The sequence below is a fragment of the Amaranthus tricolor genome, chromosome 5 (assembly GCF_026212465.1).
Source record: "Amaranthus tricolor cultivar Red isolate AtriRed21 chromosome 5, ASM2621246v1, whole genome shotgun sequence".
In the NCBI taxonomy this organism is placed as follows: domain Eukaryota; kingdom Viridiplantae; phylum Streptophyta; class Magnoliopsida; order Caryophyllales; family Amaranthaceae; genus Amaranthus; species Amaranthus tricolor.
Genome location: NC_080051.1, coordinates 14,305,465 through 14,377,553, shown reverse-complemented (window position 1 = coordinate 14,377,553; position 72,089 = coordinate 14,305,465). Strand labels below are relative to the sequence as shown.

The 72,089-nt window shown below is 32.7% G+C and overlaps 5 protein-coding genes and 1 non-coding gene across 9 annotated transcripts; 2 read left to right on the top strand and 4 right to left on the bottom strand.

Moving 5' to 3' along the window:
• Nucleotides 1–1,458: 1,458 nt before the first annotated feature.
• Nucleotides 1,459–1,538, bottom strand: TRNAL-UAG (transfer RNA leucine (anticodon UAG)). The gene has a single exon. It is a non-coding gene; the product is annotated as a tRNA-Leu (tRNA).
• Nucleotides 1,539–11,627: 10,089 nt separating this feature from the next.
• LOC130813213 (50S ribosomal protein L4, chloroplastic) lies at nt 11,628–15,260 on the bottom strand. Of its 2 annotated transcripts, none has more exons than XM_057678987.1 (2): nt 14,128–15,260; nt 11,628–11,935 (listed from the first exon to the last, which is right to left on the bottom strand). In XM_057678987.1, the coding sequence occupies exons 1-2, from the start codon at nt 14,987–14,989 to the stop codon at nt 11,910–11,912; spliced, it is 888 nt and encodes a 295-aa protein (XP_057534970.1). In that variant the 5' UTR covers nt 14,990–15,260; the 3' UTR covers nt 11,628–11,909. The 2 variants fall into 2 exon arrangements, with proteins under 2 accessions (XP_057534970.1, XP_057534971.1); XM_057678988.1 differs by having other exon boundaries at nt 14,137–15,147.
• Nucleotides 15,261–44,102: 28,842 nt separating this feature from the next.
• LOC130813241 (josephin-like protein) lies at nt 44,103–48,233 on the top strand. 3 transcript variants are annotated; one of them, XR_009042188.1, is made up of 3 exons: nt 44,103–44,362; nt 44,577–45,340; nt 46,896–48,233. XR_009042188.1 is itself a non-coding variant. In XM_057679028.1 (2 exons), exons 1-2 carry the CDS (start codon nt 44,276–44,278, stop codon nt 45,039–45,041), a joined length of 552 nt encoding a protein of 183 aa, XP_057535011.1. In that variant the 5' UTR covers nt 44,103–44,275; the 3' UTR covers nt 45,042–48,233. The 3 variants fall into 3 exon arrangements, 1 of the variants encoding a protein (XP_057535011.1); XR_009042189.1 differs by having other exon boundaries at nt 46,746–46,936; XM_057679028.1 differs by having other exon boundaries at nt 44,577–48,233.
• A 123-nt stretch (nt 48,234–48,356) lies between these two features.
• Nucleotides 48,357–48,905, bottom strand: LOC130813242 (uncharacterized). The gene has a single exon (XM_057679029.1). It carries the CDS (start codon nt 48,903–48,905, stop codon nt 48,609–48,611), a length of 297 nt encoding a protein of 98 aa, XP_057535012.1. The 3' UTR covers nt 48,357–48,608.
• Nucleotides 48,906–52,515: 3,610 nt separating this feature from the next.
• On the top strand, nt 52,516–53,894 carry LOC130813462 (serine/threonine-protein phosphatase 7 long form homolog). The gene is made up of 5 exons (XM_057679296.1): nt 52,516–52,550; nt 52,645–53,008; nt 53,096–53,290; nt 53,521–53,633; nt 53,876–53,894. The coding sequence occupies exons 1-5, from the start codon at nt 52,516–52,518 to the stop codon at nt 53,892–53,894; spliced, it is 726 nt and encodes a 241-aa protein (XP_057535279.1).
• A 2,399-nt stretch (nt 53,895–56,293) lies between these two features.
• LOC130813911 (eukaryotic translation initiation factor 3 subunit F-like) lies at nt 56,294–63,612 on the bottom strand. Its single transcript, XM_057679818.1, has 6 exons — nt 63,268–63,612; nt 57,801–57,880; nt 57,345–57,574; nt 57,100–57,221; nt 56,855–56,968; nt 56,294–56,663 (listed from the first exon to the last, which is right to left on the bottom strand). Exons 1-6 carry the CDS (start codon nt 63,484–63,486, stop codon nt 56,574–56,576), a joined length of 855 nt encoding a protein of 284 aa, XP_057535801.1. The 5' UTR covers nt 63,487–63,612; the 3' UTR covers nt 56,294–56,573.
• Between the last annotated feature and the right edge of the window lie 8,477 nt (nt 63,613–72,089).

The following is a 72,089-nucleotide window of genomic DNA, read 5'->3' as shown; positions in this document are numbered from 1 at the left end:
TTCCCCGTAAAGAAAGATATTTCAATACAACTTGACGTCTCTTTTACATCATTCTTCATGCACGGGGCTAAATGTTATAAGTAACATTTACTTATTATTATATTTACAGTGAAATTACTAAGATGCGCTTTTATCCTAAACTTAATCAATTGCCACGTGTACTTCAGAATCTGTCAGCTCTAATCTTCTCCAAGTAACCTCTCCTAAACCCTAAATCAGTCAAACCCCAATGAACTATGATCTCCTTGATATCATTTCCTACCTACAGTGAATTACCTAAATACCCCTCCAATTGTTCGAATAAATACTCACTATATCATTTTTCACCATAAGCTAATAATAATTAGCATTACTCTACCGAAATTTACAGTCAACTATATATTACTAAAATCATTATATACCTTCGGATAATACTTAATTCATCCTACGATCAGTTAATCTTGCTTTACTCATAGTTATCAATCATCTTTTCTATTTCGGAATTGGCTTGATCGTCAGAAGGGCATTCCGGAAAACCACGCCCAGATAAGGCTAACGCTATTATTGCATGATTTGAAGGCTCTTCTCATGTAGGGTCATAAACGTTTCACAGTATATCAACACGAATCCCCGATAACTCTTTATTTTCAGGTATCACATGTATCTATTAACACTTTTAAGTTTCAACACCGAAACAGTTCGAACATTTGACATCTCAAATGCAAAAATAGATATATAAGGAATTCTAATGAGCATTTATAAAAGCTCAATAAATACTTTTATTTTTAGGTGAATTCGTAAATAGCTAGTTATTTGAAAGTAGTTGTTGACTTGTTATGGATTTACATTATTAAAAAATAATTTTTTTAAAAAAAAATGTCATAATTCGACTTCACCGGAGGTTCGAGAATCCAGAGCAAAATCGGTGGCCATAAAATTCGAGTTCAAGTTTGAGGTGAAGGTAAAAAAAAATTAGTCTTTATTTGGAGCAAAGTCGGAGAATATATATAATTTGATTCAAGTCCGACTCATTATCATCTCTAATAAATATGTGATTAGTGAGGTACTAAGATGATCAAAATAAGATTTTGATCATTTGTAATGATTTTTTACGAAAGTTCTACCTTCTAAAGTTGTTTAAATTGAAGAAAACTTCTGGTATTTTACAAGGAATATCCAATTATAACATAGTTGATAAAAAACTATTTAAATTTTCCTCAGAATACAGCAAGTCTTGTATGAGACAGTCTCACCCTGAGATATTGAGATAGATCTATACAAGCAGCCCATTATTAAAAAAAACCATAACAAAAAAACAAAAAAATTTAAATTACACCTATACAGAAAACAGTTTATTTTTAAAAAAAGTAATTTGAAATGATTCAATTATAACTATCTCAAGATGACGGCTGATTGCTTAAATAATGCAGTTTGATATATATAATGATAATATCAAGTTTAAATTAAACACAAAAATATTGACGGCTGTGGGATTTGAACCCACGCCCTTTCGGACCAGAGCCTAAATCTGGCGCCTTAGACCACTCGGCCAAACCGTCTTACGCTTAGTAATTTAGTATTTTAAATTTATAAATAAAGTACTAAATAAATTATTTTTTCCAGCAAACAGTCTTAGCTTATTTATGTGCTCTTCCGTCTTCTCTATCCTTTCGTTTTTCGTTGCTAACTTAATGAATTATACAGAAAGATAAATAATGCTGATGTTATTTCTTATACTCTCTTATTCACCTTACTTATTTCATTTACTTTTTTATACGTGTCGAAACAATATTTTAATCTTTAATATATTTAATTGTGCTTGATTAAAAATTATAAACTTTACTATTAATAATTTTTGCATTAAAACGAATAAAATAAAATCCTACACGACTACATTTAATTTATAAATTAAGAACAAAATACAAATTAAGAGTGATTAATGAATAGTAATCAAAAAGTAAATGAGACAAGTAAGAAGAATAGGAGGGATTGATAAATTAGAGTGTCCTAATCATCATACCAAATGTACATCACTCTAGCTCATAAAAATAGTAAACTAGAGTGTAATAAGAGAAAATTAAATTTTGTGTTGTAATTGTCTATGTACCAAATAAATATAATTTTAGGAAAAATTGTTAATGTACCTAGAAAAGCTTACTTTAGTTAGAAATTACCTTGTATATTTTTTTATCCAAAAACTACTCCGAAAATTTATTTTTGTTGTCAAAGAGTACTTATTAACAAAATTAATCTAAATTTTTTTTTATCATGTGCAAATTACGTAACAGAGTTTTATATATATATATATATATATATATATATATATATATATATATATATATATATATATATATATATTTTCCTTCCCAACATCTTCTTCATTCTAACATATGGAATCCTAATTTCGAAAATTCTCCTCCTTTATTATCTTTTTCCTTCTTATTCTCCATTAAAATAATATGTTCAAACTTTAAAATTTGTCCTTCATCTATGCTTTAAATTGTTCATCTACCAACCTCATTTCGAAAAAAATAAAAACTTACCCAAGGATGGAAGATTTTAAATGGCAATGTTGAAGAGTTTGGGGAAGATGGCGGTAGGAACTGTCGAACCTAACCTAATTCCCTTTCTCAATGTTGTTGAGTTTGGGGAACTTGGCTTTTGGGGAAGACGACACGTGATTCATTAATGATTCTTATTACTTATTTTATTTATTTATTTTTGTTAAATCTTGTAATACTATGAAATTTTGGATGGATTCTCTTAGTAGATACTCTTCGACAATTAAAATAAATTTTCTTGGTAGTTTGTGACAAAAAAATATTATAGGTAATTTTTTTATAAAAGTAAGCTTTTTTAATTACTTTCTAATAAGTTTTCCTTACTTTAATTTGATGTCATATACATTTTATTTTACATTTAATTATAAAATATTTTGATCAAAGAAACTTTAATACAGATAAATTATTATCTACACTATTGATTAGGGGCCAAACAATGAATTTAAATTAAAGGGCCCAAATAATAGATAGGGCGTTATAGAGATTTAGTGGGTCCTTGACACATTCAAATAGGGAGCCCCTTTAATATTTAAATAAATTTGTTATTATATAAAATTACACAAAACTTAGTCGAGACGGTTTCATTATGAGACTGTCAATTTGGATAGGCCCTATTCGCGCATATAACAGCCTCACATGCTTTCCCTCCTTTTTTCTTTTCTGCATTTATCAATTTTGACCTTAAAGTAAATGTTAAACAGATCAGTTAAAATAGAAAATGTAAAATTTGTCCTATAAGTGATCAATTTTGACTTTAAATTGATTAATTTTGACGTTAAATTGATCAATTTCTGCCTAAATATGATTCTATTTTCACAATCTCAGAACGAGGTTAATAAAATGGTATTATTCTAGCATTCTAGGGATGAATTTCCAACAACAAATAAATGATTAATAACACTATCAATAATAGTGTTAAAACATTGCATACTACAAGTACTCTTATCCAATGCAACATGATAGTTTTAATGGAACATAAGAGTACTTATATTCTTTAATCATCGATCAATAATGGTAATGTGATATTGCTCTTTCTTCAACAGTTTTTGTTTATAATGGATTTGGAAATAAAGTTGTAGGTGTAGTATTTGCTTACTCTTGAATGCTTTTGGAAAAGATCAATAGTTCACGGCTACTTTGTTATAAAAATTACAATTTTGATATAAAAATGATCAATTCCATTAAATGAATGCTTTTTGGAAATGATCTAAGAATTCATGGCTACTTTGTTATAAAAATTTTCAATTTTGATTGAAAAATGAGCAATTAAAACCTTACAATGATCAATTGAAAAATCAATTTTGACCTTAAAGATATCAATTATAACCTTAAATAGATCAAGCACTAAGCGCATATGGAGGATAATTATTTTTGGCTTGATTGGGCCATCCGTCTCATATTAAGACGGTCACATCCAAGACCAACCGATGAAATTATATAAAAATAATAGAAATATTTTTGTTTGATAGTACATTGATTGCATTTGTTAAATATATTTCATTACATTAATGTTTCGAAAATTTACCTTGAATAATCCAACCTATTTGTTATTTTCCTACAATAATCCCACCTATTGATTAACCATGAATAATCCCAACTTTAAGGGGTATTTGCCTAGAGTAAGCTTGGGTAACTTGATGACCTGCTATAGTAAGTAACTCACAAAAAAAAGTAAAATGAAAAATAATTTAAAATTAGAGAAAAATTTTTAAATTTTACATAAAAAATTCTAAATGATTAGAAAAATCATAAATGTTTTTGAAAATTTTTTTAGCATTTTCGACATTTTATTTTAATTTATGTTTTTTAAAAAATAAAACTTGTTATAGCAAGTTATTCGGTCACCGGGTTTACTCTAAGAAAATACCCCTCAAAGTTGGGAATATTCATGGTTAATCAATAGGTGGGATTATTGGAGGAAAATCACGAATAAGTTGGATTATTCTAGGTAATTTTTTCTTAAAATTTTATAGTATTATAAAATATAATAAAAATACAATATAATAAAAGAGCTGTAAAATTCCAAATGGCAGCCTCAGAATACATGATGATTTGGCAAAATATTGTAATATTTGAGAAATTAATAATTTAAGACGAGTGAGTTTAAGGGAATTATTAGTGCGAGAATAACTTTAAATACACATGACATAAAACATTCTCAATTTAATTCCTATCCTCTTTTCCCCCTTCTTTCAAATTGATAAAAAAAATAATAATAATAAAAACAAAAACAAGCACTCAAGATCCTTCTTCCTTCCCTCTCTCACGCGAACTAAAAGGAAATCAGGCAACCATTTTCTCCTCCCTTCCCTTTCGTATGAACTAAAAACCAGCTAGATCACCTTCCTCCTTCTCTCTCGCCGCCATACCCTTTGAAAATGGCGGATTTACACTAAAATTCTTCAACTAATAGTCGATCTCCTTCCCCTCTCGTAGTCCCTGAGATCGTACGCCCTAGAACCACCACTATTTCTCGGTGGTTACTTCTCATACAAACAGCAACAGTCGTGGCAGCAGCCCCATTTCTGGTCGATTTTGGTGTCCTTGTTCCGGGGAAAATTGCAGTCAACCTATATCTCCTTCACAAAATCAGTCGGGTATAACACCTCTTCTTCTCTTGAAATTGTGCCTTTCCCTTGCCATTTTATGATACTCTATTGAACCAATTTTCTATTGTTCTTTCCTTGAATCTTATTATTGTGTTAATGCATTCAAGAATCTTGTCACCATGAAAATAATGGAAACCTCAAGTATAATTATATGTGTGTGTTTACTTTTAATTAAAAGAATCTAGTGATGGTTGATGTGTGATTATAGGAGATTGTGATTGAGGAGCTTTGGAAAGAATTCTAAAATTAAATGTAATTTGGATTTTATGATGTATAAATGGTAAATTGTTGAATGTTGAAAAAATTTGTTGGAATTATTAATTAGTATGAATTTATGAAGATTAGAATATCGATAGGATGTTGAATGTGAAAAGATTATGGGAACTTGATGTTCTTGAATATTAGGAGATTCTTGTGAAATTACTAATTGTGGATAAATCTTTGTTGTTGATATTTATTGAATAGTTGGATAATTGTAAGTGTTGGATATAACCCTCAATTTCATATGATTGGATGTTCTTGAAAGTATCTAGGGTATGTTTGGAAATTATTAGTTGAATGGATAAATTAGTTGTGTTCTTCTTTTTGGATAGTTTGTTATTCTTGATTGGTTTTTTGGTTTTGAGTCTAGATGGATATAGAAGTGTTTGAATTGGAAATTCAAAAAGAATTGTGGAGACATATGATCTTTACAAGAATATAAGCTAGTCTTAAACAAGGCTATATATTTTCTTTATAATTTTGGGGGTTGGAGTTAGAACTTGCGCAATCTTTGAAATTAGAATTATTAGAATAGAAGATGGAACTAAGATGCGGTCATAGGAGGAGATGCAATGAGTTATATGAACCTAGTTTGTAGTATCAAATGCTTTGTTGTGATGTTATGTTTGTTATGCTCCAGGAGACGACGTCATCGAGGAACCTTTCTAGTGATCGCGGAGAAACGGACTTCGCTTCTTGAAGCGTCATTGGTGAGTAGTAGCAGTCCCTTAAAAGGGTCTGGCCAGACTATTGTTTGAAATGGTTTTATTAAGCTGTTTTGGAAATTATAATTATTGAAACTGATTCGTGATTGATTGATTATATTGATAATGTTATATAGTCAATGGATCGGGCTCACGAGCTGGTCATTGACGGAGTTGTGGAGCGTTGTCTCTTTACTCCCTTTTTTTGAGTTGAATTGTCATTTAAATATTGACTAGCCTCACCCGAGAGTGACATAGCCTTAGAGCTATGGATGTTCCTCTCAACTAGACTCCCTATGCGCACATAGATCTAGGAAACTGATGTTGCTTTTAAACCTTTGTTTTGAATTACTGTGTTTTATTGTTTTGGATTGTTACTTCTCATCAGTTTAATCTGATCCCTTGTTGTTTCCATCTTTTAGTTATTTACAGATCGGATTCGGTCGGGAACGATGGGTTAGCGGAGTTAATTTGAGTTCCAAGGATGTTATATTGAGCTGTGCACGTGAGAATTTATAGTTTGTATTAGGATTTTGAGAAATGTATATTAGTCTTGATTATGTTGGTTATATTGGACTCGAAGTGAATTGTATGATTACCTTGTGTTTTAGTTAGATGTTTGGTTTGAAAATTAATTGAGTTAGTTACGTTAAAGAGCTGGTGACCCCTTTACTCAAGTTTTGGAAGTGTGATTTAAATTTCTTGGAAAATGAATCCCGTGATGACCCTGTTTACTCAGTCAACGGTAAGTCGGGTTGTTACATTTATTGCATAGGTGTTTTAGTGAATGTCTATTATTAAATTCGCTCTCTGACAAAGCTTCTCTAACAAGATTAATTTAATTATACAATATAATAAAATTATACAATAAAATTTCAAATGGCAACCTCACAAGACATGATGATTTGGGAAAAATTTATTGGTTATTTATTGCTTAGGTGCTTTAATGAATGTCTACTAATAAATTTGCTCTCCGACAAAGCTTCTCTTACAAGATTAATTTAAAATTATTTTTAATAGAAAGTAGTAGAATTTTTCCATTTACAGTATCCAACCTTATAAAATGTAAGAATTAATCAATTCTCTTAAAACTACTAAATTTAATTTTTTTTTAATTTATAATCATTCATTTTTTTTTTGTGATCAAAAAATCAATGAAAAAAATTGGGAAATTCCATGTGATAACCTTGAAATTTCGGCTTTTCCACGTGGTAGAAAAATATATTTTTTTAATCCATACGGTAACATTGACATTTCAACTTTTCCACGTGATAGACAAAAGGAAAGTTTTTTAGGTAACTTTACACTATTTTTACGCAACATAATAATATTTAAAAAAAAAAAAGAAAAGAGTCGTGATCAACCTTATCAATCACATATTTCGAAATTCAGTCGAAATACGTATTAATTTAACCAATAGAAAAATTGAAAGCTCAAGGTCACCACGTTGATTTTAAAAAACATTTGTGAAAAAGTCAAAAATTCAGGGTCATCACATGGAGTTTCCTAAAGAAAGCTTATCTTGCAAATTTAATTTTAAATACTTTTTATTAGATAGTAGTATGAGTATCATGCATAAAATAAATATCACTAAAAATTAATTGTTTCCATAAAAACCGATTTCATTCAAATAATGATGATTTTCTTAATCTTTACTTTAGAATCAATCACACGTTGTTATCATTAATTTTATCTATTTTATATATATATATATATATATATATATATATATATATATATATATATATATATATATATATATATATATATATATATATATATATATATATATATATATATATATATATATATATATATATATATATATATATATATATATATATATATATATATATATATATATATATATATATATATATATATATATATATATATATATATATATATATATATATATATATATATATATATATATATATATATATATATATATATATATATATATATATATATATATATATATATATATATATATATATATATATATATATATATATATATATATATATATATATATATATATATATATATATATATATATATATATATATATATATATATATATATATATATATATATATATATATATATATATATATATATATATATATATATATATATATATATATATATATATATATATATATATATATATATATATATATATATACTTATACATTCGTGCAAAATACAGGGCTATATGTAATAGCAATTAACTAACAGTACAAAATATAGACAATTGTCATTCACACGTCAAGGACGCTCTTCATCTCGAATTCTTATATGGTCTTCGCTTAACACCTAACAAACAAAAACATCATAAAAAGCATTGGATTAATTTGGAAAGCAAAATCATTGATGATATTATCGACATCTATATTTTCTGAAGAGTATTTTTCAACTGATAAAATTATCAAACTATTCAATCTATTTTATCACATTTATGACCTCAAATAAGTATTTAATAATTTTAGTTTAGAAAACCTTTTTTTTCATCGAAGATCGTAATTACAAAAACAATTAAGAACATTTTATAAGCAATGAAAACATTAGGATAACAATCTACAAATGTCTTAAACTTTAGAATTTTGAATGGCTGACATTCTCATTCAACAAATTCATTTGCAACACTTTTAGTTTAAAGAGAAATCATTAAAATCAACATAGAAGATTCATCAATGATAAAATGGGAAGTGAAAAGTAGTACAAGATTCTATTACTTCTTATTATCGTCTAAATGTCTTTCTAATAGATTTAAATAAAAATTCAAAAATAATTTCAAATTCCTCTACATGCTCAAATATGCTTTTTAAAGAAGTAAATGTCATGTCTACAACTCTAAGTGACATCAACAAATTGAATTTCATAATCCCTATATTATTCTCATCAACTTTTTTTACAATAATTCAACGTTTTGCCTTCTCCAACTAGAAGCAAAACATTTCTCTCTATACTATTCAAAATATGACAATACATCTCCTACTTGGTTTTTGCAACTACTCACACAAATATGACAATAAAACGACCTTTCTCATTTTGGGGTTTAAAATCATAAGACTTAAACACTTTTGATTTTACTCTCACAACTGAGTATTATAAATAGATTTTAAAGCTAAATAAGAGATATTATCATGTATAAATTTTCATTGTTTTATAGAACAAATATAAAAGAAATACGATTTTAGGCATCAAAAAACACACTTTTATAGAACAAAGAATCCTTTTATGAGTTCTTGTATTTTTAACTCTTATGGCATATTTCTTTTTGAACACTTATTATTTAGTTGGAAGTTTGTGCTTTGGACCAATGAAGATCAATTGGTAGTCATATTTTTGGAGTTAAATAAATTATCTATTTAAGAATTTTATCAAAAACTTGAATTTCAAATGGAGTTTTTATGTTTTATCAATGAGATTTTGAGGTTCTTCATCTTCCACTTGACTATCTTCCATGGATCGGTTTCAAACTAACTAGGAATCTTTATTCTCTTTACATTAATGCTTTTTATCTAATTGTTGTTGTTAGTTATTTCAACATCAAAAATTCTTATGAGAGACAGTCTCTTCAAGAGACGCATTTATTTGGACCGGCCCAATATATTATTAGAAAAAAATTAACAAAGATGCGATTCATTACCTTTGTTAACCTATTTGAAGTTGGTGTTTTAAGTTATTGAAATTAGCATTTTAACCTATTCAAGTTGGATTTTAACCTATTAAAGTTGGTGTGTTAATTTATTTAGAGTTGGTATTTTAACATGATAAGTTGTTAATCTATCAAAGTTGGTATTTTAACATATTAAAGTTGGCATTTTAACCTGTTGAAGTTGATATTTTAACCTAAGTGGAGTGGTTTTTTAACCTGTTGAGTTGTTGACATATTAAAGTTAGTATTTTAATCTAGGAATCCCACCTTTTGAAAATTTTTTAATAATCCAACCTTTTGCTTTCAGTTTGTTGTCAGTAAACCCTTCAAAAAATGGCCTGCTATATCAGGTTACCTCTCATCTTCTTTATTCTTTTTAATAATCCAATCTATTTTCCATTACCTGCCAATAATCCAACCTTTACATTTTTTTTAAATAATTCAATCTTTGCTTTCAATTTGTTGCCAATGGACCCTTCAAGAAGTTAAATGAAATAGCTATTAAATCCCAAGCTTACGAAATTGATTATTGGATAAATAGTAATTGTCTTTACATACATATCCTATCAACTAGGGGAATTCAAAAAATCTGACACGCTTGTCCCGATCTGTCGATCCACTGACCAACATCCTAAATGGCGGGTCAATTATAAATAATATAATCCGGATTGGGTACCCGACCCGCCTTAACCGGGTTGGGTCATGGCCACAAAATACATTGAGTCAGGTACTCGCCGACACATTATGTATTATCTTTAGGGCTGACAAAAATTGACCTGACCTGAACCTAACCCGAAATAAGTCGGTTTGGGTTGAGACTTTTGACCCAATTAATTAAATGGGTCAACCTGACCTGATCTGTTTATTAAATGTGTTAGGTTCAGATTAAAATTTTACACGTTAAAATTTTATAAACATGATTATAAAAATTAGTAATAGTCGTATGTTTTTCGCTTTCCTTCAAAGTATATTACCCCTTTAAATTAGTGGCAAAGAAAAATTGTGGATTTTTTTGATAATAATTGAAGAGAAAATGTGTTAAAGAAACTAAAAGAGACTTAATATGTATGGAATAGATATGTTGGATTGTTATAAATTAGTGGCAAAGAGAAATTAAGTATTTAGCTTCTTAAAGGTTCATTGGCAACAAAATGAAAACAAAGGTTGAATTAATAAAAAAAAAAATTTTTAATGTGGGATTATTAACAGATAATGGGAAATAGGTTGGATTATTATAAAAAAGGAGAACATGAGAAGTAATTTGATATTAACAATTCATTTTCTAAATGGTCCATTGGCAACAAATTGAAAGCAAATGTTGGATTATTAAAAAAATTTCAAAAGTTTGGATTATTGGGAGGTAATGTAAAATAAGTTGGATTATTCACAACAATTTTTCCTTTAATATATTGAAGTTAGAATATTAACCTATTGAAGGTGGTATATTAACTTGTTTAAGTTGGTGTTTAATGCTGCTTAAGTTGTTATTTTGACTTATTTAATTTGGTGTTTTAACCTATTGAAATTGGTGATTTAACCAATAAATGTTGGTGTTTTAAACTAATAAAGTTGATATCTTAACCTGTTAAAATAGGTATTTTATAGTTGTTTCTTTAAGCAACCACAATAGAAACTTCAATATGTTAAAATACCAACTTCAATAGATTTTTCGTCCATCCCATATACTTTTGGTACAATTTTTTTATGGAAATTTGTACACCACTTTTCTATTTTTATTCGGACATTTCAACTCTACTTTAATATCATCCGCACAATTTAAAAGATCCCATCACTTCTCAATTAAAATGAAACTGATCATGAATGAAACTCTACATTACTCAGTGCATAGCAACAAGCAAAACATACATATTCCTCTATTAATGATCAACATTGTATACACTGGATGGAGCTCACTAGTCACTAGTGCTCGACATGAACAAACACAAATACATATTTCTCCGTTACAAACAGATAAAAATCGTATACAATGAATGAATTCATGAAATAAACCAAGAAAGCAAAATGCGTGTACCAAAATCTATGCGCTTGCAGCATGTACTAATAAGTCGGGACCTGTTGGATTTATACGGTTAATGATCGTCTGAGCTAAAACAAACAGCCTGCTTATCTACTCGGTTGCTTCAGGAGTGCCGTCTGCCACAACAAAAATACCAGGTAAATAAGCCCTTATCATATCAAACTAGCACAGTTTCAAGTGATGAACAGATAAATAACAAATAGTTATATATCAATACGTTTTCACTAGCTACACAAAGAAAAACGGATGCAATCAACTCATGTTCATGATATTCCTTCAACAATACTTCAACGTTTCTAAATTTGATAATTACCTCAACATCATTCATCATCATATACAGTATATCCCGCATACACAGAATATACCAATTGGACAGAGCAACCCAATATACACCAACTAGACACCGTAGTAGAGTTATTACCTCAAATGAATACTACTACCTACATTCACTAAATTCTGCATAGGATAGATCAAACCCCTGCAACACCTAGGAACAAAAGGTTTCAATATTTTTTATAACTTTGGCAGTATAAATGCAGTCTTATCTATTTAAGATAATCCGTATATGGTAACTCTTACCATCAGCCATTTGGTCCAATTGAACTACTTGGAAGCATGTCCACAGAAAATGATGCTATTACAAACTTCGAAATTGCAAAGCTTTATCTACCTGTACAACATCTCTCAGTTACCCAATAAGGGAACGTACGAAGTCCGCAGAACATTGGATATTATCGGTGATCATCAAGGAAAAGACTCAGACAAAGCTTGCTAGTTACTATCCATCAGATTAAAAAGTAGTCAGCCAACCATGGCAATGAAGCCATATTATTTCTCAGACACAGTACTTATGAAGTACATGTAAAACACAGCAATATATGTCGATTTCCAAGTGAAAAACTCACAAATGACTTGTTATTTATGTCTATTACGAATAAGAGTAGTTGTCTGTTATGAAGACCATTATAATTCACGTGTCAACGGATGGACATTAGTCCAGCAAAACAAACTTGGGCCAATTCATATAGACACATTGGAGAAGCCAAATAGTATTGTCAACTTTAATCTGTGAAAGAGCTGGTGATTTTAGCCCCAGGATTATACCAACTTTTCAAACCCAAACAACTAATCCCATCAATAACCCTCCTTCCCTCCAAAAAGACTTAGAGTATGCAACAAAATCATAACGTCTTTAAAAATAAGGTCATTTGGTCATTCAGGTGCACATTACATGAGTAATGACTCGTTACGATACTCGGCTGTCATTATCGATTTATAGGTCCAAGAGCCACACAAGTAATAAAGTTATTGATCAATTTCAATCACCAAACTTATCATCCCGGAAAGGATACAAAACAGGCTCACATCTTAACTTATGTCATAACTTCAATAAACTATCCATTCAGCATCACTCACAACTTCCCAACACTCTAAATAGCACAATAACACAAACAATCAAGCCGCAGTTTTACCTTTATAAAAATTTCAAATCCCATTAAGCTCTATAAGGCTCAAAATAGCAGAAAAGCTCATACCACTACTAAAACAAAAAATTAGTCTAATTCACATTTGGTCCAACAAATTTACATAAGCTTATGTTTTTCCCAACATGGAAATATGGTTTCTTTACTTCGGTTAGTAACTAGATCATAAGACAGATAGGAAAAAACAAATTTATTCTTCATATGCAACGTTACCTAATTCACTAATCCCCAATAAATTTTGGACCATTTTGGAATGATTTAGCAATTGCTGGGCAGCAAATGGTGAATTCATACAACAAAGAAGGTAATTCATGCATCTTGTCAATTGAAAAATCAAAGCAAAATGCTATTTCAAACAAACACAAACTTATGACTACTTAATGCACAAAAGCCATCACCATCCTCACTTCCATCATCTTACTTTAGGTTACTCATAACTTCCATTCTCAATATTCCACCACCTAATAAGCTTTAGTAAGTTCAATTCACTTCAACTCAGTTCAAGTAAGTTCATATAAACTCAATGTCAATGAGGTCCAAGATCAACACAACAGAAAATTAATGTGAAATGTTATTCTAACTTCAAACCAAAATACCCATTACCATACCCAATTCCGTAACATTCTTACTTTTTGTTCAACTCATCTATTTCATTCTTGCATTTTCACTACTTAGTAAGCTCCTAATAAGTTCAGTTCACATCAATTAGAATCTGATAAGTTCATACAAGCTTAGTTTCAATGGGGTCCAAGAAACAACACAAGACAAATATACAATCAATGAAAAATGCTATTAATTCTAGTTTCAAACAATAAAACCACTACCTTCCTCACCATCATTTTCTTGTCCTTGTTCTTCCTCCTCCTCTTCATTGTCATCCTCATCCTCATCATCATCCACAGAATCAACCCCATACCTCTGATTCAAAAAATCCACAGCTTTAGTAGTAAAAACCAATTTCTCAGCCCCCAAAATATCAAACAAATTCAAACTCCTTGGAGTTAACATCTTCAAACTCCCAATATTCCTCCCAGATTTCTCCACATTTTCTTCCAATTCTATCATCAAAAACGTTGATTTCTCCGATGGATCAACACCCCACCTTTCCATTGCACTAATAAAATCCTTCGTTCTTGGCTTCTGGAAATTCTCACCAAATTCCTCCACAACAATCAAGTTTTCAACACCACTAGCAATCGCAGTAGAAAGTGCAAGTCTTTTTTCCTTCTTATTCATCTTAATGGACCAATCTCTAGGCTTTGGCCCAAATACAACCCCACCACCAGGCCTAAGAGGAGAACGTTGTGACCCACGTCGAGCCCGACCAGTTTTCTTTTGTGGGTATGGTTTTCTTCCACCACCACGGACTTCCGCACGGGTTAAAGTTGAAGCCGTGCCACGGCGTTTGTTTTGGAGGTGGGTAATTAATGCACGGTGTACAACTGCACGGGCCGTGTCGGGTGGTGCAGTTTTCAGATTAAGGTAAGTTTCACCTGTTTTTTCACCGGAAAAGTTGAGGATTGGGAGAGTTGCGAGTTCGGATTTGATGGAAAGAGAAATTGGGTACTGGGAAAGAGAAGAAGATGGGAATTTGAGGTGGGTTTTAGATGAAATTTGAGGTTTAGAAGTGAATATGGAGGACGAGAAAAAAGAGATGGAAAGTGAAGATGAAGATAAAGTTGCCATTGTTGTTGATTCAGAAGTGCGGTTTTTGGAGGGAGGAAAATGGTTCCACCTTAGCTTATCCGTTGTATATAGATACTGAGAGAGAGAGAGCGAGAGAGGGGACTGGATTTTCCTTTTCGATATGCTTGTCTAGTAGAACTCCTTCAAGCGGGGGCTTGGGTAGTTAGCGGATTGAGAAGTGACTAAAAAATTTACTTATGGGTTTAAATATTTTAAAGTTTATCTGTGTTTAGGGGTATTATTTTTTTTTCAGCCTATTTTTTAAGCCGGTGGGACTTGTAAGTTGGCGGATATTTCTTATAATACAAATTATAAAATTAAGTTTTAAGCAGGTAGGCAGGTATTTCTTATATGTAAAATTTTGTTGTACTTTGTAAAAAAAATAATGTGTGTATTACTAAATCAACGCATTCGAATTTATAACAAACAAATACTTCACTAAATTAAACTATAAACTTAAATCTGACATTTAAGAAAGTTGGGTAATGGATATGGACATGGGTAGCAAACTAGCAGTAATAAAGTTTGGTGGGTAGTAGTACTAGTTTAATAGAATTATTTATTTAATAATAAATTTAGCGGGCGGACGGTTATATCCGTAGGTATTTATTTGGTATCGCTACTCACTCATTTATCTTGACGAGTGGGTATTACCCGTCCAAATTTTAAATTTTTTAGAAAAATATTGTTCAAACTCGCTCATTTTTCGAGTCGGGTGGGTCGAGCCTGGCGGGTAGCTCACCCATGAACAACTCTATTGTCTAGTATACATAAATTTGATGGTTTTGGTTAATTAGATTTTTCAAGACGCTTTAAAGTTAGATATTTTGTTCATATTGATTTTTGTTAGGAAAAATTACATAGAATAATCCAACCTATTCATGATTTTTGTACAATACTCTCACCTATTGATTAACCATATATAATCCCAACTTTGAGGAGTATTTTTCTAAAGTAAACCCGGTGACCGAATGATTTGCTATAGCAAGTTTTATTTTTTAAAAAAAAAATAAATTAAAATTAAATGTCAAAAAAAATGTTAAAAAAATATTCAAAAAAATTATTATTTTTTTTATTATTTAGAATTTTTTATGCAAATTTTTAAAAATTTTTTAAATTAAATTTCAGTTTACTTTTTTGGTGAATTACCTACTATAGCAGGTCATCGGGTTATCCAAGTTTATTGTAGGCAAATAACCTTTAAAATTGGGATTATTCATGTTTAATCAATAGGTGGGATTATCGTAGGAAAATCATAAAAAGGTTGGATTATTCTAGGTGATTTTTCCTTTTTATTAATGGTAAATTTATTTTAAAGTCGGATCAAATTGAGTTCAGTTATAATGTCAGATAAATATCTAATTATCATGTCTGTTTTGAACACCTATAGTTTTGGCCATTAAACAATCATGAACTTGTGATAGTGTGTTTTGATTATTGGTTGTTGGTTTTAGCCGTTAAATAAATAATTTTTCAAATATTTTCATGATAGCTAGCTCAGTCGATAGTTCAACTGGTCAAACTAATAATAACTCTACCTAGAGGTTTTCAACGGGTCGGACCCTTATTTTGAGCCCTTATCAAACCTATTTTTATAAGGGCTTTGTAAGGGTCGAGTTGAAAATGGGCCGGACAACAACAGGCTCTATTACAACTAAAATGAAGCGGATATAAGGGCCTAATAAGGGCCGAAAACGAGACTTGATAAACAAAAACAACGAGCTCTACTATATTATTATAAATGACAATGCCAATGAGAATTAACGTTTTTACAATTTAATTATTGTAAACAATAATTTAATTATTATAAATTGATCAATGGGGATAATAATAATAATTTTTATTTATGAAAACGGGCATGGCCGGGCCGAGCCAACCTTTTTAAGCCCCACGCAAATAAAACCCGTATTAAATTTTAAAGGCCCTTATTTAGCCCAATCCACATTTACTCGGTCTCAGCCAACTATATGCCAACGGACCATGCCAATTTTGATGAGGATTTTTGGAAAAATTAATTATTGACTACTCATGGGATAAAAGTGGTAAAAGTTAAAAAAAATGCACTCTTTTTATTCTAACTTTTAAAATTAAACTTTTAGGTAGTTTTAAAAGACACGAATTAAATAAAAAATTGATTGTTATCTTGAAAAAAAATAAAATGCCAAAAGTCACTTATTGAACCAGGCCAATAAAATACTCCCTCAATTATTTATGATCTTACTATACTTTTATACTTAAGAATTTTACTTTAATTTCAATATATTTTTATTCTTAGCAACGGTCATACATTTATATCCATAAATTTTTATCTTTTTAATTTCTAAAGATAGAGTACAATGAAAGTTACAAAGATTACATATGTATGAATTTAAAATTTTTAGATTTTCTATCAGCATTTCTGTTATTGTAATTTTGTTAAACATGCAAGTTTTACGCTTTTAAGATTTTTGATAATATAAAAGAATCAATTCAATCTAATCGCATGGTTAAAATCATCATGTGCCAATCTAACATGCCAAAAATAATGTAAATAATCACTTATATTGTCTATTATGCTGATAGAGTTTGATACGAATGAAAGCGTGAATAAATACACAAATAGCCACATACTATAAACCGAACTTAGATATTATGCTTCCATTGGCTTCAAATACAAGTTATAGCCTAGTCGATTCAAAGCGGGCCGAGATAAGATTTCTACTACAATCGGAAGCAAAATACACATCTCTTAAAACCAAAAGATTTTCCAGATGTAAATAAAAGTGCAACTTGTCCTTTGCCATAGACCTTGATAACCTTGATTGAAGAATTGTTCTCCATGAGAGATACACTTCATCCAGAAACTTAGAGTAAGGTTTTGAACATCTGTTTATTATTGCAAATGTTCCTGTCTAATTTTGAAGAACAATTAATTTAAGATTTTAATCTCCTGATTAGTTGTTAATCAGATGATTTTTGCTGGTAGAGGTCTTAATTTAATTCCTTACCAGTTATGCAGTAAGATCTTTGGATGGAGATGCTGATGATTCCTACAAAACACACCAAAGGGGTTAGAAAGGCCCGAAATTCTATTCGGGGGCCTACTCCGACGCCCAAGTTAGTACAGATCAATATATGGATTGCCTAACAAGTCCTTCGAGGTGCACAGTGGCAACCAGGTGGATAACTGCTTAGGGCTTATTTAGACGTGAGGTCTTTTTGTAATAATTTATCACGACAAATGTCGATTATATCTTTTGTAAATCTTTGTTCCGTTTCTCTGAAAATCAATGTAGAATTCTGATATTCAGTTAAGATCGTTTGTATTTAATCACCTTGGATTCTTTTTTCCTTTTCTTTCTCTCTAAGAAATTAGTTACCTCATTTATGGCGCTTTGGTGAGTATTTATAGTTGATGATTGTGGAGCAAACATTCCTTTTCCGACCCCTAAAGACATTCTTTGCATGCACCACTCTCCTTTTTAGACGTGTCAACCCCTTAATCACAATCGAATACGTTATTTGTCCTTTGTGGCGTTTCTAATTTCTCCTTTGAACACATGTCCCATTTCATAAAAGTGATGCTTTGATGAAGGACATGTGTCCTCACATGCTCGTGAGCTTCTCATGCACTAACCTTCTAAGCCTGTATACAAAATCCTTAAATAATCTTGCCGGATAATTATTCTCAGATAACTACTTATTAACACGAAATCTTCTCTCAGATTCAGGCAGGTTTAATTTCCTTTGACTGTCTTTTTATGAATAATAACCTTCAAAATATTTTACAAACACAAAGCATGTGTTAAAGTAGCAAAATTGATCCACCAACACAACATTCATATTATATCCGTTGGTTTGATATTTCAAACAATTGTTTTTGTAATCAATATTTGCAAGATCACCTTTAGTAAAATAATTATTGCTTGATGATGCATGGCCCTTTGTCTTCAATTTTTTTCAGTTTGTTCAAGCGATTTTCAATTTTCCATATCCTGAAGAAGAGTTATTGTTAATTCATAGGAACATTGAACATTGATGTGTAGGATGGAACAATCTAAGATTGTACATATTCTAAATGGAAGAGAATTGTTGAATATTTAGAGCATAATAAAAGTATAAAATTTTTTAGAATACTAAGTATACTAAAATATAATAAGTAAAACTCACGGTAAAGTAGTATGAAAATAGTAGGGGAAAAGGGTAAAAACCTATGTCAATAATGACAGAAAACAAACAAAGTGAAAAACCAGAAAGAAGAAAATCTACGGTACGCAGAGTTTGATCAGAGGCATAAGCGCGACTCACGTAGATATTCGCGGCACGTGGAGCAGCTTCTCGGCGGATTATTTTGTGGGCCTTTCCTTTAAAGTGGCGGTTATGCTATTAATTAAACCTAATTAAGCCCACTAATATGTCACTGAAGATTAAACAGTTGCGAAAATTAGGGTTTTAGGAATAGTTTTCTGTATATTCAAGGAGTAAACCATTCTTCAATATATACATTAACACTAGCTTCTATTCTAAGGAACTAAATATTCTATACATTAATTAAGGTAATTTAGAATAATCTAGAATAATCTAAATATATGAAATATATACTTTCCCACACTCCCCCTCAAGTTAGGTCGTGGGATCACCGATACCTAACTTGCATAAAGTACTAATGAAGACCTCTGATGAAACGGCTTTTGTGAGAATGTCAGCTAGTTGGTCTTTCGATCTAACAAAGGGAAGACGGATGATCTTGTTCTCCAGTTTCTCCTTGATAAAATGTCGGTCAATCTCTACATGTTTCGTTCGATCATGTTGAACCGGATTCTCAGAGATGCTTATTGCTGCTTTATTATCACAATATAGAAGACTTGTCCGTGTCTGGTGGCAATCTGGATCTCCTAAAAGTTTTCTGATCCATAGAATCTCTGTGACCCCTTATGCTATTCCTCTAAATTCTGCTTTAGCACTGGATAAGGCAATTACCTTCTGCTTCTTACTCTTCCAAGTGACCAGATTACCCCCTATAAGGGTGAAGTATTCTGAAGTAGACTTCCTGTCATCTCGATCACCATCCCAGTTTGCATATGTGTAACCGATAAGATCAAGGTTATCATTCTTTGAGTAGAAAATACCTTTATTACTGGTTCCCTTTAAGTATCTCAAGATCCTCAGGACTTCTGCCATGTGTTCCACTTGAGGTCGATGCATGAACTTACTTACAACTCCTACTGCATAGGCGATATCTGGTCTCGTGTGAGATAAATAGATCTATTTCCCTACCATCCTTCTATAACGATCTTGATCTGTCATTTCTGCCCCTTCAACAATTTACAAACCATAATTAGCTACCATAGGAGTCTCTGCCGGTTTACAGTCTATCATGCCTGCTTCTGCCAGGAGATCTAGGGTGTACTTTCTCTGATTAATGAATATTCCCTTCTTTGACCTTAAAACCTCTATTCCAAGAAAGTATTTCAATTGTCCAAAATCCTTCATCTCAAATTCTTGGAATAATTTGCTCCTGAGCCGATCAATTTCCTTAACGTTGTTCCCAGTAATCACCATATCATCAACATAGATAACGAGACATGTAATTTGGTTTCCACTCTTCCTGAGAAATAGAGTGTGGTCTGAGTTGCTTTGTCTGTATCCAAATCACTTCATTGCTGTAGTGAATCTTCTAAACCACGCCCTTGGAGATTGTTTCAAACCGTATAGCGCTTTTTTTTTTAATTTACATCTTCTCCTTGGTTATATTCATTTGAGTAACCTGGTGGAGGTTTCATATAAACTTCTTCTTCAATCTCCCCATGCAGGAAGACATTTTTCACATCAAACTGATATAGGGGTCATTCTTTGTTTGCTGCTATAGAGAAGAGTACTCGGATAGCATCGATTTTAGCCACAGGTGAGAATGTTTTCGAGTAGTCTATCCCGTATGTCTGTGTGTACCCTTTTGTGACAAACCTTGCTTTATACCTCTCAATGGTTCCATCAGCATGATACTTGACCGAAAAAACCCATTTACATTCAACAATCTTCTTCTTACTTGGTAACATACACTTCTCCCATGTCTCGTTTTTCTGGAGGGTCATGATCTCCTCATTCGTAGCTTGTTTCCACTTCGGATCTCGGAGGGCTTCTTCAGTGCTTTTTGGAATAGTACTGGAATAGAGAGAAGTATTGAAGGCAACAGCAGTTTGTGATAATTGTTCATCATCCCGTCTACAAATGGGATATCGGGATTTCTGGGATTCAAACTCAGGATCATATCTTTTGGGAGGCATTCCTCTTGTACTCCGTGGGGGCAATTCATATTTCCTGGGAACAGTAACACTACTTGGCACAATATCATTAGTAGATATATCAATGAAAGGAGGAGGAGAACTTGGTGTTACCTCTTGTTCGACCGGATGCTCAGAGAATGGAGTAGTCTGAGGAGATGGATTAGTGACAATGTCGGTGGCAATATCAGTGGTAGTGCCTACTTGTTCTTCGGGGTCTCGACTGTCAACCAAGGGATGAACTAACCAGCTAAGATCCTCACTCACACTCTCCCCCTGAGATCGAGGCTGGGTATAGTAGTAAGATTGTTCAAAGAAGTCACAATCCATGGTGGTATAAAGTTTTTTATGGAGGGGATCATAACATCGATAGCCCTTCTGAGTAATGCCGTACTCAAGAAATACACACTTGACAGCCCATGGTTCAAACTTGGGTCGTACCCTAGAGGGAAGGTGGACATACACTACACACCCAAATATGCGAGGAGGAAGGGGATGAGAAAAGGGAACAAGGGTAAAAGTATGGAGGGTGGCAAGAGGAGTTTGGAAATGGAGGGTTTTAGTAGGGAGACGGTTCATGAGATAGGTGGCAGTAGCAATAGCCTCAGGCCAAAAACGAACAGGCATACGAGCCTCAAACATGAGAGCTCGTGATATCTCAAGCAGGGTACGATTTTTGCGTTCAGCAACCCCATTTTGTTGGGGAGTGTCTAGGCAAGAGGTTTGGTGGACAAGACCATGATCGAGAAAAAATTGTTTCATAGCAACAGAAATATATTCACCACCATTATCTGAGCGAAGGATCTTAGGTTTTGCATGGAATCGAGTAAGGATCATGTTATAGAATTTAACAAATACATCAAAAACTTCAGATTTGTGTTTCAAGAAATAAACCCAGCACATACGGGAACAATCATCAACAAATAACACAAAATATGCAAAACAATGAGAGTCAATATGTGAAGCTGGCCCCTATACATCAGAATGTACTAAATCAAACGGTTTGAGAGCACAAGTATGACTGGGAAAATAGGAATGTTTATGGCTCTTAGCTAGTACACAAGTTTCACAATCTAGGGATGTAGTATAACTATGAAGAGAAGTAAAAAGTCGTTTTAGATAACCTAGGGACGGATGACCTAAACGACGATGCCAAGTCCACAATTGATGAGCAGGAGATCCGTGAGCAAGCATTGCACTACTATTTTGAATCACCCCATCGACATAGTATAGTCCACCTTGTTCAGTACCACGCCCAATGATCGTCTCTGTCTGAGCATCCTGCACAATACAATTTTCAAAGGTTAGGAGCACAATATAATTCATTTCCTTGGTTAACTGACTAACAGACAATAATTTATGAGACAAACTGGGAATTAACAAACAATTTTTAAGATGAAGAGAAGTAGAAATATTAACAAACCCAGCTTGGTCAACCGGTACACATTCCCCATTAGCTGTCTGGATATGGGTTCGGTTAGTAGGATGGGTTGATAAAAAATCACGGGGATCAAAAGTCATTGTATCAGTTGCCCCGCAATCAAATATCCATTAAGAGTGGGGTTTATGGCTAAGAAGGCTTGTGGATATTATGTGGTGTGGGCCAAAAATATTAGTGGTTTTGTATTTGGGCTTAAAGGTATGGGTTGTATGTGGGATTTGGGAGTATGAGGTAGGGTTGTGGGGTTATAAATAAGAGAGTGAGTGAGAAGGGGTGTGCTTCCCTCCCCATGTGTTGCGGTTGTTTCTCTCTCTTCCCTTCTCTGTTTCTCGCTGTTGTTTCTGTTGTCTGTTTGGTTTGTGGTCACTGTTTCCTCTCCTTCCCCCTTGCTGCAGCCCCTAACTTTACCTGATTCCACACATGATGATGGTTGGTCGGCAGTATTTAGGTAAGCCTGGCCGCCGGACGGCCTTGCCGGTGCCTTGGTGCCGGCTTTTCGCTTTTGTAAATCGTTCCACCAATCGGGGTACCCCACAAGCTTGAAACATCTCTCCTTTGTATGCCTTGAGTCACCATTATGAGTACATCAAAGTTTTCTTCGGTCATCCTCTTCTCGGTTTCTCTGGAGGGTCTTGTTTCGCATGGCCAAACCCGATTCGATCTCTGAGGGACTCGTTCCCAAAGATGAGACGCCGTTCATTATTCTCCGGCGTGCTATTTCCCGTCTGATTGTGGTGTAGGCTGCCTCCACAGTTGGTAAGGGGTCATTAATCATTAATCCCAGTGAGAAATTGATAAAGTCTTTGCCTTTATATATACTTGTTAAATTCTGTTATGTCCTTCGAGCATACCATTGGATTTGGCATTCTCCAGTCAATTTCTTTCCATAATATATTGAGTTTACCGTAGTAAACCTCAATGGTGTCATTGGCTTGTCCTAAAGTTGCTGCCTTTGAACTTAGATCAAAGATCTAGAGTTCGTCTCTACCACATCCCAAGAGACTTTCAATTCCTTGCCATAGGCTTTGTGTAGTTGTATAATTCAGGAATTGATTAAAAATTTCTCAATCTATGTTTTCAATAATCCATGCTATGACCATGGCATCCCTCTGTTCCCATTGAGCATAATCGGGGTCTGACGGTGGTGGAGGTGCAGCAGTGATGTGACTGAGCCGCCCTCGACCTCCAATGGCTACGTGCATTAACTTGCACCATTTTGTATAATTGTGATATGTAAGTTTTTCTGAGATTTTAACAGTGGTTGGATTTTCGGTTTGGTTGGTTGTTTTGTTGAGTTTCTGAAACATCTAGAACATTTGTTCCATCTGTTCCATGGATATTACTTGTTTTTGTGTTTTTTCTTCTGAAAAATCAGCCATTACAGGTAAGATACGGTACATGATGAGTCCTTCCCGGATTTAAACCCTATGGCTCTAATACCATGAACATTAAACAGTTGCGGAAATAAGGGTTTTAGGAATAGTTTTCTGTATATTCAAGGAGTAAACCATTCTCCAATATATACATGAACACTAGCTTCTATTCTAGGGAACTAAATATTCTATACATTAATTAAGGTAATTTAGAATAATCTAAAATAATCTAAATATATGAAATATATACTTTCCCACAGTCACTAGCTAATAGACATGCATGGATAAGTTGGTAGTCATGGGATCATGGGGTTGTATTCCAACCTCTAACCTCTGTATAAAGAGATCAAATTCTAGGTTCTGTCACACATGATTTTGTTGTCATTTTTTATCTTTTTGCTCCCCATTTTTATTATCTATAAGTTTTTAGAAGTGAAAGAATTTTGCAAACTCTATTTACTTTATTTCTTAGATTAACCTATATTATCTCTTATTCTTCACACTGTTAAGATATATAGTGCTTATATTTGAATGCGAACCGTTGTATCTCAAAAGTGTATTAGAAGTTCTTAAGCCTAAGCACCAAAAAGGCGGAATAACGCTTTTAGGAAAACTAGATAGTTTTTCGGTTTGGTATCAAGTTTCCGAAGACATTATTGTCTAATAAATCTTTAGGTTACGATTATTTATTTCAAGTTGTTTGTTTTATTATAAGTTTCAATTCCTAGTGTTTTGTAGTAGGTTGTTAAGACTTGTATCTCATTTACTCATTTACAATGCTTTTTATGTCTTCAAATTTTCCTATTAACACTACTAAAAAAGACAAATTTCCGACTACCCAAAACAATCGGAAATTAGTCGATATAGCTCTATACCGACTGAATTCCGACTGTTTTGGGGTAGTTGGATTAGAATGGTCAGAAATTCATTTTAGTAGCAAAACAGTCGAAATTTCCGACTAAACTTTGTTAGTCGAAAACCGTGTTAGTCGGAAATTAGTCGGTAAGCACTATTTCAGAATTCAACCTAAAATGACATGAAAAAGATTTTTAAAAGCTCTCCGACCACCTGGTTGGTTGAAATTTTTTTTGTTGAATGGGTTGCCACATCATGTCCACATGACACCCACATGGATCACCACCTCATACGCCTGCCAAGTCAGCAACAATAACATTCCTTCCTCACAAATGCCTTTGGTAGAATGCCAACATTCCAACCTCTAGGCCATGAGTTACCTAATGATTATCTTAACAATGTTAGTATACTTATAACATAACACTCCTACCACTTAATGTATTATTATTATTATTATTATTATTATTATTATTATTATTATTATTATTATTATTATTATTATTATTATTATTATTATTATTCATCATTCTACCTAATGTATCCCGCTCATAGAAAAACTATGGACAGGGTCTGGATAAGGAAGGACGGCGGCAACTCATACCTATAAAAGAGAGCGCGGCCAAAAGAGTCCCCCAAATTGAGAAAGATAAAAAGACGCAATTATACAGGAAAGATAAATGAAAAGCCTTTAAATAAAATAAATGAGTAAAACCAACTACAAAATAAAAGAAAACAAAAAAACTAATAATAAAGAAATGAGAGAAGCAAGAGGGCAAGAACACCAAAAGGTAATCTAAGAGGACATCAGTAGTCTAAACACATGGGTATGGCGCCCCCAACTACCCCTATCCCTAGTCAGACCCTCAAAGAGGTTTAACTCACGCATGTCAAATTTTATTTGCTCATACCAAGTTCTCCTGGGTCTTCCTTGACTCCTCTTACCCTCTACTATAATGTTTTCTACCCTCTTCATAGGGGCGTCGAAAGTCCTTCTTTGCACATGTCCAAACCACCTCAATCTATTTTCGCGCATTTTTCTAGAAATGGGGGCTACCCCTAGTTTGTCCCTAAACTCTTGGTTCCTAATTCGATCCATCAATGTGTGCCCACACATCCACCTCAGCATATGCATTTCTGTAACTTTCATCTTATGTTCAAAAATGTTCTTTACAGGCCATCTCATGCTTGCCACTTCAGCCAACCCGCATCTATACGATGATTTACATCTGCGTCAATCTCTCTATCCCTTTGAATGCTCGATCCCAAATATTTGTACTTGGTCGTACTTTTAACAATTGCTTCATCAATGGACACCTTTGGTTCACCTACTGGTGATGTCCCACTAAAGTCACAGCGCAAATACTCGGTCTTCGTACGAATAATGCGCAACCCTTTTACCTTCTAAAGCTTCCCTCCATTCATCCAATTTATTACTAACCTCCTACCAGTACCATGTCGTCAGTGAATATCATGCACCACGGTACTGTCTCCCAAATAGATTTAGAAATCTCTTCCATAATGATAGTAAAAATGAAAGGGCTTAGAGCCGATCCCTAATGTAGTCCAACTTTAACCGGAAAAGGCTCTGTTATCCCCACCGGTGTTTGAATGTTAGTCGAAACTCTGTCATACATATCCCGTATAGCCTCAATATACACTGAAGAAATACCTCTAGCCTTGAGGCTATCTCAGATGATACGTCGTGGTATGCTATCATACGCTTTCTCCAAGGCAATGAATACCATAGTCCATATGCATATCCTTCTTTCGCTCCATATATTTCTCCATCAGTCTCCTCAAAACATGAATTGCCTCCATGGGTTATTTTCTTGGCGTAAAACCGAATTTGTTCTTTCTAATCACCGTTTCCTGTCTAATTCTCCTCTCTATCATTCTTTCCCACAATTTCAATGTGTGGTTTAGAAGTTTGATACCTTTATAGTTCCTGCATACTTGCGCATTGCTTTTGTTTTTAAACAGTGGTATTAGTGTACTATTCCTCCATTCTTCTGGCATCTTATGTGTACTCAAAATAAAATTAAAGAGGTCATTATTATTATTATTATTATTATTATTATTATTATTATTATTATTAGGGATATTATCAATGGTACCCCTGTACTATAGTAAAATATCAATGGTACCCTAGTTAATTTCAATGGTACCCCCCAAGTATATGCTAATTACAACCGTGACACTATTAATCATTTTTTCATTAAATGCCCGTTAAATTTTGAATTTAACCTAACCATGGTTAGTTTCTTCTTCTTCCCTTTTCCCTTTCCTCTTCCTGCTCTCCTTTAATGGCTGCTTCAAGTTTCAGAGACATTCAAGAAGCTCAAACTGTTACACCCAACAAGTACATTATCATCAATTCTTCCATTAAATGTATTTGAAGATAAATCAAGGTACTTCAAGTTAGGACAATTGTAACACCCCGTAATTTATCGGGTTTAGTAGGTTTAATTTTAACGGTAACAAGTTTTATCGCGTACGATGTTATCGCGTGACGTTTCTTGCTGTTTTAACAAAAGTATAATAATTACTCAATTAATAACAAAAAAATTATGGAAGGGAGGTGAAGGGCTGCCGGTTTGGGTGAGTATGGGAGGAGTCTTGTAACTCCTCTCATAATGGTGTAATTAGGAGTAATTAAATTGGTCCTTAATTTCCCTATTAATCCTTAAGCTTCAATTTGAATTCCTCACATTCCTAATCACATTTTTAATCTTCTTAGTGAGAAAAAAATTCAGAAATTTTTCCCCTTGTGTTCTTGGTTTCGGCACTCAAGAAGAAAAAAAATATATATTTTCTTTGCTCAATCCAATCTTCTAATCAAAGGGTATGTTAAGTTGTTAATTAGTATTTTTATTTATAAGAAATTTTAGTATGGGATTACATAATCTTCTTTCTTTTTATGATGATATCCTATGACTTATTAGGAGGATTGAGTATTTTATATAAGTTTTCTTTAATAATCATTTGATAAAATTGGTTTGTTAAAAGGATTAAATCCTATTTCTATTATATAAAATTTTCCTTGATTTGCATTCTTTAACAAAGTTTAAATTTGTTATAAGAATAAAGTCTATTCAAAGGTTAAAATGGATTTATTTTACGATTTATATTTCTCTAGCAAGATTTTAGTTTGTTAGAAGAAATTTTAAGTGTACGAATTAAGTAATGTAGGTATCCAAGAGTTTATAAATCCTTTAACAAAATTTGATTTGTTTAAAGGATTGTCCTTATATATATGTTTTGATTCAAAAATGATGATATATGATTCTCTACAAAATTTTAATTTGATAAGAGAATCAAGTATTTAATTTTATTATCATGGTTTATGAAATTTTAAGTGCTCTTAAAGGATCTTGTGGATGAGTATGTCTTAAGTTGCTAGCTTTATGTTTTTGATGATGGTTTAGATTGTTGATGGGATTTTGTGTATTGTTAGATGTGTGGAAATATCAAGTGGTTGTGTGATAGGAGAATTGGTTTTGTTTGTTTTATTTTAGTAGAATGTAAATTCGGTTTCGGTTAAGTGTATCTTGGTAATGAGATTTAAAAAGGATTAAATAATTTAAATAGAAAAAAAAATAATATAAAATAAAAATAATTAAAGTAAAAGGAATTTTGGACAGCAGCTGCTGCCTCGATAGTGGCGCCCCGATCCGAGCGTTGGGTGTGTTTCGTTGTTGTTTTATTTAACCGAAGCGTTTTAAAACTCGTGAAAACGCTTAAAATAATTAAAAATAGTAATTGGATGCTAGAAATTATGAAATTTGGTACCCAAGGTAATTGATGCGTTCCGGACGCAGCGGTGAAGTCGGATTTTTAATTTGAATTTTCTAAACTGTCCGAAATGGCCATAAAAGTTTCTGGTCAGAATGTAAAAAATTTGGAACTATTGGGAGTTTGATGAAAACATTTGAAATTATCAAGTCTTAGTGATATTTTAATGGTATTGAGTGGATTAAATGTTTAAACACGGTCTAATACGTGATCGTTTTGTGTGTGTGTTATTTAGGACCTCGTTTCATAAGAGGGCGAAATTCTAATTGTGCTTGAACAACGTGTGTTTGCAGCCGTTGCCCCGGATAGATGACTTATTTGATCAATTGAGAGGAGCCGGGATCTTTTCGAAGATTGACTTAAGACCGGGTTATCATCAGCTAAGAATAGCTGAAGGGGATATACATAAAACCGCTTTCAGAACACGTTATGGACACTATAAGTTCACCGTGATGCCGTTTGGGTTGACAAATGCTCCAGCCGCGTTCATGTGCTTAATGAACCAAGTGTTTAGTGCGTACTTGGATAAATTCAACGTTATCTTTATCGATGACATATTGGTCTATTCGAAGGACCGAGAAGAACATCAGGAACATCTACGATTTGTCCTGCAAACCCTGCGAGAAAATAAGTTGTACGCGAAATTGTCAAAGTGTGAATTTTGGATGGACAAGGTATCATTTTTGGGTCATTTTGTCTCTAAGGAAGGTATTTCGGTGGATCCGGTAAAGGTGGAGGCGGTTCGAAGTTGGCCGTCACCCAAGAACGTCACCGAGGTACGAAGTTTCCTAGATTTGGCCGGGTATTACCGTCGTTTTGTTAAGGATTTCTCGCGTATTGCTCGGCCCATGACCTCGTTAATGAAGAAAGAGAAGAAGTTCGAATGGACTGCAGAATGCGAACAGGCCTTCATGACTTTGAAGGAAAAGTTAACTACGGCCCCTGTTCTTACTCTACCTGACCCTAAGTCGTTTTGGTTGTGTTCTAATGCAGGACCGTAAGGTGATTGCTTATGCATCACGACAACTGAAAGTACATGAAGTTAATTATCTGACCCATGATCCGGAGTTAGCCGCCATAGTATCCGCTCTCAAGATATGGCGGCATTACTTGTATGGCGTTAAGTGTAGGATTTACACTGATCACCAGAGTCTGAAATATCTCTATACACAACCTGACTTAAACATGCGACAACGTCGGTGGTTAGAGTTGATGACAGATTATGATCTGGAGTTCATATATCATGAGGGGCGAGCGAACTTGGTGGCCGATGCTTTGAGTAGGAAGTCTAGTCACTCGCTGTCTGCCTTGGGCGGAGTTGAAGAGTTGCATTGGGATTTTGCTAGACTGAACTTGGAAGTGGTACGTAAAGGTGAACTACAGGGATGTCTGAATGCCTTGGCTATTCGACCTTCGTTCTTTGAGGAAATTTTGAATTCTCAGGATAAAGACCCGAAACTCTTGAAATTAAAGGACCAAGCACGGGAAGGAACAGTAGAGGGATTCCTTGTCCATGAAGATGGAAGCTTGAGGTTCAAGGGTCGTTGGTGTTTACCGACGGGGGAGGAATCTTTGAAGGAACGTATCCTGGATGAAGCATATTGTACGAAATTTTCAATACATCCGGGTGGTGACAAGATGTACCAAGATCTCAAGTTAATGTTTTGGTGGTCGGCAATGAAGAAGGATATTGCAGAATATGTCTCACGCTGTCTGACCTGTCAGAAGGTTAAAAGTGAGCATAAGAGACCAGGAGGGTTATTACAACCGTTAGAGATACCAATATGGAAGTGGGATGATATCTCTATGGATTTCGTTGTGGGTTTACCTCGAACGAAAGCAGGTGATGATGCGTTATGGGTTATAGTTGATCGTTTGACTAAATCGGCACGTTTCATCCCTATGAACTGTCGCTGGGAAATGGAACAATTGGCACGAGCCTACATTAAGTATGTCGTACGATTCCACGGTGTACCCCGTACTATTGTGTCCGATAGAGACGCACGATATCTGTCACAGTTTTGGCAAACCTTGCAACAGGCAATGGGTACAACGTTGCTTTATAGTACGTCGTTTCATCCGCAGACGGATGGACAGACAGAACGAACAAATCAGATTTTGGAAGATATGTTACGCGCTATTGCCATGGAGTGGCAAGGGTCATGGGATGAACATTTGGATCTAGTTGAGTTTTCTTACAACAACAGTTATCAGGCTTCTATACAGATGGCCCCATTCGAGGCTTTGTATGGGCGTCGTTGTCGTAGCCCGGTTTATTAGGACGATTTCACTGAAGCGGTGACCTTAGGACCTGAATTGTTGTTTCAGATGAATGAGAAGGTACGATTGATAAGGGATCGTTTGAAAGCGGCACATGATCGCCAAAAGTCGTATGCTGATTTGAAACGACGGCCAGAGGAGTTCACCGTGGGAGAACAGGTGTTACTTCGCGTATCACCCATGCGCGGAGTAGTACGTTTTGGTGCTCGGGGAAAGTTGAGCCCTCGATTCATAGGGCCATATGAAGTTTTGGAACGTGTGGGTAAAGTGGCTTATCGGTTAGCTCTTCCAAACTCTTTAGAGAAGGTACATGATGTATTTCATGTGTCTCAACTAAAGCGGTATCATGCCGCAGCCACTCATGTATTAGATCCTGAACCTTTAGATTTGGATGCATCTTTGTCTTACCCTGAGCAACTGGTTCGAATCTTGGACAAGAAGGTCCGTAGCACTCGACGGAAGGATATAATTATGGTAAAAGTCCTGTGGTCAAATCACGAGCGTGAAGCGGCTACTTGGGAAACAGAAGACGCTATGCGAGAAAAGTACCCTCACCTTTTTCAGGTCAGTAGCGTTACGGGGACGTAACTTCTTAAGGGGGGTAGAGGGCGATAGGAATTTCGCGCGAGGAATGTTAAATCTTTGATTTGGTAGTTGTGTTTTATTCATGAGTTATGATGTGGAGTTATAGTTATGATAGCATGTGTGTTCTATGTTTTCCGTTGCCATACAAGTTACGAGGACGTAACTTCTTTTAAGGGGGGTAGTCTGTAACACCCTGTAATTTATCGGGTTTAAAAATAAATAAAATATAATAAAATAAAATAAATAAGTAATATTAAATTATATTATTTTACATAGTTAATTACAAGAAATAAAGTAGGTTTAATTTTAACGGTAACAAGTTTTATCGCGTATGATGTTATCGCGTGACGTTTCTAATTGTGCTTGAACAACGTGTGTTTGCAGCGTTCAAAGGTACACGCTTAGACCATACTGTTTATATGGTTGTGCAAGTAATGTTGTTTTATTCCTAATCGAGGCATTTGTAATCACATAAGGATTAGACACCTCAAATAATATGAAATAATTAAGTGTAAATTGAGAATTTATGTGTTTGTCACCCAGAAGGGTTGACGTTTGGTTATGTTACCCAAAAGGGTTAACAAATGGTTTGGAATATTATAAATTATTTTTTCCCATGGCAGTTGTGGATCATTACGGTCACCAAGGGGGTATGCATACTTTAGCCTTTGGCGACCCGAACAGGACGGGCAACGTCTTAGGTAGGTGGTTGCCTTGGGATTAGCTCTCCCAAGTGTATTCCACCAAAACAAATTTGAAATTATACTTGTACGACCCGAACAGGACGGGCAATGTTACAAGATTGGAAATATTGAATAAAGAATATGTATTAGAGCCTTTGCATGCTAGGGTAAACACAATGCTTGTATTCAACCTGTTTAATATATGTATGAAGTCTCTGACGTGTATTGGTTCTTCTTTGGAACCTGCTACGTGTTATCATACGACGTGCAGCAGGTTGACTGCAGGAGGGGGCTGGAGTGAGGATTCAGCTTAGAACCCGTAACCATCAAATCTAGACATACTTTGTAATGAGTCGAAATAACTCAGTTTATGTAACCAAATTTTTTGACGTTTTCTTTTTATCTCGTACAACTTTTAGCTAGTCTAGAGGCCTGTGGGCTCTTGTTGAGTTGTATGTAAAGACTTCCGCTGACTTGTTTTATTTTTCTTGGCGTTGTTTCCTGTGTTGACCATATTCCTTTTACCGTTGGAACGTTGACAATCCGAGTAAAAGTGAATTTTCTTTTGTGTCCGTTTGTGAACCGGAATCATGTTTTCATATGATTTTCCGGGTCACTTAAACCGGGCCGTTACAACAATTTTCCCCAAAATTTGGTATGGAACTTGATATATTATTGGAAGAAAGATCCAAATACTCCAAATTAGAACACCCATTAAGAGAAAATGTTCATTGTAACTTATTCCCCTTTAAATCTAAGTGGGATAACTTCTCACAACCTTGAGAGAACACCTATGGAAGAACTTGTTGCCCAGATAAATGATTTAAAGAAACATCCAAAGTTTTGAGAGAAAGCCCAAAATGAGCACCTTTCAAATCCTTAGAAGAATCCAATAAATTGAAGGAAAGATTCAAACTTGATAATGAAGAGCAAGAAGAAAACTTTGACAAATCAAGGAAAGACCCAGAAATGGAATTTTGAGAGAGGTCAACTTTATGTGGGTAAAGTTTCATTAAGCCAAATTTACAGTTTTACAAGTGGGTTTCATTGGGTTAGGGTTTCATAGTCAGCCGTTAATGAGAAAGCTCAAAGCTTGCATAATAAAGGAAAAAACAGAGGAAGATAGAGAAAGAAGTAAGTGGTAAAATATTGGAGTAAGGAAGAAGAGAAGAGTATATATTAAGAAAGGGAATTACGAAGGAAGACATAGGGAGGAGTGGAGGAAACACCTGGTACTTTCTGCATATTCGGGTTGATTATTGTCGGGCTTGAGATGAAGCAGCCATGGAAGGAGAGTAGGAAGAGGAAAGGGAAAAGGGAAGAAGAAGAAACTAACCATGGTTAGGTAAAATTCGATATTTAACGGGCATTTAACGGAAAGATGATTAATTGTCACGGTTGTAATTAGCATATACTTCGAGGGTACCATTGAAATTAACTGGGGTACCATTGATATTTTCTATAGTACAGGGGTACCATTGATAATATCCCTCATTATTATTATTATTATTATTATTATTATTATTATTATTATATTATTATTATTATTATTATTATTATTATTATTATTATTATTATTATTATTATTATTATTATTATTATTATTAGTCGTATTAGTGTGGTACTAATATATTATTAGTGCAATAGACTCAAAATTCTTAATCATAATCTTCTGATTAATTTTTCTGAATTTTCAATTCAAATCTCTAATCCTTTGGTTATCCATTTCAAACCATCTTTAATTCCTAAACCTTTTCCAATTTTGTAATTTCTTTCAAATACTCCCTCCGAACAAATTTAGTTGTCAAATTTCCTTATTTGGCAAAACCATATCAATTGTTACATTTCTATTTTTGTCAATCTTTTTTTTACCTACATACCCTTAGTTCGCACACGTAAGTATTAATATACCCCCATATACCCTACTTACCCAAACTAATTAACTAAATAACTCAACACTAATAATCTTAATCATTCTCCCCCTTTTTAATACCTATAAGTAAAACCCTATCTCTCCCTCTCTCATCTTCATCTTCAACGTTTAATTTTTTCTTCATCTTCTTCAATGATCTTCATCTTCATCCCCATTCTTACTGTTTGACTTTTATCATCTACATCTTCATTTTCTTTCCACCATCTTTATCTTCGTTTGAAACCCTAATAATTTTAAGGGTTTTTAAGATCTGGGTTTGTTTTTTACTTTTCTAGGTTTTTCGAACATGGCGTCACCAAGGTCTTGTCTTTCTTGGTTGTCTTCGTCCCAAGAAAGTTATTCTACGATTGGACCTCCTAACCCATGGTTCGACTTCTATATCGCCTACCTCCATCTCCTACGACTTCTGTTGAAACGGATCCTAACTAGGGAAGAAGTATAACTTCTGAAGATGAAGAAATGCAGGGTATGTTTGATTTACAACTGGATCTTCAAGATCTATACATTGAGAACTTGTTCCCCTCCTCAGATGAAGAATCATTGGATGATGATGATTTGGTGTCTGATTTTGATGTTCGAGGCCCATTTTCTCGTATGGATACATCTTTCCTCTATGACTAATGATGATTTTGTTTATGTGGTTTGTATGGTATGCATGTCTATGTTCGTGTTCTGTTTTTGTTGCCCTATGTTTTATTAAGGGTAAACAGTTGATTATAGCTACAAAATCCCTAAATCCACTTATTTTGCCACCAATCTAGGGTTTTCAGTTCATAAGCCACCAAACATTATGTTTAGGAGGCTATGTTCTTACCAGATGTAGGAGGCAATTAGTATGGGATTTGGGTTATCTGTGATGAGTGCAATTTATTCTCTGAGATGAATTTGTTTTCATTTTGTTTTTAAAGCCATCAATAAATTGTTGAATCTGACATTTCCTTCTAAATGTTTACGGTTAAACAACTTCATGATTTAATTTCTACATCGTGTTTAGAGCTAAACATTTACCTAACAATGTAACCCAAAAGTGAGTACAAAAGGTAACCCAAAAGTATACTCATGTGTGTCCTATTTACATGTTACAGGTGTTCACCCTAGTGCTGCTTCTGTTAATGTAGATGGATTTGGGGTTGGTACTGTTGTTTCTTTTGTTGGTGCTGTTGCTTCATTTGTTGCTGGAATATCTGTTGCATCTCTTGCTTCTGCTGATAATATTGTTTATGGTGTTGTTGTTGGCTCTATGGTTGCTGTTGTGTGTGGTGTTGCTGTTGTTTCTGTGGATGCTGTTGGTAAATGATGTTGATGGAAAAATGGTTCGTCTTTGATCCCCAAGTAAAATAAAATGAACTCAAATGTAGTTTCATCCACCTTTGTGTCCTGATAACGTATTGTCTCGTAAATAATTTCCTTTTGTACCCCCAAACAATGTGGGAGTCTCCCTTCCCTTGCAAGTTTTGATTTGTTCATGTGTGGAATGTCATAATCTATACCACCTAGGTTCTTAATAACCTCAACTTTACATGCTTGTAGTGTGATCCATACATACTTCAATGCATTTGGATGTAGATTGTCAAATGCTGCACTCACTGCGTTTACTAACTGTGCATAGTTGTATGCTGATTTTTGATGTTGTAACGATTGTATTGACCTAAAGAACCCTAAGTCAAGCATATCTAGTGAGTTAGGAGGTTGTTGCACTAAGTGGAAGCTAAATCCATCAAGTATTGCCACCTCTCTAAACACTATATCAAGTATTGCACTAAGTGGAAGATTGGTCTTGCAACGGCACACATAAACATGATCTTGGGCACAAATCTTTTAGATTGGATTTCTCTATGTGGCTCTATTTCATCTGGAGTCAGATAAAATGTTTGTTGTGTCCTTGTAATGTAGAAAAACTCTTCATCTATGTTCACTACATTTGACATGTCATTAAATGTGAAGTTGCTTTTTTGCTCATCTAAAATGCAACTAGTAAGACAAAAAATTAACCTGTCGAGTTTATTTTTGTCTGTAAGTAACGGTTTGATTGCGTTGGTGTGCTTTCGAAAGTACTTTTTTCTTTTCCATCTGCAAATTGTGGTTTGGCTAACTCCCATGGCCTTTGACAGTGCTGCTAAACTTGTCTTCTTCGTTTTTTCAATTGACTTGAACTTTTTTTCATGAAAGGGGATGGATGGCCTTCCTTTACTGCCTTTCTTCTTGTTATTGACAGTTATTGGTACTTGATTATTCTTTTTTTGATCCCGAATCTGTCTCCATATCCTTCCTTACGTCCTCCTATGCTAACTATTTTGACCAAAATTTATGTAAAATGATGTAAAGTATTTTTAGTAAACTTGCCGCTCAAACTATGTGTGTTATATTGATTTTGTAAAATTATAAGTTTTACTTGTTTTATAATTAGAAATATTGACTTTTGTGGAAATTATAAGTTTGACTTTTGTTAAAACTAGAAATATTGATTTTCGTGAAATTATAAGTTTTATTTGTTTTACAACTAGAATGTTGATTTGCAAACCTAATAAGTTTACTTATTTTTCTAAACTTGAAATATTGATTTTTGGTGAACTTGTAGAATTTTGGAAATTTATCCAAATGATACAATTTTAACTTGAATTTTAACTAGAGTATTTGATTTTTTTTTTTTGAAGAGAATAAAGTTTTATTTATTGTAAGGTTGGAAATGTTGATTCTGGGAACTTTTTTAAAAAGAAATTGATTTTAGTAGCTACTTGTGGAAAATATTAATTTGGAGACTATAAATTGAATATTAAGTTATTAGTGTGAATTTAGCGAACTATTAAAAATAAAGTTATAAATAAAATTAATGTGTAAATATTTAATAATGAATGTATAAAGACATAAAGGTCAATGTCAATTGTAATAATAAAAATGTGATGTACTTATGTGATTGAATATTGATTGAATGACCCTGATAGTAAGGAAATGTCGAACCATTGACCGGCATGTAAAATCTCGGCGCCCGTGTTGGCCGGCACGTAAAATGCGGTGTAAGACAGGGGGTTAGCTACCTATGTTGTAGAGCTCGAGCATAAATTGTATTGGAGGGGTAACGACTCCCACCACAATTAGGGTTTAGGACTACAGTCCTCACCTAACCAGACCCTTACATATATCAGGTGTCATATTGATGTGCTTGTTGAAAAGTGATAAACAGGATTAGTTTTGATGCTATGATGCATGGTACGGCTATGAGTATTAACCAAATGAACTTACTTAAGTGTTAAGATTACCGAATTGTAGAAGTGGCAGTAACGTACTTCTGTCAGGATCGAGAATGATATCTTAATGACTTAAAAGTATAAAACAGAAAAAGAATATGGTAAAAGTATACGGTGATGTCAATTAATTATAAGTTCGTACTTAAATTATTATTTTGTAAATGTAGCGTATAATTTCCGTATTTTGAGCTGGATATGAAGTTATGTTCAGCATTAAGCGCTAACCAATTCAATCGGTTGTCATCTGTATCATGGATGACAGCATTTTGCAGGATTTAGTTCAAGTTCCGATCCAGGCCACAGCAATTACTATTTATCAAGAACTTAGCTGCTTTTTTATCTTTATTGATGACTTGATGATGATGTATTTTTTTTTTTCATTTTGAGCTATCAGATGTAATATTTTACTTTTGTTTTAAACAGTTTCAGTTTTTTATGATTCAAAGTTTTTAACAATTTGGCATTTTGAGAGTTTCGCAAAAATTTTGTATTAAACATTATTATTAAATGTTAATTATGTATCGAGATGCTGCTCCTGTTACAATTAGCATGCAATTAGTCGCATTAATGTATTATTAGTTTTATTAGTATTAGTATATTATACTCGTATAAGTTATGTTAGTATATTATTACTCGTATTAGTCGTATTAGAGTAATATTAGTATACTAGGATGGAAATCGCACGGATTTTTAAATACGTTAGTATTTTAATAAAATATGTATATTGTAATTAAAAAAAATTAAATATAAATAAGCACAAAATAGGTTGTTAATAAAGAGTTTATAGGTATTGAAACACTTTTTTATATACTACATTCTCAGTACGATGATATATATTTCACCATCCTTGTCGCATATGAGAATTCTTAGTCATTTCCTGCTAATCACTCTAGAAACGGCGTCGTAAAATTGTCCATGACTAACAATGTTAATGACTGATTTTAATGATTAATTAATTTTCTAAATTGCTGTATACTTTTATACATAGTGTAATTTTGGAGTATAATTTTCTAAATATTGTAATTCCAATTACACTGGAATAAATGTAATTTATTCTGTAGTATAATTTTCTACGTGATGTAATTCCAAAATTTTATTAGACAAAATATAATGTTCTACATAGTACATTATATATTTCCCATTATAATTTTTTAAACAGTCCATTGATATACAGCAGCGTAATTGGAATAATTGTGATTTATTGCATCCATAAATATATGAATTCATCCGAAAATATAAATTTGTAAATATGGTAAGTGTAAAAATGCAAATCAGTAAAATCTCATTATAATTTTTCAGTGGTGTAATTGGATTAATTGTGATTTATTGCATCCATAAATGTATGGGTTTTTCCGAAAATATAAATTTGTAAATATGATAAGTGTGAAAATGCAAATCAGTGAAATTCTATTAATACCATCCAATGGAAAAAAGACAAATGGCATGCTCATAATCAAACTTCATTTGTCTATCATACAGTAAAATTAATTGAATGTATGATTATAGTTGTATTAGTATATTATTATTGATCGTATCGTATTGATGCATTATTAGTCGTATTAATGTATTATTAGTCGTTATATAGTATTACTCTTATTAGTGTATTATTAGTTGTATTAGTATTATAATTAGTCGTATAAATATATTATTACTCGTATTAGTATAGTATTAGTCGTATTAATGTATTATTAGTCGTCTTATAGTGTTACTCTTATTAGTTTATTATTAGTTATTGTATTACTGTATTAATATTATATTATTAGTTGTTTTAATATATTATTACTTGTATTAATGCATTATTAGTATATTATTAATGGCATTAGTGTAGTTTTTGTATATTATTAGTCGTATTAGTATAGTACAAATATATTATTAGTCGTATTAGCATAGTATTAGTCGTATTAGTGTAATTAGTTGTATTATTGTAATGTTAGTATATTTTTAGTCGTATCGAATTGGTGCATTATTCATCGTATTAATGTATTATTAGTCGTCATATAGTATTAGTATATTGTTAGTTGCATTTGTATGTTATTATTCGTATTAGAGCATTATTATACTTGTATTAGTACATTAATAGCATATTATTGGTTATGATCTTTTGATAATGTTTAAAATTTTAGCCATTATTATTTCTAATTTTATATTTGTATAAAAGTTCAAAAATTAATATTTTTTAAAATTATATTTTGAGGTAAGTTATTTAATAAAAATTGTAGTAGTATGATTAGTTGTATAGTATATAAGTACTCGTATTAGTGCATTATTAGTATATTTTTACTTGTATTATTATATTATTACTCGTATTAGTCGTATAAGTATAATATTCGTATATTAATAGTTGTATAGTATATTATTAGTCGTATCGTATTGATGCATTATTAGTTGTTGTATATTATTAATATATTAATAATGCAAATTAAACTTTTCGAGTAACGAAAAATTAAACTAGTAAGACAAAATAAATTAATAATGCAAGACTATTCGTGATTCACGTGCGCTTCCCGAAACTAATCAACATCACAAAATATGTTTTTGGCTTGGTTTGAACAAGGGTCCTTTGGTGTGCAAGACTTAAATGGTAACCACTACACCACTTTTGTATTCTACATCAAAAGTTTGCAACTTAAACCTACATTTGGTTAACTAAAGAAATGAAAACAAAGATTTTTTTTTCACAAACTAAATTTTTCACCGACTTTCAGACTAAATTACCGACTAAAATTCAGTCGGAAGTTAGTCGGAAAGTAGTTAAAAGTAAATTTTTTTTTCTAATTCAAAATTTCGACCAAAAACTAATTCAATAGCAATTTAGTCGGAAATTTTCGACTGTTTAAGGTTAGTCGGTGAATTTTTATCGATAAGTTGTATTTTTTTTGTAGTGTAATATAAATGACCTAACACTATTATCATATAAGGATAACACTATTATCATATAAGGATTAAAAAATTTATAATGTTACATAGCAACTTAGGTTAAAAGGAAATAACAATAATGCCAAGACTTAATCCCAAAAATTATGACCTGCTTTATGAACCAAAAGTCAGTGTTAGTGTTCGTTTGGGCCATTAGGTCAATTTCGGGTCAGGTTTGTCGTATCGGTTTAAAATCGGGTCTTGTGTCCTTAATAGTTTTTATATAATTTTAATCCATTTTAAAGTCGGGTGAAATCGGGTTCAGTTACAAAATCGGGTGAATATCAGGTGATCGGTTGTGTTTAGAACACCTTTATTGACAACATCCTTGCTACTAAAGAGAACATTCAATGTTAGAATGCTAGAGTTGATCCTCACCTATTCATTCACTGTAATTATATAAAACAAGTTAGGTCAGTAGTGCTCCTAAGATTTAGTCAAGAAAACAACCAGCTGCTAACTCATCTTTGGGAGTGTCAAGAGTCTCAACGATGTGTAAGAAGAATAATTCGAGCTCTTAAGCCTTATGTCATTGCTTATAATGAAGTTATCTACGAGATTTAGAAGCAAAGGTGCAAGAATGTTCATACAATCAAGCAGAATAGAACACTATTTCTAGAACTGTTGCTATAAGATCATAAGCATCTACTCCGGTTTTTCATGTCTTAAAGTTTTTTTGACTTGAAATGTGTGTATAGATCAATTTTGATATATGGGGTCATTTTTTGCAACTAGAATTTTATTATTTTACCAAAAATGACCCTATATATCAAAATGTGTGTATATTCCCTATGCAATGGCGAAACTTGAACAAATTTTTAGGGGGACGAGATTACTATAATACATTATGTAAGCTTTTTTACTTGGTTTTTCTATCAAGTTTAAGATTATGTTCTATATATATAAAATTAATAAATATAATATTTTAAGGTCATACTTGTGTTATGTGTAAATATTTATGAGAGAAATAATACAATGATGATGATAATGATGATGATTATGAGAGAAATTAGAGTCAAGTAAGAAAACATGGTTATTGAAGTAGAAAATTAAAAGAATATTGTATTATTGTTATTATTATAATTCTGAAGTGATGGAGAAGAAAAAATATAAAAATTAATTTTTTTGATTTTGAGTTAATAATTTACCTTAGTGAGATGGAGGAAATATTTTTACTCTTTCTCCTCAAAATAAGGTTGATTATCTTCTTTTTCATTCATCTTTCTCATACCATTATTTTTTTAATTATTTATCTCCCCTTTTAATTTCACATTACTTACCTTTATTTATGTAGTTTCACTTTTATTTCCTCCTTAAACATTTACCCTCATAACACATACTAGAATTACTCTCCTCATTCCTTTTTAGCTAAAAAAAGAGCTAACAAAAAAAAATGATGCAAATTTACATTACTATTAAATCTACTCAAAAGTATTATACTTAATTTCTTGTGATTCTCCAAATTTCTTGTACTTTTCAAGCTTTTTTTAAAGGTCGAAAGATAAATTTGTAAAGATATTATATACAATTTGATTTTTATAAACTTTTTTCTTTATTCTATTTCTTTTAGACATAGTTGGAATATATTGTATACTACAAAAAGAATTATCGCCAAAATCTCGGGGGGACAAAGCCCCGTTTCGCCCTCTTGTAAGTTTCGTCTCTGTCCCTATGAGTTGTAGCTCACTTTTATCGTATTTTACTCAAATGTTTATCTGACCTGTTGAATGAAGCACCAAATCTCACCTTGATAGAAGTGAGTTCGATCACCTCGTAGCGTACTCCTTAGCTTGCACGTTTAAGAGCGATGTTGCGTGTGCAAAGGAGTATGAAAGTATATATTTTGGATCACTTGATGAAGTGATCAAGGTGGATGACTTGGATGTCTTAATGAAGCCAAGACACGAAGATCAGAGGCACAGACGAACCGCTCGACCAATCGAGCAAGTGGGGCTCGGTCGAGCAGATCAGCAGCAGCATTCCAATAGGTACTGGACAGTTGCTCGACCTGAGCAAGCTTCAGCGTCAGTTTCTGTTTTGTCGTTGCGGGATTTTGTGGGCTTTTAAGTCTTTTATCCTAGGTTATTCTAATATGTTTAGGGCTATATAAAGAGTTTTAGAACATCATTAGGGTATTGAGGAGGCATATACAAGAAAGTAAAACTAAGGTTCACACCATAAGAGTTCTTCCTCTTTGTATTTGCATATTTGTGAGAGATTGAAGTAAAGGTTCAATTTTTGCTTTGGGAGATTGTTCTTAAAGCTTCATAAGGTGAGTCATTAGTGTAAATGAGTTTATATTAATGATAAGATACTTTGTTTGAAGGGAGGTATCATTAGATACCTTATATATATTGTGTGTTTTGCTTCTTTCATTGTTGTGCTCTATTTTTGTGGTTTACTTTGCATTAGTTTGTTTCTTGTTTCTTGTTTCTTCACCATTGCATTAGCCCATTCACAACATGACCTTTCTACTCAATTGAATTTTGTTCCAGATGATCGAGTTCCAACTGAATTGAAGAAGCCCTTCATGCAAGCATGATGGATAAACAGCTCACCCAATCTGAACTTGTTCAGGTTTTGTTTTGATCATTCTATATGTCTTGCACAATTCTGCTGCATGGTTTTGCGTCTACTATGTTTGCTGAAGCAATCAAAGCATTTTTGGAGGAACAAGATGTTACGCTATTGTGCAATTCACAACTGAAATTGCAAGGATAGAAGATCATATTTTGAATCTCTTCCTACCTCCCAAGAAGCTCTGGTATGGAAGTTCTTTTTTAAAGGGACGATATATGGAACATTATATTGTACCCAAGCCAAGAACATATCTGCATAAAATGAAAGATATATAATTGTTGGACAAAATCTGCTTGCGATAATGTGATTTGTACTTAGCATCATGTGTTACCTTATTTGAAAAGTGAATTGCATTGTTGTAGCTCATTTTCTATTTTACAATAACATGTCACAATACTCCTTATGTACCAACATATTCAGATTCTAATATTTTCTTTCGTTTATTATTAATAGAAATGTATAAAATATCATTGTGAAATTCGATAGTATAATTTGAAGGACGCACGAGGCCTCACAACTAGTATGTGAAAAAATAGACAAAAAAATACCATCAATCAATAAAAATTTATCAAATTGATTATCGGTAAACTATATTGATGAAAACATAAAATTCAAGTAAATCGAGAAATGTCTGTCAATAGTTTTTATTAAATTTTAATTATTGCAATTTTAACATCCAATAGAATACTCTATTTATTATCAAAAAATCATTTTTTATGATTTCATCATTGAAAGATTATAGATTTTCCATCAATATATTATATTTTAATTTAATTTGTAAATTATTATCATGTATGATTAATTATTAAAAAATTTAAATGAATCATAAAATATATAAACTGAATATAACATACTACTATAATATAATTTTTGAGCTAAGACTTGAGATTGTGTATATGAAAATAGAAATTTGTTATTTTATTTTTTTGTTTTTAAGTATTAATTTTCTTTATGATTTGGGATAAAAGAATTATAGGGTTATATAAAGAAATATAGTGTTAATTACTTCCTTAAATGTGAAGTCAAAAATCAAATATTTCCATTCAATAATAGAAAATAGGTAGAAAATTTTTTAATGGGAATGTGACACGTGCCATAAGTCCTATCATCAGTAGTATATTTTATTAGTTATCAATAATTATTAATTATTGATATTTTATTGATTATTGATCGATACAAAACGTAGCAATTAGCAAACCATTCTACTCTAAGAAAGGAATCCCCTGTTCTACTCATCTTTAGGCTTCAAATTCTTCTCATCTTATGCGTCTAATATTTTCTGGATTAGAAAGATTCAAGACATAAGTTCTCGGTTTCAAAATCGGAAACTTGTAAGAGACAAAATGGCGGAGCAAATCATATCAGAAGTTTACCATGAACGTCAAAGGTTGCAGTTTTGCCTACTCCATGCCTTAAACAATCTCTTTCAGGTAATTCCCAACTTCCCCACTTTCTTTAATTTGATTTCTAATATCTTGAATGATTGATTTTTATCAATTGTGCATGAAATAATAAAGGTCGGATCTTTATTGTTCAATATCTATTGAAAATTCAAGGGTTCAATGAATGTTAGAAGTTCATCTAGGATTGGATATTTATAGTTCAATATTAACGAATTAATTAGGGGGTTTTAATGAATTTTAGGAGAAAGATGCATTTAGCAGAGCTGATTTGGATAGAATTGCCGAAGAACTCATTCTAGATGATCCAATCCATGTAAAATGGAACCCTATTTCTTTTGTGTGCAAGCCTCACCATAATTTGATTACTGGGAATTATGATGTCAATGTATTGATAACTGCCCTTGAAAAAAGGGGTAAGAATGTAGTTTGGCATGATCGTCGAAATGGGGCCTCTTCGATTGTTCTTGATGGATCAGAAAATGGGTTGATGGGGATTGTGTTGAATGTTCCAGTTAGAATGTATGGTGGGCTTTGGAAGAATAGGCATTGGTTTACTTTGAGAAAGATTAATGGGGTTTGGTATAATTTGGATAGTGATTTGAAAGCTCCTGGTGTATTCAAGAATGTAGATGATGTTAGAATGTTTTTGGATGATGTCATAAATGTTGGTGGTGAGATTTTGCTAGTTATGAATGATAGACAATAAAACTGACTATCAGTTGATTTAATCAGTTAGTAGATGATGTTGAAGTAGAACTATTGGAAAACTTAGGCATCGAACTTCAAAATCTTTGGTATAATTGAATGGGTGCTTGGTGGTTTGTGAGTTCTGTTTGTCCTGGACATCGAAAAAGGAGTACAGGACGGTTGATGTTTATGTACTGTGGTGATCCTGTTGGTGAAAGAGTTGTTTCAGGGCTGATTTTTCGGAGTTGGTTGTAGGAGAAGCTATAAGGAATGATGATTGTCATATTTCTGGGTACAAGCTCCATTGTTGCCATGCTGGTCAGTGCTTTGTTCTCCCTTTCTTCACTGTTAATTGTTGATCTTTTACATCCTGCAATGAGAACACAAATACAAGCTGTTTAGAATCACATGAGTCTATTTGTTATAAGGTCGAATGTACTAGTGTAAATTCATCCATATTTTTAAAGGTTTCTGGTCTTAGTTCATTAATACTATAGGCCTGCCGATTCGTATCAGAGATATGCCTCATGGTTGTTTCTGTTGTTTTTCTTGAATAAAATAATGGAAAGAGAAAATTGAAGTAATCTTACCTTTCTCTTTTGTAGGACTTTGTTTGAGTTTTTTTTTCTTTGATTAGCATGTCAAATGGATAATAGTGCAAAAATGTTGTAACGGTCATGATTGTGGTAACAACACGGGGATGTAGTTGTCATGTCGCAAAATATCAGCCAAAATCATGAGATCCCGTGAATCGGCCTAAAAATACACACCCTAAGTAGTATCGTTTTTGCAAATTTAAAAACCTTTCAAACGCACGACAGGATGTGGCCGACTGATGTGGCCTTGTTTTTGCGCTATGAGCATATCTTTCCATATATCTTCTATCTGTCTAATACTGAGAAAAAGTCCTTGGGAGGAAGGATCATACATCTACAATTGTTTGTTAAAAGCAAGTTTTGCATGATACTTTTCCGTCCAAATGAAATTGCTGAATTTTCTTGTCCTATATTTGAGCTTTTAAAAAATTATAGCAATTTCACCGGTACAGAATAGTGAAACATAATTCGCTAGTTAGTTCGCCTTTTGAGTTCGCGATTCCTCAAAATGGTTCAAATATAGCCTAAAACTGACTAATTTTTTTTTTCGATTTGCGATTCGCGAGGCTATTAGTGAACTATGTGACGCTGGTACATAATATTGTAGGCAAAATGAGAATGGGGTTGGCTTTTGCAACCTTTATATAGATGCCAAATTGGCGATATATTATGACTTCTAATGGACATAGGTCACTTGGACCTGTCCCAATATATAATACGTAATAATTTGTCAGTTGTAGTAAATCCTTAGTCTTGTTCCATGCTTTTCCTTTCCTTAATCTACCAGAAATAGAAGATAAAGATAATTAATGCAAGTTAGTTATCCTTTTAAGGAATAACATCAATTTCAAATTGTTTTCCATGTATGCTTGCTTGCTTTCTGCCTTTTGGTGATTATTTTCCTATTGGGTTAACTGCCAGCTAATACCACTTAAGATTTACTGAAAATTTTCAAGGAGTTAAGACTACAAGTAATTCTTTGTGTAGTTTCATCTAAGGACTTCATTCACCTCACCTTTTGCCATTTATTTTGAAACTTCTCCCAATTCATATTCCCGCTTCGATCTCCCTATAGGAATTGTTCAGATGCCAAGGGGTAATAATACACAAACGTTTATTTCGTGTAGGCATGGGGAAAAAGAATTGAGTTTTAGGAGGCAAAATTCAAGTAAAGGATTTGCTAGTAAGGGGGTCAAAGTTTCAAAGACTGTCAAGTGTGCCTTTTCGTTTGTGCCATTTTTAAAGCAGTTTGGTAATGGTGTAAAAAATGTTTACAGATTCGTAACCAAAAGAAAGACGTATTCATCTAAGAAATCATCTTTAGAGCGAATGAGATCAGTAGATTCTGTAGATGCTCATTCAAGAGAAGCCATAGACGATTGCATAGAATATATTAAGTCTTGTTCTCCGTCTCCTGCTTCAAATCAGGGTAATCCGAGAAGCAGCGTTTAGTTAACTTCAAGTCGGGATGATTGCTGGTTTCTTGCTATTGTAATGATACAAATCTGAGAAAATGCTATCATTGATTTTTCGCTTTGGTTATCAGTAAGTTGCTTCTGTCCTTCCCTCACAGATGTAGTTCTTGTTCTTCCTAACCCCCATCCCCTATTATTTTTCAATGTATAATAAAATACAAGCAGTAGAATAATTCATTGTGTAAACCAAACTGTAGACTGCCTTCCAACAAAATTAGAGATATCAAAAATATCCTTCGATCAAGTCCAATTGGTGCGTTTTTCAGTTTATTTTCATTCACCAATGAGTTTACTATGTGAAATAGTATTTACTTGATTGAGTGCTGAATCAGGTTGTCCAGTCAGATACACATTAGGTCGTTGTGGATGGTTCGGGTCAATAGCAAGTTAGCTGTTATGCTCGAAACTGACTGCGCATCTGATCACCTCTCCCGAATATATGCGCACTGAGTTTGAGATTTTTCTATAAACATATCACAACAGCAAGAACAGTAGCCACTAGCCCAGTACACTCGGTGACAGTCCTCATTCTGTATTACCCCAACTCTCACCTTCACATAGAATCCTGACTATCAATTCTTTGGCTTTTATCCGTAAACTGAGATGTAAATCAGGCTAGTGTAAAGCACCCATTGAACCACAAACCAAATCCTAATCAAGAGCTTCTTTGTTCGACCAACCATTATAAGTACCTAGCTTTCGGGGTCTGGAGCAGTCTTAGGCATATACGCAGTCTTGGGACAGTTTACTACAGAACCAAATAATATTCAGCATGAACTGAAAGTTAGCTACAGAAGCAACAATAGCTAAACCAACAAAAGTCAAGCACTTAAAATTGTAAAACTATCCTTCGTTGCAGAAGTTAGGATAACAAATTTGCCTAAACTAAAAGGGCATGTTAGTTCTTTTACTCCTTCCAAACTATTTGTAGCGCCATTGTCATATGTACTTCACCATAGTTGCATAAATGGGCTGAAAGATTTTTAGTTCTTTGTTCATATTATAATGGACTCTATTATAACGACTCAATAAATCTTGTGCGCTTTTTATGAAGTTGTAAATGAAATTTGCTACTAATGACAATAGAAAACAAAACCTTTGTTATTTCTAACAAGGATAATGTCGCTTACATTTAACCCGCCTAGGCTAGAGCCATTTAGTAATATTGGGATGATTTAATATTGTTGTTTATAGTCTGAAATTGCACCTGTATCAAATTAATCTCTAAAACAATTGAACTTACAAGGATGAGCATCAAAAGTCTTGATAAATTAAGGGTATACTTAATTAAAGAAAAAAAATGGCAAATACATATGTTAAATTTCTAAAATACCCAATTGTAGCTATTGAAGAATGAATGATAACAATGAAATTCAAACAATAATAGAACTCAAATCATCCAATAATTAAGAGAATATATGACAAAGCAGAGTAAGAAACTGAGACTGTAATAGGAGACAAATTTCTCCATCTCCATTGATGTATAATGCAAAGTTTAAAGCCATGATCAAAACTCTATTGCTTCTTAGCAAAGAGACCTCCAAATCCACCCCCATTACCACCATTATTCTTCTTGTTCTGCACTGCAACAGTCCCTTTCCTTCCATTGCTTCTACTGGTAGTGCCTGATTTGTCATCCACCTTATTAAGAATTGGGTCTGTCTCAAAAAACTGATCATCCTTTGAAAGACTCCCAAGAAGCCAATGAACAAAGCTCTTATTTTCCTTGGTCGACCCACCGCCTTTCGTTGCTGTCGCTGCAAACACACGACTAGTCCCAGCTGCACTCAACACGAAGGGTAATGATGCCATTATCGATTCGAGCTCGCGTTTGAACTTGAGAAGATGCTGGAAGAACTAAGAAGGGTGATGACTGCTTAAGCAAGATATGGTCTTGGATGATATAACAGTAGTCTATTTCAGGAAAAGACTTATGAAACAATAATTATATGCAATTTTGAGTGTGTCTTTTTGGGTGAATTTCGTTCCTTGGATATTGATTTTTGGAAATAGAATTTGTTATTTGTATTTGTTGGAGTGTTTCCACCACGGGTATACCACTGGAGTCTTATAAATCTTATTTTATTTTTTTTTATTATTTTTCTTATTTTTATTTTATTATTTTTGGAAAATTTGTGAGATATATTTATGATAAATGATGATTAAGTATGGTTATTGTGATTGACACGTGGTTGTTTTTGGCCCATCCTCTTATCCGTACTACTATTATTTTTCTGCCAATGCTTGTGTAATTGTGCTCATTACGCAAATGTTGGTAAATTCATGTTTTTTCACAAATAAATATAAAATATTAAGAATGTTGGTGTATATTGGGTATACTTACATGTACTCTCTGTTTTCATTTGTCATTCCTATTTATTTTTTATAAATTTAAAAGACAAACAATTTTAACTGTGAGTTTTTAAAAATTTTAAAAAGTTAATATTTAGAAAATATATATCAAGATAAATCTTTCAAGATTCCGATCAATTTATTTTTTTATATAAATCGATAAAAAAATCATAGTTAAAGTTTAAAACAAAAATTTGTAAAATTTGAGAAAAATATATAAAAATGAAAGGAGTATAATTTTTTCACAAATAAATACTTCTATTAAGAATGTTGGTGTATATTGGGAATATTTACTTGTATAATTTTGTACAAATAAATAAGTAGCTTTTTGATTTACACAAGGATACGTATCAGTTTTTTTATAATATCTGTAATCAAAAAATATTTTAAATATGCGTGTAAAATTAATCATTATTAAAAGACAATGAACAAAAAAAATTAATTACAATGAAGATTATATTTCAGGGGCACGGTCATAAATTCGTGTTCTAATCCTATAATCATAGTTATTTGAACCCCGATGATTCTACGATCCCTAAATAGTCGATTGATCTGGATTGTAGGTAAGATACTAATATTAGTGGAATTGTATGATCTCACTTAGCTCAAGAATTTATGTGGTAAGATCATTATACAATTTTATCCAACAATTCGATCCTACAAGGGTTTGCAAGGGTAGTTTTTAATCATAATTTTTTACTTATAATCCTGATGTACTTATTTATAAATACATACAGTCGGTCTCCTGAGAGACGTCTCTCAGGCTCAACCCATTAAACCTTAATGTCCACTTATGTATTTTTAATGCCTACTTACAATATACTTAATGCCTAAAGTACTTAAAATGCCTACTTATAATATTCTTAATGTCTACCGAGAAACTTAGCCTACTAGCCTACTTACCATGTCGTTAATACCTATTTACGACATCTTTAATGCCTACTTACATATAATTAATGTCCACAGAGTAAGTATTTAAATACTTATAATATTCTAAATACCTACTTACAATATTCTTAATGCCTACCGAAAAACTTACTTTATATTTTCCTTATTAGACCAGCCCACTAAGAGATGGTACGGTCTCTCAAAAAGACCGTCTCTCACAAAAATTTGTAAAATACATATATCTAAAATAATTATATATATCAACACCACTATATAATTCAAATTTACTTTATTTGCAGTTTAAAAATATTATCAAAAGTATTATTTTCTTTTTGGTCATCCGACAGGTGCAGTTTTATCTTCTCTTCGTATATATAATCTTATTAAGTGCAATAAAACACCAAATGAAATTGTCATTCTTGTCCTTTGAGAAAGTAAATAAAGTTTTCTTTTTATTTTTCTTTATCAAAGGCACATAACCATTTGATAATAGTGATTTATAAATATCTCCAATTAAAAGTTTAAATGGTTACAAATATTATAATCTCTTTCTTCACAACTATAGCAATTTTTTGTTGACATTTGCTCTAATTACTTAGTCTCAAATTTATAAAATCATTATTTCCTTTCTTTAAGTATATTCATGCCTAACTAGATAGATTCTCGTGTAAAATAAGGATGGTATAAATATTTACTGATATAAATAATGATATTATTTTATAAAATTATTTCATGTACGTATATAATTAATCATTAAATCTTTGTATTTGTTATGATATTATCATTATTAAAGTGAATAAATAATTTATTATACAATAATATTAAAACATATACTCATAGTAATTATTAATAATTGAGTCAAATAAAATTTAAAAAGTCTTCAACTATGATAGATAGAAAGGAAGATTTAGTTGAAAAATAGTCAAATAAAGATTTATTCATGATAAGAGTATGATAATGATTTATTATCTAAGTTAAAATAAAGATTTATATGTATATTATCCTTTTGGTTCATATAGGGAAATATAGTATTTTAATAGATCACCATACATAATTATAGTCAATCAACAAGTATTACATGTTTTAATAAGTTAATTGTTTCCCTAAATATCAAGTCAAATTTCAAAAGTTTTTCTCTCAATGATAGAAAAAAGGCAATCAACAAGTATAACTCGCTGTTAGTAACAGCGAAAGAGAAAAAAAAATAAATAAAAAATAAAATCCATAAGTCGCTGTTATTAACAGCGACTTTGGGCTTAATATTTTTTCTAGTTCCTTCTTCCTCATTTCAGTTCGCGCATTCTGTTTTCATTTGCTACACATACGAGATCTCCCTCGTTTTTCCTCCATTAAAATCACATTCAATCCTTCAACTAAAGTCATCAAATTCCAAGTTTGTACCACTAATTAGTTCTGTAATCTTCCTACATCGACCTAAGGTTTTTTTTTTGTGTTTTTTTTCAATTTTCGAAAAATTAGGGTTTACTGAATTTTAATCAACTTTCACATTAATGTAGGTTCATAAACTTGCAATTTACTAATTCTTGTTGATCTACAGCTTATTGAGGTAGATTTTTATTATAAATTTTTTTATTTGTTGTTAATTTTAAAATGTATGTCATCTATAGTGATCTTCATAATGAGGTTGTTTGTTCATGAATTTGTTGTTGATATTAAAGGTATGTCATCTATAGTGGTCATATATTGTGTTGAACGTGATGGTGATGTTGATTTTGTATGTATTGTTGTAGAAATGGCTTCATTTCGTGTGACTGTTGTATGCTTTTGGAATGGTTCAATTCGATCAAGTAGTAACAATGTTAAGTATGTTGGGGGAAGACGTAAACTGTTTGCTTGCAACTCATTCATGGATTTGAATGAATTTAAACATTTTATATGCTCTAAGATTGGCATTGACACTACAAGAAGTACTGTTAATATAAGTTTTAAGTACAATTTGAGTGGAGATTTGTTAGCTCTTCCGGTTGAGGATGAGGAGGCTATAGATGCAATGTGGGAGTATTCAAGGTCTACCCCTACTCCTTCTTTAGAGTTATATGTAGAAGAGGTACCCCTAGGGAACGAAGATATCAATGTTGTGGAAACAAATGCATTCATGAATATAACTTCTTCTGCTCCTTCTCATACGCCCTTCCCTACCCAAGAAACCCAATATCCCTTTATGCCAGGAGACTCATACTTTCCACCTACCTCTAGGTGAGGCTACCGTCACATTACTTGACGTAGCTGTGCTTACACGGCTTCCCATCGAGGGACATGCTGTGTGCATCGATGGACGCTAATTCAAAAGCTGGCAAGACAAAGTCCATAGACTATTAGAAGTCCGACCTTCGGCTGAGGTAACCAAAGGGAGTAGCTTGCGCGTAACATGGCTTGCACAGAACTTCTCGCACCTCCTTGAAGGTGTTCATGATGCCACCGTTGACAGATACGCTAGGGCGTATCTCTTTTGTCTGATTGGTGCTGTCTTGTTCTCCGACAAGACTGGCAACCGGGTACAACTATTGTATTTGACGTTGCTTGATGCGCCATGGGAGGTCATCTCCGGGTACAGTTGGGGTTTTTCGGCAGCCCTAGCGTATCTGTACAGGAGACTTTGTGAAGCTTCACGGAAGAACGTAAAGAAGATCGCTGGGCCCCTGATTATTCTGCAGGTAATACTAAGTTTACATGTTACTATTTTGTTTCAATTATTATATATTTTTGTGTTTCTTTTACTTACTTTTAATTGTAATTTATAGCTTTGGGCGTGGGAGCATGTTCTCATAGGTCAATCGATGAGGAGTGCGGGACGTGGTGCATTTGCGCCACCAGTGCTTCCTCCCCCGCATGTGCCATATGGATCGCGGTGGTCCTTTGAAAGACGAACAAGGACCCACACTGGATCGGGCGTGGGGTTCTACCGCGATCAACTCGATCTACTACGAGTTGACCAGGTAACAACTTCACTACAACTTGTTTTGTAACTATCACATTGCGTAATTTATTATCGAATTATCACATTTAGTTTCGATGGTACCCTTACCCCGCTGTGGCATACGCTGCATTGCCTCAGCACTCGGGCATATTGTCAGGGGCATGGAGAGCATCTGTACCTCTGATCTGCTTCGACATAGTCGAAGTGCATCTCCCTGAGCGCGTACTGCGCCAATTTGGGATGGTACAGGGCATCCCGCCGCCATGTGACACAGAGGCGGAGCTCCACCACTCTCGCAAGGGTCGGGATCCCAAGAACTGGCTGGAGGTCAATTGGCGCCATGTCGCTCGTTGGGAGCACAGGCTAGAGCTGCTAGCCCAAGGTGCGCCGATCGAGACTGTAGGCGCACCTACTTCGGCGGATTACATGCCGTGGTTCCTCTCCATCACTCGTCGATGGGTGACACCATGAGGTATCATGGTGACAGCCCAGTACGCTCCCGCAGCACCGACGATGACACACTTTATAAGTATTCTTTAACATTGATTATTATCCATAGAACTTACACGTTATACATTTCATTAATACTTAAGTCTTACTGCAGGCACAAGGCATTGCATTAGTCATCAGCTCCTCCCAAGAGAAGCCCGTACGGGAGATTGCCCAAGGCATACTCCTAGGCATGCAGTTTCAACACTTCATTGTGGAAGTGACTGCGCCCCACACCACTACGTACGAGTACGAGTCATCTCCTGATCACCCCGACGTTCATCTTGAGGAGGTTGACTTAATGTGCCCGGACTACGGTGCCGGGTCCTCACAGGGTGCCACATCATCACATTATCAATCACCTCCCCTACCCGAGCGTCATGCGACGGCCTCTTACTATCGTAGGAGGCGTCGTAAACCATCACTGTTAGACAGGGTACAGGAGGAGGATTAGCATTAGAATACTGTTTGTATATATTCAACAATTGTACATACTCAATATTTGTAACATTTGGTCTTTTGTGTGTAAATTGTAACATATATGTAGATGTATATATTTTTATCGTATTATCACACGTTTATTATGAATGAAATGATGTTAAGTACTTAGACTTTCGGCGATGAATCATTCCTCCAAGAATGCAGTATGAATTTAAACAAAAACAAACATACAATCATATTCAAATAAGGATGTTGCTATCGAACATTCAACAGAATTTCAATCATGTTCAACAAATCCATATCAAATTACATACTTCATTCGTTAAGTTAAACTATCGTCGCTAACTAAGAAGGCTTCTTAAACTTTCTAATAATCCTTTCAGTCTCTTCTATCCTATGTGCCATATCATCCATTTGTCTCTTTAGATTAAATACCTCATCTTTAAGCTCTTGTTTTTCCTTTTTGAGCCGTATTATTAAGTCTCTCTGCCATTTTGTACCCTCCGAAGCAATCCATCTAAAGTATGTGCATCCTAATCCGTCAACCAAGTAGAAAGGGCAAGCAACAAATTCACGCCATGAATCAAAGTCGCTCCAATCTGTATTAATCTCAACTTCATAACCACAATCACAAAGCTCTTCAATACAATGCTCCTTTGACATCTACATAATACATATAATATAGTAACGTAAGTGAACTTTCAAAAATAATATTAACATTTATAAATTGAGAGTAAAACTAACATAATACTTTATGTTACCTTTAAAAATTGATTGAAAAGAAGAAGAATGATGTAGATTGGATATAATGAAGTATGGGAAATGATGGAGTTATTTATAGAACATCATTACAACGGCTATTTTAAAGTTCCTAACGACTATTTTTCTAATTAACAACGGCTACTTTAGTTCATAAAAAAAATAAATAAATAAAAGGCTAAAGTCGCTGTTACTAACAGCGACTTAAGGAGTTTATTTAATTTTTTTTTCTCTTTCGCTGTTACTAACAGCGACTTAACCCGAGGCTAGGCTTGGATGTACGGACGCTTATTTTGGAAAATAAGTTTTCACTAAGCTTATTTTTAGAATTAAGTTGTTAAATAATCTTATTTTTTTTCAAATTTTCATTGATTTGGATGGGCTAAGGCCCAATTTAGCATTTTGTGGAGTATTTTTAGAACTATGTAGAGTTGGTAGAATAGTACGATTCTAGTTGCTATTCTATGATTTTATATGATATTAATGATTCTAATTGCGTTTCAAGAATTTGAAGGACATATTTTCTTGGTTATTTGAAAGGCAACTATATTAGTTTTTAATGATCTTCTCAATCATCAGTATAATATTGATAAGAATAAAGGTTGATTATAATTGAACTCCGTCGGAGGTCCGAGACTCCTAGTCGGAGCAAAGTTGGAGTATGCATAATCCCACTCCAAGTGATGGAGGACTGAAAAATATAATCCAATTTTTATTCGGAGCAAAGTTGAAGGGTAGATAATCCGAGCCGAGTCCGACCCATTGTCATCCCTACAAGTTATTGCAATATTATTCCTCTCAACCTCTCCAAATTAAATTCTCTACAAGTTATTAAGTGTGAAGGAAATTGATCACTTCTTTTCATTCTATTTCTAAGATTGCTCAATATAATCTCTAATACTTCACAAAGATTAATTAATAGTGCTTATAATCAATTACAAACCCTTGTATCTCAAAAGTGTAGTCCAAATTTTAAGCCTAAGCACCAAGTAGACGGAATAACGTTTTTAGAAAAACTTGATAGTATTAGGTTTCCATAGACAATATTGTTTTAAAATATCTTCGGTTTAAGGTAATTTATTTATTTTAAGTTAATTAAATTCGTTGTAATTTCAATTCCTAGAAATTTGTATTAGGTTGTAAAGACTTGTAATCTCATAATGGTGCTTCTAATCTCTTCAAGTTTTATTCATATAAAATGTATAACAATCTAAAAGCGTTACTTTAAATTTAACATTTTTGGTTATTCCTTAAAATTATTTCATCGACAAAAGGACTAATGAATACTTAAATGTTGCAGGTAAAACACTCGCAGGCTCCAAAAACTTCATGGTAAAGTAAAACACTCGCAGGCTCCAAAAACTTCATGGTAAAGTCATCTTTGGAATGTACAGAACTCTTTCTAAGATAATCAAAGGCCTAGAAACAATCAAAAGCATTGTATAATACACTCGCAAGTACATTATCCCTGTGAATTTCCGAATTAGTGATAATCCACCGACAAAATATATAAAAGACTATCTTCAGTAAAATCAATAGATATTCGCTCAATACACTTCTCTAATTGTTGCCACGGTGCAAAATGGAGACTGGAAAAGTAACTTGAACTGCACTTACAAAACCTGAGCAGCAGTGTTCAACTTCTCTGCTATGCTTAATTGTGTCCTAGTGATGCTAGATAAATATACTAATAGAAGCTGATCCTGTTCATACAAAAGAAACATGATGTCAAATACGAGAAATTTACAAGCATACAAAATTTTAAAGCAGAAAACGTGAGCACTTCCAACTTTGTGTAATCCAACAGTTACAAACCACAGATTGCTTGAAATCAACTATATTAACTTGACCACAAGAGAAATTTCACTAGTAACACTTGAAAAAGCGCAATTACCTGTAGACTGTCGTTCACAAGCTTATCAAAAGCTGGAGGGGAAAGCTTAGGAAGTGAAGATACTGCAGCTGAAAGGAAGCGCCCAATTTTGTTGTCAGGGGCTATATGTCCTTCCTAAAAATTATTTTCCACAACTTTAATTAGTCATACATGAAAAAGTTAAAAACGCTCCAAATGGCTTGCACAAGAAGTCAAGTTGTATCTAAGTACTTACCACAAGTTTTCAAAAAACAAAAAGTACTTACCACAACATCATCGACATATTTATACACATCATCGATTAGGGCCAATAATTTCTCCAATGTGCTCTCCATGCCTTCCAAATCACTTGGAATTTTGTCTGCTACTGTTGATTTTAGGAGTTCATCTGCCACCAATAAATGAGAAAAAATTAGAAACACCCAGAAGAAAAGAGGATAAGTTTCAAAATTACAAATGTTATTTAGAATTATCAAAATCAAGAGAATCATATATTGGAGCATGTGCCTACATCCAACCCTCTCAGCTTCTGACATCTGAAGCTCTGCAGGGATCTCCTGAAATTGAGCGGCAAGCGACTTCTCTCCAAGAGACAAATTGACAGAAACAAATGCTTTTAATGTTGCTTCTCCGTTTGTGAATGTAGTATCCACTGTTAAGTGGATTGGATTCGTGACCTCTCTAGAATAAAATTCATGGATCAGAACAGAACATCCGGTAACACCAAATCCAGTTGAATACCTGCAGCACACAAAATGGGTAAAAGATCTGTAAAAAAATGTTAGATCGTATGACATGGAATAATGAAAAAGTAACTTATGAGCCCACATGTCAAAATGTAAAAATGTTTTTGAACCTAAAGGTCAATGAAGTGACAGAAAATCAAAACGAGAATGAACCAAATAAGATAATATGTTGCTGAAGCACATTTAAAATAAAAAGAATTCACTCAAAGTTTAAAACGTACCATCCAACGATGACTTCCTTTGGGTTCACTTTTTGATGTGATGTCAACATATTGTGGTGATACTCAATGTCCAATGCAACCTGAGGAAGTTTAAAATGTCAAGCTCACACCCAAAGGCCACTGGCATAGAATGAATTACACATTGCATAGTTGTAACAGTAGCAAATCTAGTAATAATCACAACTGTAAACAGAAAATAAGCAAGTACATGAGTTCACCAAAACATAAAACTACTGTAGGTATCAGGACATTCAGCCAAATTCAAATCTAAAGTCTGAAATTCTGAATGTATCCCAGCCCCAGGTAATAATGACGGTAATCGCTGGCAATGATACAATTAAAATTTAGTTCCAGACATTCAACGGTCTAATATAAAGGATTGATAACAGACACCTGCTTAGGTCTCGAATCTGGATGCTCGAAAGACGATAACAGACACTTCCATTTTCCCAGATACCCAGTAATAAACCATACTCCAGCACATAAATAAACAAGTCATCATGTCTAGGTTATAATTTAGCCTGCTACATCAACTTTCAAACACCAAATTCCATGTGCTGAATGTAAAATATACACATAGATATCAAACAGCCTATGAAGATCTTTAGGCAATACAAAGACCCCATATTGACTACAAAATACAAAAGGCCCAGACAATAGCCAATTATATGCTATTTAACTACTCCGCGGGATCTACATTGCTAATGAGCCTTTTTTCACTCCATACAATCATTTGCCTCCAAAACTTGAGAAATCACGCACAATCAAAAACACTGAAAAGCTTCTTTCAATACCTGATAATAAGTCCAGAAAAATTGCTAGTGCACTTCATTCTTTAGGAGGAGCTGGGTATCATTGAAGGAAGTGTTACTAAAGCTGTTCAGGAATTTTTGTTAAGGGTAAAATGTTGAACATTATTAACCTTACAAATATTACCCTTATGCCTAAAGCTTCTTGCTATTCTCCAGCACATTTTAGGCCTATTGCTCACTGTAATACCCTTCTTAAAGGTATTAGTATTACTAAACATATATGCACCAAGCTTAGGGAAGTTCTTCCTGACCTTGTAGCTGAATATCAAGATGCGTTTTGTACATGGTAGAAGCATTCCTTTTGTATTTCCCTCTCATGTGTGTATAAATCATTGTGGCTTGTGTTGAATCTGCTAGCTTCTCCTCCTTGTGAATGATACCCCTACTGCTCCTGTTAAGGCTCGAAAAGGTCCTCGAAAAGGAGCCCCTATATCTCCCCATCTATTTGTATTATGTATTATTCTAGAGTGAAGAGCTATGTTGGTAAAATTGACTCATTTAGATTTTGCCCTATGTGTATGCCTTTTGCTTTGAACCATCTCATCTGCAAAGGAGAAAGGAAATCTATTGATTTACAGAGCCTGGATTTATTTTTCAACACCTCAAGGATGGTAGTTAACCATAACAGGTCATCTAAGGGGTGTGACTGATAGTGTGGGATGAATTTCGCTTTCCCAAAGGTACCCTCCCCATTAAGTACCTTTGACCAACTATAGCTGCCAAGAAATTGAATTTTAGTGAATGGGAGATTTTGGTTGAAATCTGGGCAACAAAAATGTCTTATTCTTCTAGGATTCAGCTGACAAACTCAGTCTTCCTTTGTGTTACAACCTACTAGGCTCAACTTCTTCTGTTCCCTAAAGGGGCTATTAGCATTGTCAATTCTATTTGCAGGAATTTTCTATGGCATGCCCAGGATTCTTCTGTAGGACCTGGTAGTGTTTGTTGAGCAAAAGTATACTCTCGTTTAAAAGGGTGGACTAGGAATCAGGAGACTTGACTGTAGGAATATCGCTGGTGTTGGCAAGTTGATTTGGCAAATTAAAGAGGAAGAAGTCCTTAGGTAAAATGAATTCATGATTGTTACATATAAGACCATGACTGGGATAGTTATACTCCTAGTCATATGCAAGTTGGGGTATCAAACAATTATGTAAGATTGAAAACCAAGGAAAGACTCAATGTGTGAAGGGTCACAACAGATGCAATTTGTTCTATATGGAATGTCTCAACCACCTCCTATTTGAATGTCCTCTTGGCTGAGGTATATTTAATCTTTTGCAGAATAGGACAACGTAAATACAGAGGCTTCAATTTGAGTAATATGCTGAACAAATGTGCTACCATGGGTTCTTCAGACTCAAAGAGGAAAATTCGAGCAGTAGCACTGTGTGATTGTATCTATTGGGTGTGGAGAGTTAATAACCTTGCAGTGTGGGAGAAAAAATTTTGTCCACTAGCTACATTTTTGAGCAAATCAAGTTTGAAACTAAGTTTAGAATTTTGTATTCTTCAAAGAATCATGTAAATAACCACCATAGTATGTGGATCAATAGATTGTAAATATTCCCACAGAAGGTGTAGGATGCTTAGTTAGTGTCCTTCATTTTTAGTGGTGTTTTTGTTCTTGGTTTTGTGGGTGAATGAAAATCTTTATTTACCTAAAAAATGTGGAAAATACAAGTACTTCAATATCAATAAGTTTCCATTTCGCCACTTCGTGTCATAACCTTAATAATGAAAGTTTAAGAAGCTAACAATTACTTTATTAAAACAGTCAGTAAATACAAACCTTAACAGACTAAGAAATTCAAAACAAAAATAACAACTGCATTCAACAAATTTGAAACATCCAATCCACAATAAAAACTTCTACTTTGGCTTTACAAGAAGATTGTACAAATTTTTATTCTCGTTGTTAGTGACCCATCCACAAAAAAAACAATGCCATCAAAACTATCCTGCAATGAAGCGACCAATATGAGGAAGATTTAAACTGAAAATCTACATCAAAAAGTCCTCATAATCTTACAACTAAAAGGTGAAAAATTAGACAATAAACCGACATCATCCAATGCTCCCCAATTGAGTAGCTAAAAAGTGGTAATTAAACTTTAAACTTACATCCAATCTAACAAATAAATAGTGAACAATTTAACCGATTATATGTAGAGTCCAAATATGCTGCAAAGGTATTTAACATGGACATTGCCGGAAAAAATGGACACAAAAGTTTTGTTTCCAGACATTTAATAGTATAATTATACAACTAACAGTAGACACCTATGAACATATGAAACCTAGACATGATATATTTAATGTACCCGTAAACTTAACAATAAATCATGTCCCCAGCACATGAATAGCACATGAAAAATACAGTCCATCAAGTCAATATTGGAATTAAAAATGTGATCTCAAATTCAAATAACAAACTTCATGTGTCATGGTAAAACGATTTGCAATTCAAAATATAAAGCTTAGTGAGATCTTTAGGCAACATTAAGGTCTCATTTTATTTCAAAAGCCAATGATAATGGCCCAAGATAAAATTTAGAGTGCCCTAAGGAAAAATCGTGGGCAATTGAATGCAAGCGCCTTTACGTTTTAGCACAAAGAAACCCACGCGAAGTGGTCCCAAAATATGTTCTTTTCTACTTTTAATGCCTTTTCGAATCTCTCCTGACCTTACATTCAATGACTCCACAAAGCTTCCCTGCAACAAATGCAAGCCTTAACCTTCACAACTTGTATAGCAATGAGAGTTGTCATCTCTTACCACTATAACAATCGCCACAACAACCCTTTAGGTACCTTTATGTTATGGTTCTATTTTCTCTTCCCCTTTTTAACTCCAATAACTTATAATGTTCGCATTTTCATATTTTGATTGTATTACTTGTGTATAGCTTCAAGTATTTATAACTATTGTTTTCATTAAGTGTAATATAATTTAGAAGTGCTAATTTTGATTCATGACATATTCGAGGCACTCCACAACATGAATTAAAAATGAGGTTGTTCCTTTACATAATGGTTGCATTATAATGAATCTTGAGCTTACAGAAACGCAAAATCTCGTTACGTGATAATGGGTTGATCGTGATCCTTAAAAACCCTAGGCGAAACAACAAATTGGTACCCTTTTACAAACAAGGATACAATGAACAAGAATTTAAATAAAAACTAGCAACAAACTTGCAACAACGTTAAAAACCATGAAGAGTAAAAGCAAGTGCACAATGAGATAAACGAGAAAACTAAAAAGGCTCACTAATACTTTTTTATGTATAAATAATGGGCGCTAGGCAAGTGCCTTCTCGCCCACTGCTTAAGACCGACAATTACGGTAATATATCATTTAAAATACAATAGAGCAACATTCATTATAAATTGTTACTCTAAACATATTAACCATTTTTTTAAAGCGTATTAGATTCTATAAGGTAGATTATAATCTTTAATTAAAATATATGTTCTAAAAAACTTTAATTAGTGTGATAGAATGGTTTTTTCAAGTTAACAGTACACTTTGCAATGGGCATGAAATGAGTTGTAACACCGTAATGCGAATCGCAACAGTTACGCAATAGCGATATTTTTTTCCACGCCCCATACCCAAAGGATAGTTCATTGGCTTTGCTTATGCATTAGGAACCATTAGCACCTTTGGGCGCCGTCCGCTTTTAACAATTAAGAAAGGAGGGGAAAACACCAACTTAACAATTCAAATCATCATCAAGGAGTTAATTCAAACCAACTCGGGATGGAGAGCTATAAGAGTACCAAATAATCTTCCAGTTTAAGGGCCATCTCCAATAAGTGAACTGATTAGAAGACAAAACGACATCTCAAAAAAGAACAATCAGACACTGCTCATGCACAATATGCATCACATCCTCCTAAACTCATACGGTCGACCATTTACCACCAATTAAACAATTAGTCAACCCATATCGACCAGAAACTATATTTTCTTCATCTTGAAATCAAATCTATATGAAATACTTCTTCATATCCGCTTTTTTGTTGTCCCCTTCCTTAAAAAGTAGATTTTATATTTTAAGTACCCAATAATCTTCATTAACTTGCATTTGAGTAATATGGATAACTATCAGAGTAATTCCAATACTGTAAACTTTACTCCATACTCTAATAAAAACATGCCATTTTAAAGCCTGAACAGTGCATCATTTAAATTTCTTTGCAATCTAGCTTAGCAACTAAAGGGTGGCAAATCTGACCTAGAAACCTGACTACAAAGTTGCACGCCCTCAAAACTGAGAGTCGGTTTGGGCTATTTTTGGGCAATTTCGGGTGAATTAGGTATTCAAAAAGTGAATCAGCTCAAAACTTATGTTACACTGCTCAAAACTATACTTGACGAATCCAATATGGATAATATTTACAGCTCATTGAGTATGAAAAAATTAACCTAAATCAATTACTAAGAGTGTTCGACAAAGCAAAAAACCCAAAATAAGCAAAGTAGAAACCAACACATCTGAATTTTAGAAAATCAAACGCACCGATAGACATCAACAAAATAGTTACACCAATCATAACGTGCATCCAACATAATCAAATTTTGAAACATTTATTAACTATAAATTTGTGTAATCAAATAAACGTTATAATTAAAGAAAAGCGAAAACCTGATCGGAAAATTCGTTGTGAGGAACAGCGTAAGAGTTGCGAACATCAACAGTACCATCAGGTAAAACGGAACCAAGAAGAGTTCCAATAACACGTTCAGCTTGATCGGGACGTCGAACATAACAATCGCAGATGTTAAATATCACTAAAGGATGAACTCTCACATTCAAAGACGTCGAACCTCCGAATTGAAGCACCATTTTCTCGCCCGACGCCATAGCTGAAATGCTTCGAAGTTCAGTCGAGAAGAGTTGTGAGATGAGTTAGGGTTTAGGCTTTGCTCTTATTTGCCTGGGGTTTTTGTTCAATTGAGTTGAAGATATTGTGCTTGCAGTTCAAGTGTGCTGTTTTACGAAAATTTGAACAAAATAAGCCTTTTTTCAAAACATAAATTTAACTAAGTTTGGGATAATTTTATTTTTCAAAATAAGCGTTTTTCTGTCTGAGTCTAAGGAATGAAATTATTTGATGTTATCAACAGCGGACAACTAATAAACTGAGTCAAAAAGTCAACCCAAGAATCGTCGTTGTTAGTATCTAGGCGATTATTAAACTAAGTCAAAAAAAATCAACCCACTAATCACCCCTTTTAGTAACGGCGGGCGATTATTAAGTTGACTTTTTGACTCAACTTAATAATTGCTCGCTATTAATCACAGTGAACAATGTTGTTCATCAGGCTCGAATAAAGACGTTTATTTTGAAAAATATATTAATTGAGCACTTACTTTTAGAATTTTTAATAAAAAAACTTATTTTTTAGATTATTTCTTGTTTTATTGACTCACATACTTTTAGAAAAAAGAAAAAAAAGCCTTTTATAATAAAAATTTTTCAAAAGTAAGCGACCGAATAAAATATTTTTCGAAATAAGCATCTTTCATTTGAAATTAAGATAATGCATTGTTGTGACTAACAGGGAGAGATTGCTGAGCTGACTTTGACTAAGTTTGATAATCGCCCACTGTTAGTAATTGCAGGCGATTATTGAACTGAGTCAAAAGTTAGCTCACCAATCTCTCCCTGTTAGTAAACAACAGACGATTGTGGAGCCGACTTTTAAGTTAGTTTAGTAATCACTTGTAACACCCGAATTTCCTCCCATCCTTTACGATTTTAGTTTCGTACAAGTGGTCGAAAATTCAGGGGTGTTACTAACACCGCTGAATTTCCGACCCCTTGTACGAGACCAAAACCATAAAGGACAAGAGGAAATTCGGGTGTTACATCACTTGTTGTTACTAACAACAGGTAATGCTTTACCTCAGGTTTTGGTGAAAGACACTTAACTTCGGAATTTTTTTTGTTCCAACGCTTATTTTTGGAATTTGATTTTATAAATAAAGCTTTATTTTTCTTTCTTTCAGTAATTTTTGAATTATGTTTTCCTTTAAAAATTTTATATTAGTAAATCTTTTTATTAAAAAAAATTCTAAAAATTATACGTGGTAACCCTAAGGTATTCCGTTTTCCACGTGGTAATCAAAGTTTTTTAAAAATCCATGCAGTAACCCTAAAGTTTACCCAATTAAATTTCCGTGACCTTTTTACCCAAAAAGTGTTTAGAAACCATCTATTAGTAAGGGTTGCCATATTTTTGAGATTCAAACATCAAAAATCATCCCAAAGGTCACATATCCCCTAATTTCTTAACCCTAATTCCCCAATTTCTCTAATTTCCCAACCAATAAATCCTCGATTTGTCAAAGTTTGACAACAAATTTTTCAAACTCCTCTAAATAAAAGTTACTCATCTTTATTGCTTGCTAAACCAAACTAAATTATTAGGGTAAAACAAACGAAATTGACCCATAAACTTTCGAAACGCATCCACAACAGTTGAATGCTCGAAATTTGTTGTCAAACTTTTAGAAATTGGGGAATTAAGTGTTGGTATATTAGAGAAATTGGGGAATTAAGATTAGGAAATATAAAGAAGTGTAATGTTGGGATAATTTTTGATGTTTGAATCTCAGAAACATGGCAACCCTTACTAATAAACGATTTACAAACGTTTTTTGAGTAAAAAGGTCACGGAGGTTTAATTGGTTAAACCTCAGGGTTACCGTGTGGATTATAAAAAAGCTTTGGTTACCATGTGGAAAACCGAATACCTCAGGCAAAGTTGTTAAAATCGTTATTCTACTTGGAATCGTTCAGTCATGTAGAATCAAATCGGTATAATCGAATCATAAAATCGTAAGATTCTACAATAAACTGAAATTTGCTAAGTCATAATTATTCACCTTAAAAGTTTAAATTTATTAATTAAAGTTTCATTTACTTCATTTTTAAGAATGAAATAACAAAATATTTAATAATTAGTGTAAATATTTATACCAATAAAGAAATTTTATTTTAAATAAATTATGATGATGGATCTTTAAAAAAATTAACAAAAGATGGTATTGGTACATAAGAAAAATAAAAAAAAAATAATAAAGAAGAAATTTGTAGAATCGAATCGTTAAATCATAGGATCGTAGAATCGTGTTATGATTCTACTTCTGCAAATTTTATTCTAATTAAAATCGTAAGGTTCTATCAACTTACGATTCTACCTACGATTTAAATCGCTCGCTTATTTTTGGATCGTAAAATCATAAAATCATAGAATCATAGGTTAGATTCGTGAAATTTCCCAAAAACTTTCTAAATTAAGCTAGGAAAAATTTTAATTTTCAAACTAAGCATTTTGTCTTGATGCACCTTGCTGTCAAACCTCGCGATGCAGCCCATCTTAGAAACCAGCAACAATGATACACTCAGCACCAAAGCCTCATCAAACCACGAAGCACCAAGCTTTCAATTTTGAGTCCATAAATACATAACAAGATTGAAATCCCTCGCATCAAACCAACAGTATTAAAGCACGCAGTAAGGACGTCTACCTATCCTCGAGAAAGCATCGTCAATAAAACTTCCCATCGACAAGCCCATCACAACAGTCTACATCCTCAACCATCGCAAGTACCTCGCCAACAACCCCTTTGCAAGCCAATGCGCTAACAAGAAGGCTAAAACAAAAACGCATTAACAATAGCCCAACAACTTTGCATTCCTTCACACAATATAAAAAATCTCCTCCCAACACGATGGCCAACTCCCTCGACCATGCCATCCTTTGGAAGAAATAAACTATTATGAAAAAGTTCATCTACTTTAATTTATTAATTCTTGGCGTCAGTTAACCCTTAATCTTTTATGTTTTCTTCCTCTGAACCTTGTTTTTTTAACTTCTTTTTAAAGGAGGTTGCTCAATATTTGCTCTTAAATAATACAAATGAAAATATTAAAATCTCAATATCGTAGTACAAAGGGAGTATTATGACATCTTATTAGCTGAATTGTCTCGCAGATGTGGATATGTGGTTAAATTGAGTTGAGCAATGTCATTGAAATTGCCAAATATGAGATTATAGTCACACACAAACATGAACGAGCAAATTGCCCATATGCAACAAGAAACAGATACGAGGAAAGTTGCTGCTAGCAAGAAAAAACTTAGTCCTACAAACATTTAAACGCTATTCAACATTTAAATTTTCACTTGAATTAAATATGTGCAAGTCATTAGCACCATTAATTAAAGCGTTAACCAGAAAATAATAAAGAACAAGAAATGTACAAAGCTGAAAATTCCATAATAGCTAATCGATTGAAGAAGATGAAACTTGCATTGTATGAGAATTCCTCGAAAACACTAATGTAACAAACCTTTTTTTTTCTTTTAATCTTAAATATGTTGACGAATTCAATAATCATTTCATTTTATTATTTCTAATGTCGTTCCGAATTTTATTCCAATCGTTCTTAAGTTTTTGTGTTTTTTTATATAATTTATTTCTTTTAGAATAAAATATTAGGTTTAGATCATAAGTTCTTTTTTATATTTGGTAATTTCGATTTTTTTTTCCCTCTCTTGGTTTAATAATTATATTGTATTTTAAATATTAAGTCTAGCTAAATTACCTATAATAACGTAATCTTTTTATTTCCTATATTATTTTATGAAAATAATAATAATAATAATAATAATAATAATAATAATAATAATAATAATAAAATAAAAAAAATTACCAAAATATCTTAGAAAACTTTTATGTTGGCGGAAAAGTAGACTAGGTGGCATGAATTTTCATTTTTTTGCCTTGTCTCCTAAATTACTTATCCATGAAGAAAAAATTAAACTAATAAATAAATTTTACAAGCTTTAGCCTATATATACTCCAAAAGCTACGTAGGAGAAGGGAAAGAAAAAAAAAAGAAAAAAAAAAAAGAAGAACTCCTAAATCAATTCCTAAAAAAAAAAAAAACAAATCTCTAAAATTCCTACAAAAAAATCCTAAAAATCCTCAATAATTTCCTAATAATAGTATTTAGTGTTAATTATAGAAATTCAAAGGGAGGAAGATAAATTTGTGGCTAGAAATTCTACAAATAAGAAAATCGATTAATAGTGAAATTATTAAGGTATAAATTCTTATATATTATTATTTACATAAAATTATGTCCATAAATTTTATATGTATTATAAATATATAAATTTAATTTTCTGTAAATTTTGGTGATTTAATTCATCGTAAATTAATTTATATGATTTATTCATTTTAATTTCCAAAAACCGCATAATTTGAAATAATTTTAATTAAAATAGTAAATATTAATATTTTTAAACGAAAATTTTTCTGTACATAAATATATATGAGATATAATTTTTGTATTAATTTCGTAAATTATAGTTGAGTATAAATATTATTATTAATTTTTGCTAAAAAATGCATAAAATAAGGATATTCATAAATTGGGTTAAAATATATAATTCTGAAAAACTAATTTATTTTATTGTTACTGCACACTTATTTTTCATTTAAATAATTTTTGTGAAGTTTGTGATATTTAAATTTTAAAGAAATAAATTAATAATCTAAATTGTTATACTAGGCGAAAAGAAAGAAAAGTGAAAAAAATAATTTAAATTATTTTATTTTGGTGAATAAAAATATACACCAACTCATTTAATAATAAGTTAATTTTAAAATTTTTTTTTTGGATTTCAATCTTAAGGAAATTAATATTCATGTACTAAATCTAAAACTAAGATTCATGTACTAAATCTATAACTAAGCTATTAAAAAAATTAGTTAAATAAAATAATATTTTATTTTCTAAAAATTTGGATAAATGGGCTAGGTTCTATAATAAAACTCAATATGTCCTTTTTAAGACATTTTTAGTATTTATTTATGATGGAACTATTTATTTTATCATTTATAATAAATAGACATTTAAAAAATTGATTATTAAGAAATGAATAAAGTTAATTGAAAATTAATCTATAAATAGATACTAAAGACCCATTTAAATTTTGATTTAGTCTAACAATAAATGATTATTTATATGTAAATTGTTATAAATTGATTTCTATTATATGTTATTGTAATGTTGTATTTATATGAAAACAATAGCATAATAATAAAAAGCTTGATAGTAAGGAAATGTCGAACCATACATCTCCATGTAAAAAACATGGGACGTGTTTTCCGACACGTAAAATACAGCGAACACAGTAAGGTTATTTAACCTGACTTGTGGCTCGAGCAACATTATACTGGAGGAGTGATGACTCCCACTAAGTTAGGGGTTTTGGTTTACCTCACCCTGACAGGCCCTTACATATACCAAACAAAGATCATATGTGTTGCATTCATTAAATAAGTAATCGGATTCCACGCCCTAACACTCAAGCAGAAGTGTTAGTAAATCACGCCCTAGTACTCAAGCAGAAGGACCAAAAGTTATATATATATATATATATATATATATATATATATATATATATATATATATATATATATATATATATATATATATATATATATATATATATATATATATATATATATATATATATATATATATATATATATATATATATATATATATATATATATATATATATATATATATATATATATATATATATATATATATATATATATATATATATATAATTTAACATAAAAAAATAAATCCTCTATATTGCATAAATCCTTTTACATATTACTTATTGAAATGCAAATATTTGTATACTTGTATTATGCTGGCAAGTTTACTCGGCTTATTAGCTAACCGATTCCCATCGGCTGTTCCCTTATATTGGGAACAGATATTGCAGGTGACTTTACATGAGGTTATTAAGAAGCTAATGTGTCGTCTATGTGATATTAGGATATAGTACGTATGTAATTTATATAATGGGTATGTAATAACGATAATTATGTACTAAAGCAAGATGTAATAAGTAAAATTATATTTTAATGATTTAAGTTTTATTTGTTTTTTTAGAAAATATTGTTTTATTTTATTTCTTTTTCGCAATAATCATGGCTCGATAGACTTTCGCTATAGCATTACTTATTATTATATTATATTAAACCTATATTTAGAAAAAAACATTCCGTTACAACTAAAGTAGAAAATGATAGAAATCTATAGGTAACAAGTATGAACAAGGGTAATCAATATCTCTACCCCTTGAATTCCTTCCCTGACCAACTCTTTTTGGCTTCTTTTCCAAGCTACTCTCTAAACTTGCTTCTAATGTTGATGAACTTGCGAAGATAATGGTGCATACAATCAATTAAGAAACCAAGATATATAGCGAATCCTATAAAGAAAAGCAATGTTCATCAACAATTGTTGAATTTAAAAAATGGTGTGAATTAGAATGTCAAAATTGTAAGATATAAAACACTCAAAAATTTAATGTGAGCTCTGGAGAGCATTTTATAAGTTCAAAAGGTTCATTCCAAGCACTAATACATATTTTCTTAATTGTTACAACATTTAAGGGCGTTGATAAATTAATCGGTGAATTAAAAGTTAAAATGGTAAATTAAGCATTTGAGAACAAAAATTGGATGCTACCATGTGGAAAAATCTTACAAAATTATGAATTAAATGGAAATTAACAAGAATTTAACGAAAAATGCTACGGCAGTTAGATAAACTGGATGCTACCATGTGGAAAAATCTTACAAAAGTGCTATCATTGGCGTTTCATGAAAACTGGATGCTACCATGTGGAATTTCCCCTAATAATAATAATAATAATAATAATAATATTAATAATATATAATATGAACAAAACGAATGTGGGTTTTCCTTGTTTAGGTTGTATTAGAAAAATACCCTAATAAAAGATGAGTTAGGGTTTTTTTTAGACACAACACTCATTACCTCACTAGTAGCCTCACGCCACTTCTTTCCTCTCTTCTCTCTCTCACTCCCTTCTCTCTCAGGGTTCAGCAGTAGCCGCTAGCACCACCAGGCCACACCTCCACCATAGCCACCACCAGCAGCAACAACCCTGCTTCTTTCCACTCCACCAGTAGACACGCCCTCCTCCTCCCCTGCAGCAAACCCTCCCAAGCAGCAGCATCCACGTTTTTGTGGTTGTTTCCACGGCAGCAGCAGGCGCCCAACATCACCACTGGCTCCTTTGGGCTACGCCTGGGTCACCACACCACTATACTAACTTCTTCCCTCTTCACCTTTCCTTTTAGTTCACCTTAGTAAACCATAACTTCCCTAATTGATTGATTTCTTGTTTTTAATTAAAATTTACCAAGTTTATGAGTTTGGGTTGATTGTGTATTAATTTTATTGAATCTTATTGTGGGTAATAATTAGAGATGTTATCTTTGAATAATGAATTGATTAGGGTTTAATTTAGGGATGAAATTTTAATGGTGTGTGCTCTTATGTTATATGTTGGTGGTAGTGATGATTGATTGGATAATTTCATAAGTTGTTTAAAGGCTAAGTTGTGTTAGTTATGATTATGATATATTTAGTTGGTAATGGTTACGGCGTAGTAGATTATAGAAGTGGTTTTAGTTGTTATTTGGGAGTAATAGTTGTTAATTGTAAGTGATTTAATTGTTGAGAATTACTAATACCTTTATTAGGTTGTTAATAAAGTTATAAATACATAAATTTAATAAGTCATAAGCATAGTGTCTAACTTATTGTTGAGAGTTACTAAAGTTACTTGTTATGATGTTTTGATTGTATTTCTTCTAACTTCGGAGAATATAATAAATGATATTGCGATGTGATAACTTTAAGATTTGTCAATATCGTCATATTAGCACTTTATTAATATCATAAGATTCAAGTGTGATTTGTTATTTATTTAAGGTAACATGAATCAATACAACTCAATTTGGTTGATGTAAAGGAACGATTCACAAAATCCTTTTACTCTTAAATTGATGGAAATACTTATATTGTTGTTGAGTCAATGATTATGATTGGTATTGAATGAGATGTGTGTGTGCTAGAGAAATTGAAAACTTATCTCGAACGGATGATAATGGTTACTTGGGCATTTAGTTGGTATGACAAAGTAGTTAAGGGAACTTTTTAGTTCTATTCCTAACTTGTATAGGTTCCCAGTTCAGAAAAGGAAAGTAGAACCTTAGTTGGGTGACTTTTGTGACTTTTTGGTCATGTAGTGACACTTACAGGTTCGTACACGTAGTATTTAACTATCATATTCACTGTTTTAAAGTATTATCAATATTTTGTGATTACATGCATTATATTAGAATTATAGACGCCGAAAAGTAAACTATGCCATTGTAAAGTCATAATAGTGGTATAGGCAAGTAGAACGAAAGCATTAGGAGACTATGAGAATAAATTCCTAAATAGTAGAGAATGCATTATGGTTGTGTGTGGTATCGAAGTGATTCCCTAGTTACTGAGCCTTGATTATGATTAGTCGGCGTGACTCAACTGGATTTATATCCAG

Excerpts from the sequence above, each read along its gene's own strand:
- LOC130813462 (XM_057679296.1), top strand. The coding sequence starts at position 52,516 with ATGCCAGGAGACTCATACTTTCCACCTACCTCTAG. Across the intron at positions 52,551-52,644 it reads TACTTTCCACCTACCTCTAG|CTGGCAAGACAAAGTCCATA; the intron begins GTGAGGCTACCG and ends CTAATTCAAAAG. Across the intron at positions 53,009-53,095 it reads GGCCCCTGATTATTCTGCAG|CTTTGGGCGTGGGAGCATGT; the intron begins GTAATACTAAGT and ends TGTAATTTATAG.
- LOC130813911 (XM_057679818.1), bottom strand. The coding sequence starts at position 63,486 with ATGGCGTCGGGCGAGAAAATGGTGCTTCAATTCGGAGGTTCGACGTCT. Across the intron at positions 57,881-63,267 it reads ACAACGAATTTTCCGATCAG|GTTGCATTGGACATTGAGTA; the intron begins GTTTTCGCTTTT and ends AAACTTCCTCAG. Across the intron at positions 56,664-56,854 it reads TTGTGAACGACAGTCTACAG|GATCAGCTTCTATTAGTATA; the intron begins GTAATTGCGCTT and ends TTGTATGAACAG.
- LOC130813213 (XM_057678987.1), bottom strand. The coding sequence starts at position 14,989 with ATGGCAACTTTATCTTCATCTTCACTTTCCATCTCTTTTTTCTCGTCC. Across the intron at positions 11,936-14,127 it reads AGAAAATGATGGTGAGGAAG|ACGGCACTCCTGAAGCAACC; the intron begins GTAGTGGTTTTA and ends TTGTTGTGGCAG.
- LOC130813241 (XM_057679028.1), top strand. The coding sequence starts at position 44,276 with ATGGCGGAGCAAATCATATCAGAAGTTTACCATGAACGTCAAAGGTTG. Across the intron at positions 44,363-44,576 it reads CCTTAAACAATCTCTTTCAG|GAGAAAGATGCATTTAGCAG; the intron begins GTAATTCCCAAC and ends AATGAATTTTAG.
- LOC130813242 (XM_057679029.1), bottom strand. The coding sequence starts at position 48,905 with ATGGCATCATTACCCTTCGTGTTGAGTGCAGCTGGGACTAGTCGTGTG.